The sequence below is a fragment of the Silene latifolia genome, chromosome 3 (assembly GCF_048544455.1).
Source record: "Silene latifolia isolate original U9 population chromosome 3, ASM4854445v1, whole genome shotgun sequence".
Classification (NCBI taxonomy): domain Eukaryota; kingdom Viridiplantae; phylum Streptophyta; class Magnoliopsida; order Caryophyllales; family Caryophyllaceae; genus Silene; species Silene latifolia.
Window position 1 is genome coordinate 53,423,597 of NC_133528.1, and position 72,089 is coordinate 53,495,685.

Sequence of the window (72,089 nt, forward strand, 5' to 3'; positions counted from 1 at the left end):
TCCCATCTTACCCCCTAGCCATTTTTTTAATATAAATTGTATATCTTACCCGGTATCCGTTTCATGCAATATGGTATGTATTTGACTCGTTGCAAGCTTGCAACGGGTATTACCGTCACAAATGAGAATTTGTGAAGTAATTACAAGTAGAAAACAAAACACAAAACACAAAACTCCGTCCATACTCTTTCGTCCTTAGACCATCCCCAAGCAAAAGGTCGACTTAATTGGGTCAATTAGAATTTTACTTTTAATCACTCCTTATTAACTTGACCCATGTTCACCCTCCCAAGCAAAAAGGTCACGACCTGGGTCAATTAATCCAATCATTTTCCACTTTCCAACATTTCCAATCATTTTCTACACTCTACCCCACTAAAACCTCTCTCATACTTTTTTCAATTATTATTTACTAACTAATTATACATAAGTTTTTATTGTAATTTTAAAAAAAAATAAAAGTACTCTAATATATTAAACATTAATTTAATGACGTACACTTCGGAAAAAAATTATTAAATAACAAAGTTAAAATTTAATAATCGAAAAACTGATTTCATTGACAATAAAAAAACCGCATACATAATTAAAAAAGCCGCATACATAATTTGAGCAATTAAAAAAAGCCGTATACATAATTAAAAAAACCGCATACTCTTTGTACTTTTAATGTTAATATATTAGTTTTCTTTTTTTTCATTGGATTTTAAATATCAGAACCAATTACTGATTTGTGGCGTGAAGGTCAATTCTTGGGTCAATTTGAGCAAGTGAAGGTCACCAATTGACCTCTTCTCACCTTTTCAACCCTTGGGTCACCCTAATCTTTTGCTTAAATGTGGATTAAGGTGACCTTTCACCAATTGACCCCCCAATTGACCTTGCTTGGGGGTGGTCTTAGAGTCTTTGAGGTATTATCATTGAAGTGGAAATGAAGGAAAGAGACGTAAAATGGCATGTGAATATTAGGAATAGTAGTAGCATCATTACGCTAATTAAATTTTCATTCAGATCATACCTTTGTTTGGTTTAGCAGCAAAACAAGGTGGAAAGATGATGATGACACAAAAAAAAGCTGATAATTATTAACATAGACAAACAAACAAAGTTGTTATCTTTGATAACTCAAATACATCCATAAAAATTGAAACTTTTCAGCTTTTAATCTATCTAACATGTAACATCTCATCACAAAAAGAGAATTTAATTTAGTAAAAAAGAACAAGTTTCACTATCATACACACCTAGGAAATAAAGTGCTATAAATTGGACCGACTTTTTCCTCCTACTATATATTATAATCATAATCACCCCACTAAACTAAGATAACATTAATTCTCCATATCACTAATTCCAACCATTTCTTTCAACTCCCTTCTCATTTTCTTTCCTTTCAATTTCCATGCTTTTCATTCCTGGTAATTATGTTTCTCACTTGTTATTTTTTGTGTAATTTGCTGTTTTTGATTAATGGGTTTTTGTCAAATGCTCTTAGTTTGCTTGTGATTTGTGTTATATTTGATTTGAGAAACGGGGTTGGTTGGGTTAGGATGATTAAGGGACATAAAAGTTCACAAATTTCTGTATTTAAGATATTGGGTTGTGATTTTTTTTTAGTTTAAGTTGGTTTTACTGTGGTACTGAGTTTGCGGGAGCTATTGAGGCACTCGAGTAATGTTGTTCTACTGAGTTTGCTGATGTCTTAACATTATAATCCCCTCATCTCGATAATTTGTTATTCTTTTTTAAAAGGGTATTTTAATCAAGGGTAAACAAATGATTGGGACGGAGGGAGTAGATAAAATAATTGATATTCTAAATTTAACAGGGTTTTAAGGAAGACTGTTGCTGGATATTGTCTTGTCCATGGATTTTGAGTAGGTCAAAACGTGTTCATTATTAAGGAAAGTAGTTAATGATAAATATGATGAACATGTATTCATATTGATGAAACAAGTTGATCATGAATAGGATACAAAGTTCTGTATAATAAAAATGGTATAGAAAATTTGTTTGTATTAGTATCAATCAAAGTAAACAAATCGTGTTTTGGCATTTTCTCGTCGATAAGTCCATGATTACAGCACTTAAGCAGTGTATAATGTTGGACTTTTAATAGAAAGAGTAGATCCATGGAAACCTGTGAATGACATGGTCCTTTAAAATATGACCCAAGTGGGTCCAATATGATGGAGATGGAGTTGGAGTGGTCTCTACTCTCACCTCTATCTTCAATAATGTGCAACTTGCTCAATTCCTGAGGCACAAACTGAACCTAGGAATCGTCGACTGTTGCCATGTTGGTGTTTGAATATTCTTAATTAAATAGTTTCAATATGTTTGAAATAGTTTAATTTTGAAAGTGGAGGAAGGTCGGTTGGTGGAGCTACCTTTTACTTCTTGCAAAGGGTTGACCTTTTCTTTAAGCCATAGATTTTCTTGCTTAGTTAGTTATATCTTATAATCTTTATCTAATATTTGGTGGTGTCTTGTTTCTTTGAATTTTTCTTGTTGTGTTAGCAGTTGGTTAGGCTTGGAATGTTAGTTGTTATTTGACAAAAAGACGGTTTGAAGGGGGAAACTTTGTGCAAGACGTATGCATGTCTGCCTCCGTGGCTACTGCTCAGAACGGGGTGGAAGTATCATTGTGTCCAGTGCGAACTCAATCTCTTAATGTGTTTGATTTGAATGAAAGAGATAATATAAACGGAGACATTGATCAAACTTCTTCGAGCTCTGCATTTCGGGTTGCAGATATCTTACTATCAAATGGGGAGTTTTACCATGGGTCAATGCTTGGAAATGTACCCGAGGGTTCTGGGAAGTATATTTGGTCAGACGGTTGTGTTTATGAAGGAGAATGGCGAAGGGGGATGCGACATGGGTGTGGCAAGCTTATGTTCCCTTCAGGAGCTGTTTATGAGGGTGAGTTTTCTGGTGGGTATATGCATGGTGAAGGATCATATGCTTGGCCAGGTCACATGACATATAGAGGCCGATGGAGATTGAGCCTTAAACATGGATTGGGATATCAAACTTACGCCAATGGTGATATCTTTGAGGGCTCTTGGATACAGGGCACCCCAGAAGGCCCTGGAAAATATACATGGAGGAATGGAAATGTTTACGTCGGAAGTATGAAAGGAGGGAAAATGTCCGGAAAAGGTACTCTTACCTGGATTAGTGGAGATATGTTTGAAGGCAGCTGGTTGAATGGAATGATGCACGGATTTGGTGTATACACTTGGAGTGAAGGTGGTTGTTTTGTTGGGACTTGGACTCGTGGTTTGAAAGACGGGAAGGGTGCATTTTACCCTAAAGGTAGCCAACTTCCAGCTACACAAGAGCTCTACCTAGGTGCTCTAAGGAAAAGAGGAGTGTTGCCCGATTCGAAAAAGCAAAATAAAGTGTCTAATCTTCATCATGCATCCTCAGTTGACTTGGGTAACATAAAGGTTCCAAGAAGCCACGAATCTCGTCACCATCAATCAGATAAGCTTTTGAAGGGAAATCTTTTAAACTTGGAACAATCCCGTGAGGAGAATGTATCTCTTGAGAGACGTTGGAGCCTTGAGGTTGCAATTGAGAAAGTAATTGGACATAGTTTATCCGAGTCTTTCAGAGAAGGGGGCGAGAAACAGGCTGGGACAAACATACCTATCCTCGAGCGGGAGTATATGCAAGGTGTTTTAATTAGTGAGGTGGTTGTAAGTCATTCGTTTTCAAGGTCTAGAAGAGCAAAACGGAGGCAGAAGAGACTAGCAAAAGAGGTGAAAAGACCAGGTGAAACTATTATTAAAGGTCATCGAAGTTATGATTTAATGCTCAGCTTGCAGTTAGGGATAAGGTATTTTTGCTCTCTTTATCCCCTTTTAGCTTATCTTTATTGATGTGTACACTTCTGATAAGCTTCATTTGCTGTGAACTTGTATCATAAGACTGATTGGTTGCATCTTTTGAGACAGATAAACTTGCAGTTTGCAAAAGCATCTATTAAAATATATATAGCGGATGTCATAGCTTGTTTCGTGTACAATGGTCAATGACATTAATTTTGCAACTGCACTTCGTGTTTACAGCGCTATCTTGAATTTCCTATTGAATTCGTTGTACTCTCATATTGCACTTCTCATTTATATTATCTTGCGTACCTGATTCTGATACTCCACAAGTCCACATATGGATATAGGCATGATCTCTGGACATTTATTTTAACCTAAAAACACGGCATTTTTTTTTTCCCATAAAATAAACATGTCTAACACTTGGACATTCACTCGGTGTTGGATACTTATAACCGAGTCCGAGTGACATAGATTATGTTACACAGGTAGCCTATGTCTTATTCATCATGTAACTTATTCATTTTCCTGTTTGAACGAAGTATACTTTTTGTCTTTTCAAATTTCCTATACATGAGTAAGGCCAAGTCTTCCTTTTTTTTAGGTAAAGGAGGTCTTTTAGTCTGTGGTGACATCTTGAAAATCTATACTAAATGTACATTATAATGTAATCAGATACACCGTGGGAAAAATAACGCCAATACCAAAGCGCGAAGTTCGAGCATCTGATTTTGGTTCTCAAGCAAGTTTTTGGATGAGTTTTCCTAAAGAAGGGTCACAGCTGACGCCTCCTCATCAGTCAGAGGATTTTAAATGGAAGGACTATTGCCCCATGGTTTTCAGGTTTGTTATTGATTCGAACATGGAGTCATGGTTAGAATTATTGAAATGCCTCCCTAATAAAAAAGTCTTTCAAAAAACATAAGCATAGTCTGTTAAAAAATCTGTAAAAGTATGCAGGCCCAACATACCAAACTGCTGATGACTCAGGGCAAAACAAAGCTGGCCTTAAGTATAAAATTAACAAAGTATGATTGTATTTGTTTATTCGTATTGATAAAGTCATGATGTTCTTTTCCCCTAACAAAAAAAGGGGCATTATGGTCTTAGAAAGTAGTGTTGACCTTTAAGATACTGAATTAGATTTATTTAATCGTCTGATTTCTGTACCAATGGGTTTCTCTATGGCCTGGACATTATTCAGCTGCGGATGTGATTATGTGAGTATAATTCTTATAATATCCATCTCACAACAATACAACACATGCATAGTGTAGTCCCTCAGACTTGTAATATGCGGAGTCAGTTCTATAAATCTATATATGTCGCCCAAGATTGTTAAGATTGGGATCCTACTTTGGATTTGGTAAAAGGTATTTGGATTGGATCATTAAATCGAATGGAGGATCAGAAGATCCAACAAATAGCTTGAATCAACAAAATTTGAACATGAATTTAGTATGATTATCCTAATACCATTTTGAAAGTGTATCGAATGAGTACAATCTCTATAATTATATAGAACATTACTATTGAGTGTTATTTAACACATATACCTTTTGTCTTTGGATTACATGTACAACCACGCCAAAAAAAAAATCAGAGTGTGGAAGAAAAAAATCGAAACATTTACAACGCTACTGTTAATCCTATACGTTCATTTGCGACACATCTCCAATTCTGAATGGTTTTACAATAATCCTGTAGTTGTAGTGAATTTTTGATGATCTGGATTGTTATGCACATTTGGATGATTCTATGGTCTGAATCCTAATAACTATGATCTCACTTGTATAATCGACATTCCTAACTCAAGGTAGCCAAGAGGTTGTTTGTAATATTGGCAAGTTGGTTAATGCTTCTAGTCTACTACTTTAACGTGTCTTGGTATTCTTAAAGCTAGTTTAGCAATATAGTTATTAAGTCTTGATGATATAAAGTTATAGCATTTTTTTTTAAAAAAAAAAAATCCATCAAAATTCAGCTGGAGTACACTCTACTTTGCTATATTATTCCTCTTTTTGGGCTTATAATATATCCCATTCCCATGTAGGTTGATGTACTATTAATCTTTTACGAATGATAGGGTAGGGCTTTGAGGTGTTGCCGTCTGACCGAGAGGTCACGGGTTCAAGTTCTTGGAGCGGCCTCTTGCCAAAATGGCAAGGGAAGGCTTACCCCTATTACACCCTTATGGTGGGACCTTTCCCCGGACCCTCGCCTTGCCGGGACGCCATCGTGCACCGGGCTGCCCTTTTCTTTTAGTGTAGGGCTTTGAGCTTAAATTTATTGAATTGTTTTGTGTAGGAGTATGTTAATGAGTGTTGCCAGTCACAATGATCTGCATAATTTCTTTTCTGGGTAGTTAAATCATCTCTCTGTCTTTTTCCATATCCAGTACCTTTTAGACATTGAATAATATTGTACACAGGGTAAGATTGTGACATTAAAATGTTAGCTTACTCACGCTGTCAGAAATTTGAGGGAGATGTTCAAGATAGATGCTGCAGACTACATGATGTCCATCTGTGGAAATGATGCTTTGAGGGAACTTTCGTCTCCTGGGAAGAGTGGAAGTGTTTTCTTTCTCTCTCAAGATGACCGTTTCATGATTAAGACACTGCGCAAGTCCGAAGTGAAGGTTAGTGATTAACTTATCCCTAATTCAACTTTCCTTTTAGCGCATTCATTTTAGTACTTAGTTTCAGCATCTTTTCATTTCAACCTTAGTTGGGTGATGCTGTAGAGATGACTTTCCAAGACCCATATTAATGTTTTGCCTTTGTCGTTGCAGAAGATATCTTATTTTTTCTTTTGCTAGGATTATATGAGCTTAACATCATGAAGAATAAAATACACACATGTTTGAGTTGGCAGTCAGGCTTGTAATTTTCTTTTCATTTTAGGCTTTTAGCAGTTAACCACTTGACCCCACCTTTGAACTTCATGGTTATTTTACGCCACCTTTAAATTTCGTGATTATTTGGACTCTCGAGGCTAATTTATGCAACGTGCTATCTTTTACGACATTGTTTGTGTGTCAAGTTCAATAATGATTTTTGTGTGTCAAGTTCAATAATGGTACCCTTTGGTATCATTTTTGTACATTGGCCACACCATGCTACTTAAAAAAGTATGCCTGAGCACAAATGGTTAACGATCCCTTACCTAAAATGCTTCTGGAGACATTAGGTACGCCTTCTGCAAAAGTTCACCATCATACGATTTCCATATATTTTATTTTAGTTCTTTTATTTTTCTCTTTCCTTTACCCCATTATATCGACATTTGATTTCTTTACATATTAATCTTTAAATTCCATTAGAGGTCTATAAACCTTTTTTTTCGAAGATACAAACTTGTTTGCAAAAAACATTATGCCTCATGTGCATGAGACGCGCTTTACAAGGCGTTGCCGCGGTCGGTTCAAAATCTCGACCGAGTTGTATCGGATTTTCACTCTACGGATACGATATATCGCTCGAGATTCACTCTGATCCGTCCGCAACGGCTGGTTAACGACTGATTATACCACTTCCGCGACTACGACCATACCGATATTTTGAACCATGGCCGTGTGTCACGGTCCGCTACTTTTGCCGAACCGTGGCGCGCACCCTTGCCCGTCTTAAGGCAAGATGCAAGCGACAAGGATCTTCGTGCTAGTGAGGGATCGCCCACTAGCACGATACTCGGGTCGGTGTGTGTCGGGAATCCTAGTCACGATTATCAAGTCCGGCACACGAAAGCAATAAAAGTAAGCAATACGATTATTGAAAGCAAGCAACAAGCAACAACAAGCTTTTGGATGAGAAGCGGTTTTTCATTGACTAGCACCTCTCATAGAGGCAAATTTGATAGTTTGGTCCCTGGTAGAGTGAAACATTGAATTTACAAGTTTAGTGTAGAATAGCGATATACCTATTTATGGAAACCTATTCTAAAACTACTAAGAAAATACTTACTACAAATGTACAAGGGAAATGAAATTACATAAGCATAAATAAATCTAAGGGTTCGAAGTGTGCGGATCGTCACACTCTCCCCCCACCTAATGTTGCCGCCCTCGCAACACAAAAATCTCGAACGGCGCTTCAGTGAGACATCCTCGGTGAGGTGTGGCCGTCCATGCTGTATTGAGGTTTGACTTTCTCTTGAGTCCGGCTTGTAGATACTTCTCGGTCCACACCATGATCGGATTCATCGTCCCTTCAAGAATAGAGTGCATTTCCTTGACGGCGAGACTCCCGAACATCATGTCCTCCAAGTTTATCACTCGCCGCTTTGCCCGATCATTCGGAAAGTCCAAGTCCTCGTTGCTCGAGCGGAAATTTTACGAGATCGTTCAAGGTGCTCGCTCCATCGCACCTTCACCTTGTCCATCACCACTTCGACTGCATTCAAGGGAATGTGAGATCTCCGGACGCCGAATCGGCATTTCGGCGCGGCCCCTGATGGTACGAGGCCTTCTCTCTTGGGTCGACCGACCCGCAAACCAGGACGTCGATTCAAGACATCGACGCGGCCCCTGATGGTACGAGGCCTTCTCTCTTGGGTCGACCGACCCTTGAAACCAGGACGTCGATTCAAAGACATCGACGCGGCCCCCGATGGTACGAGGCCTACTTCTTTGGGCATCCCGCCCTCATTGTCTACTCCTCGTGAGGGGGTAGACTCTTCTTTCGTCCTCCAGGCCACTTAGCATCGTAGTTAGCCTGGGTCTTGTTCGCCCTCGGCTCCACCGAACCTTTAGGCGTTCTCCAAGGTCGCGTCCCTTGTTTCGGCGTCGGTATCACCCTCATAGCCGAAATTCGATCCCCCTTGTCTTTCGTCGTTGTCTACCGTCTTCACTACGATAGACCCCATTAGTAGCATTGATCCGTCACTCGGTTTCAATACTACCAAGGCTTTTAAAGAAGCGCATCCCGAGTACTAACTTGAAGTCATCCAATGAACGGTGGTGAAGTCGAGCTCCCCGCCCACTCACCCACTTGGACCGCGACCTTCTTAGCCACTCCTTGGACGCGTCTTACTTTCCCATTGACCGGCTTCAGGCGGTGCAAATTTGTTAGCATCCCGAGAACTAGCCCCAACCGATCAGCTTCCTCTTTCGTAACAAAGTTGTGGGAGGCGCCCGAGTCGATCAAGGCTCGAGCTTGCTTCCCATTCACCATCAAGTCCACGTACATGAGCCCGTGGGATTTCTTGGCGAAGGAATCTTCGTACTTCCCCATCGCGCTGATCCTTTGAAGTGAGCCCATCCGTGGTTGGTCTTCACCATCACTCGAGTCTTCGTTACACTCTTGGTGATAGTCGGCCAACGCCCCATCAAGACGTTCTTCCCTTTCGGCATCTTCTTGAACATGGCATTGAACTCCGCTTTGTTCGGACAATCAGCCATCTTGTGAGGACCTTTGCACACAAAACACGCGAACGGTCTCTTCGTTGTGGAAGCAGTAGAGTTTCCCGCCTTCGAAGACGAGTTTGAGGGCGAGTTTGTAGTGCTCGCCGATTGGGCTTGACTTCCTTGCGAGCGGAACCGACTGTTACCAACTAAAATGGCGCTGTTTTGTGGCCTTTGTCCATTGTACCCACTTTGTGACGTACCAGCATTGCCTGTTGGTGCCACAACTCTTCGTGCCTCTCGTTCCCCATGAAAGTCGAGCAGGCGCTCAGCGGCCGAAGACAGAGTTTTGGGATTCTGCCTCATGACCTCCTGTTGTGCCCACCTCTTCAACCCGTCAATGAATTCGAATGTCCTATCCGTCTCGGACATTTCGGTAATCTCGAGCATGCACGCTGAGAATTCCCTCACATATTCCCGGATTGATTTGGTGTGCTTGATTTCCTTCAACTTCTTCCGAGCAACAAACTCCGTGTTCTCGGGGTAGAAGTGATCCTTCAAGATCCTCTTGAAATCGGCCCACGATGTCACCGTAATCGTGCCCGCATCGATTTCCTTGTACCTAGCCCTCCACCACATCTTGGCATCGTCGACTAGATACATGCTTGCCGTGACAACTTCCGCGTCTTCGTCGAGCCCACTTACTCGGAAGTATTGCTTCATATCGAAGATAAAGTTATCCACCGCTTTCGAATCCCTCGCCCCATCGTAGGCACGAGGTGGAGGTGCCTTCACCTTATGGCTCCCCACAGATTTCCTGTCATTGGCCACCGCTTTCACGAGCGTGGCGCAAGTGTTCTCTAACATCTCGACCTTTCGATGCAGATGATTGATCTCTTCCTCCTGATCGTCGGGGATCGCACCACTGATCGCTTGGATGCGGGTATCCATCCCGTCCACCTTCGTCTCAAGGTCACAAACCGTCTTTTGCAACTCCTCGAGGCTCGCGGCCATCCGCATAACGATGTCCTCGAGTTTGGGAAGCTTGACGTCGATTGCGTCCTCTAAGGCATCCACTCGGTCCTCGATTGTTTCGCCCATTTTCTCGATCTCGATGAACAAATGCGGCGTGCAGAAACCAGTCCGAAGACCGGGCTCTGATACCAAATGTCACGGTCCGCTACTTTTGCCAGACCGTGGCGCGCACCCTTTCCCGTCTCAAGGCAAGATGCAAGCGACAAGGATCTTCGTGCTAGTGAGGGATCGCCCACTAGCACGATACTCGGGTCTCGGGTCGGTGTGTGTCGGGAATCCTAGTCACGATTATCAAGTCCGGCACACGAAAGCAATAAAAGTAAGCAATACGATTATTGAAAGCAAGCAACAAGCAACAACAAGCTTTTGGATGAGAAGCGGTTTTTCATTGACTAGCACCTCTCATAGAGGCAAATTTGATAGTTTGGTCCTGGTAGCAGGAAACATTGAATTTACAAGTTTAGTGTAGAATAGCGATATACCTATTTATGGAAACCTATTCTAAAACTACTAAGAAAATACTTACTACAAATGTACAAGGGAAATGAAATTACATAAGCATAAATAAATCTAAGGGTTCGAAGTGTGCGGATCGTCACACCGTGGCACCCCTCACGCCTTTTAAAGCTAAGCTCCCATGCTCTATAGGAGTACACCTGTTGTGAACTTTGTATAATGCTCGTCATTAATGCATTATTGCTAAATTGGCTTAATCTATCTCTTAGAGGCTGATTCTATTGTTAATGCTGAACATTGTAGGCATTGCAGATAATGCTTTTTCTAGCTGTTTGTTCAGCATTTGAAGTTTTAAACATAGTTGGTTCTATTTCATCGAGCAATTGCTTATATTAGTTTCTTGACTGTATAACTATTTGGCTTTTACTAGGATAGACTTTTGCTGATGATTTGTTTTTGGTCTAGGTCCTGCTGCGGATGCTGCCTCAATATCATTATCATGTGCGTACATATGAGAACACCCTTATAACTAAGTTTTTCGGACTTCACAGGATCATACCTTCAAGTGGTCAAAAGGTTAGTAAGATCTTCTGTTATTATTGTTATATTAATGGTGGTAATAACATGCATTAGGAGACACAAAGAGAGACTGAATGAAAGGCTAGACAGAGATCGTTGTGTAGTCAGGCTATTATTAATAGTTTACTGAATTAATGAAGATATAACATATGCTTCTCTGTGACAAAATACAAGATCCAGCCATTATGCAGGCTTTAAACAGACTAGATCCAGTAAACTGTAAGGCCTTGTTGGAATGGAGGTTTGGAGGGCAAGGAAGGGGAATTTTTCCGTTGCGTAGTTAGTAATTTGGGTTGGATGAATACAGGAGGTGAAGGAGATGAAGAGATCCATTTTCCTTCCTACCCAGCTGGATAGATTTGGAAGGAAATGGTCTCCTTCCCTTCCCCCTCAATTTGTGTCTAAACAACAGATCAGGGGTTATTAGTATCAAGCTACATGATTGCCTATCTTTTATATGAACCTATTTGTCATCCTCATAGTAATTACTTATATGCACTCTAGTGAAGAGTTAGCTTTCTGCTCTACTAGTGGCCTATATTCATCTTGAAGTTAAATTGTTTAGTATACCATTCAGAATGGGTAACTTTGTTAATTATTGCTGGCTTGCAGTTTCGGTTTGTGGTGATGGGCAATATGTTCTGCACTGAGCTTAGGATCCACCGTCGATTTGACTTAAAGGGGTCCTCTCTAGGGCGCTCAGCAGATAAAGTTGAGATTGATGAAAATACAATCCTCAAAGATTTGGATTTGAACTATTCCTTTTACTTGGAACCATCTTGGCGGGATGCACTTCTGAAGTAGGTTATGGTAGTTGTTGAACTTTATGTGTGATATTTAATTTTGGTATTTTAGTCTTTTATGTGTCAGAAATTTATTTGTTGTGTAGGTTCTAGTATGTTACTTTACTTCACTTCTCGGTTGCATGTCACCTGTTGAACACTCCAACAATCCGACCTTCGACAATTAATTTTTGGCCAAAAACCTGGAACTTTTGCACAAAACAATCGTATCTTGTCCAACACTCGACTCCATGTCAGGTCCGACATTGGCAACCGAGTCTGAGTAACAAAAGATCCTGCTTCCTAGCAATCCTTCTTAAGTTGCTTGAAACCATCATGCCTAAAGTGAACCATGTTCCCTTTCGTTTGTGTAACAATAACCAAGAGTTCTTACTAGTAATCAAGTTTCTCCAAATGGTTTTTGCAGCCAAATACAGGTTGACAGTAAATTTTTGGAGTCTCAGGACATCATGGATTACAGTCTTTTACTTGGAGTACACTATCGCGCCCCTCAGCACCTTCAGACACTTATGACTCGCGCGATAAGTATGAATGCAGATGGGTTAGGTGTTGTAGCAGAGGAAGGTCTGTATCGAATCTATTACTGAGAATTACTGTTTTCCTTTGTGTATTTGTACTTAAAACATAATCCATCATTTAAAAAAAAAGAATGAGCTTTTAATGGAAAATTTGTTATGTGATTGTTGGGCTAGTTAAAATTCAGCAAGAATTAGTCATAAATGATCTTTAGTTTTCAGCTAGTTAAAATAGTGAAACTGATCTAAATAGACCAGCCTTTCCCTTTAAATTTGGGGTACAAGTTCTAGTTTGATTAAGAGTACAGATAAAAAAAAATATCATTTCTGTACTACTTCAAAACTTATACTCCGTACTTGTAATCTTGTTTCATTCAAAACTTCTACCTTATATGAACATTTTCTCCAAATCTCTTACAAAAAGTTAAATTTTGGCAAATAAAATTGTTTTCAGCAAGAATTAGTCATAAATGATCTTTAGTTTTGCCCAGAAATTAAATTTAAGAGGGAAAGACCATTCATGGTCGATATTTGCCAGAAATTGACTTTTATGTTTGCAAAATTCGTCTTTTAGTAGGAGGTTTGAAAACGAAAATGTTCATATTAGCGGATTATTTCGAAAATTTACGTTAGGCATATTTCTGAAGAGATGTTAGGTATAAGTCATGATTAAAACAAGAAAGAGGTATAGAATAGATACCTTTTATCACGTAACTCTCTTATTATAGTTATATTAGTCTTTCCCTTTGACGTAGATGAGTCAGCTAATTTAGCTGTGGATAAATTGGTTTCTCTCTATTTTCGTTTATTTGTTTTGTACTCTCTTATCTAAGAATCCATAATTAATAAGAATTGAGACTGGAATCGTTTTCAACGAAGGAGTAAGACTGTGTATGTCCAACTCCCTGACATGCCTTGTTTGGGCCTTTAAAACACTAGTGTAACATTGTTGCTGTTATCTAATGCAGATGCTCTGGAAGACGAAATGATGGCTTTTCCACAAAGCCTTGTTTTGGTCCCACGAGGAGATGATAACAGTGTTGTTGTGGGCCCTCATATTAGAGGTAGTCGATTACGAGCAGTGTCTGCCACAGGTCATGAAGAAGTGGATCTGCTCCTTCCAGGCACAGCCAGGTATACTATTTGGTTTCCTTTTTTTTTTTTTTTGTGTGTCTGGTTTTACAGTAGCAGGAAGCTGTAGACTTTTTAGATTGAAATCTTAGTATTGAGAGGACAAATGAGCATTCACATCCGTCAGCCACATCAGTGGGTCCCTTCATATGGCCTTTCGTGAAATAATCCCTTCATATAGGCTTTGCTAAATAATCCCTCTATTTCATCACATATTTACCCGTGGAACAGAGTTTTAGGAGAAACCAAATGCAATAAGGGTTGTGACTTGTGAGCCATTTTCTTTTATATCCTTGCACTTTAAAAGAACCTAAAAGGCTAAAAGTAGTCTAAGTGCGGGTTTGGAACCATTTTTTGGGGGTATTGGTTGTTTCACGTAGGAAACCATGCCAGAAAAGAAATGTATACAAGTTGTTGGAACCGCTTAACAAAAGCTTCTATACAACACAAGGAAATAGAGGGACTAATCCATAATGGACTACTAGTGAATAACATTCATCATTTTTGTTCATTTCCAGGGAGCTGTTCATAAGACAGCAATTATATTGGTGAGAGTAGAAGTCTCAATTATATTGGTGAGAGTAGAAGTCTTAACCAAATGGTCGTGGGTTTGAATCCCAACTCTTGAAAATGAAGAAAACCAACCTTGAAAGGGGTCTCGCCCATTAAATTGCTTTCAGCCCTAAATGTCAATAGGGAGGATACTCCTCGTCAACATAAAAAAAAAAAATCCTCATCATTTATCCGAGTGTTCTTTGTTTGCTACACTTACCTCATGTCCATACTTGTGCGACTCAATCTAGATATGCCTATGAAAATTTGTTTGTGAAAATTCTTTATTAAAGCTTTTCTTTGAACCTATGTTACTCCGACACGTCACTTAGTTGACATGTCGCGTGTTCGACGTTATTCGCGTCTGATACGACGCATACACGGGCTACCGTATCTGACACGCCAAAATCAGATTAAGAGTAAAACGAGAAAATAAGAAAGGGAAAAAGATGTAAGAAGAAAACACTTTAAATAAATATGAACATGGGGCCAGGCAATTGCCTGGTTAATATAAAGAGAGGAATTAAATTTCCTTCTTTTCTTTTGCATGGGCCATTAATAGTTTAAATATTTTACAAAAAGAGTCGTACCCGCGCCGTGTCCGTGTGTCGCTTAATTTTACCGTACCCGTGTGTCCCTTCATTTTCCTTTTTAAAACGTGTCACCGTGTCTGTGGATCTCAGTAACATAGGTTTGAGCTAAATCTCTAAATATATTCCCCATTACCTTGCTGTCTTATTTTTCATAGGAATATAGGATTGTAGATACTTTAAAAAAAAAAAAAAATAAAGCAATTGAAGCCAAGTGTTTGTGTGCTAGCTTTTTTTGCAAAATTTCCTGCAATTCATAACATCTTTTGATGCAGTTTCCGTTTTCATCATTCAACATTATCAGAAAAACTTGTCTGTCTATGATTCGTCAACCACACTTGGCATTCCTCTTCACTATACCACAAAAAAAAGCCTTGAAAGTTGAAACCAAATCAGTCTTTCTTTAAAATATTGCAATAGAGGCTATTGTTTCCGGTAAATTGTTTACAAAACAATCTACATGTATTACATTTGTCGTCGATTCACGGCAAAATTATATTAACCTTTCTGTACGTATGATCCCCTTATTTTGATTAGGGTAATGTTAATGGAATCGTAGAATCCTTTCTTTTATTTGAAGACATCACTCCTTTCTTGGAACTTCATTAGTCAAATTTTGTTGTTCACTAAGAGTTTGCATTTTGAATTTGCTTGGTTATGACAGACTTCAAATACAGCTTGGAGTGAACTTACCGGCAAGAGCAGAACAAATTCCAGGAGAATCGGAACCAACATTTCATAAAGTTTACGATGTGGTCTTATACTTGGGTATCATTGATATACTGCAGGAATATAACATGAGCAAGAAGATCGAACATGCTTATAAATCCTTACAATTCGATTCTGTGTCAATATCAGCTGTTGACCCGACGTTTTATTCTCAACGGTTTCTAGATTTCATCAACAAAGTTTTCCCTCCGAATGTGGCTGGTGGTTGATATTTCCAAAAAGATTCCTACCATATCAAATAGGCGCATGTTTGAATGTAGAGGTTATGTTTTGTAAATATTTTGCGTGACAAATTGTTAAGATTGGTAAACTTTCATTTGTATCATAAATTGAGAATCTAATATAGGTAATATTCAGTCGAAATTCTTTTTGCAATCTACTTCGAGTTCTTTCTACTCTCCTTGGACTCTAGATTTATACATATCGTCTCTATGTGACTTGATGATTTAATGATATCAACTTTAATTATTACTTTTTTTTCTTTTTTTTTTCACCATTTGCAATAGCTAGATAATTTAGAAAATTACATAATAGATTTAAAAGGAAAAAAATAGATTAATTGTGAGTTTGCGACAAATTCTGAATTGTATTGGCATATACATCTTTGGTGGAGAGAAGGGGTTTGTTTACCTCTGCCAGCACAGGATGTATCCTTTGCTCAAAGCATGCACCAAAAGAGAAGAGAGGGAGTAAAACTTAAAGCAAAGCAAGGAACTTTAAATTCCAATACCATTTCTCATTCTCATGTAAAGATTATATTCCATTATTTCTTACTTTAGTTCCATCATTAATCATTTCTTTCTTTTATTTTAATCACCACCCTTCTCTTCTTTTTCTTTTTCATTTTCATGCATCTTACTTAAATACAACTACTTATATAAAGTTGGTATGACACATTACATTACATTTTGACGAAGAAAGATGAACAATCATCAGGTTCAAAGTAATACTAGTAGTAATTACGATGCATCCTTCAAGATACTATTGATTGGTGATTCTGGGGTTGGCAAAAGTAGTTTGCTTCTCACTTTTGTTTCTACTTGTTTTGATCATCTTCCTCCTACTATTGGTACCTTTTTTTTTCTCTTCTTTTTTCGCTTTTAATTTTGGTTCATAATGTTGGTATTTACGATACCATATCGTTATCGTTGTTTGCAACTTTAGATTAGATTGTTGTATATATGGCTATAATTAACCACGGTCATATTTGAGCGTTTATGTAATTTTGTTGCTTTGCATTCAAGAATTATTTAAACAAGCTAAGCAGATTATAACGAAAATGTGAACACTAGGGACCAATGGTACGTGCAGTAATTCACAATTATATGGGTTGTAATAATGTATGGTAATTGAGAGTTGTCATTTTGCATGGATTTTGTGTAGGAGTGGATTTCAAGATCAAGTTGGTAACGGTTGGTGAAAACAAGTTGAAGCTTACAATATGGGATACCGGTAATTAGCTCTGTTAATATATATGCATTTTGTAACCTGAATAATAGGCGATACTAGTTAGTTGCAGATGAGAGTAATAAGTTATAATTATGTATGTATAACCTCCTTTAATTTGCCAGCTGGTCAGGAGAAGTTCAGAACGTTAACAAGTTCCTACTACCGAGGTGCCCAGGGGATTGTTCTTGGTATGTTGGTTAACACTTTCTTGTTTATGCACAAACCTATTTTCGATTTTCTGGCTCAACTAAAGTTTCCTACTGTTGCCGTTATTATAGTGTACGACGTTACACGAAGAGAAACTTTCACAAATTTGTCCGACTTTTGGGCCAAGGAGGTGGAACTTTACTCTACCAATCAAGATTGTGTCAAGATGCTCGTAGGAAATAAGGTTGATAAGGTAATTTTGTTTCTCAACTTTCATGCATTGTTTTTGGAGCATGAGGACCATGGTAATAATAAGGCAACGGTCGTCAGTACTCAGTAGCTGTTTGTTAGGGTGGGTGGTAGCTTACAAGGTGCTCGGTTATGATTTCAGGATTCTGAAAGAGCTGTTAGTAGGGAACAAGGGTTGGGTCTAGCCCAGCAGCTGGGGAGTTTGTTTATTGAATGCAGCGCTAAAACTCGAGAAAATGTCGAGCTGTGCTTTCAAGAGCTTGTTATCAAGGTAATCAATCTTCTTGTATGTACTTCAGACAGTTGCAGTTTTCTGCTAGGTTGGTTTGCTGCATAAGGTGCTTGATGATATTTCAACTTTTTAAGTACACATGCTACATCCAATCAAGGGATTGGTTTCAGGTTAAGAAGTGGTCTACCGTTATTATCAAAGTGCTGATTTTGTAATTATGCAGGATGATCAAACCATACAAGGTCACAAGTAAATTATTATCACCTTCTATAATTTGTATTTTGATTATCCACAGATTATGGAGGTTCCGAGTCTCTTAGAGGAAGGATCTAATATTGTTAAAAGGAATATCTTGAAACACAAGGAAGAAGACAGCCCACCTACTGGCTGTTGTTCCTGAACCATTAAGACCAAGTCGGAGCTTGAATCCGGGATTCACAGCATGCTAGCTAACGCTGTTAGCAGATACTTGTTACATGTCGGCCTGTACATTTAATCTAGATGTTGAAAAACAAGTTAACCGTATATTTGTGCACACTTTCAAGCAATTGTTTCTTCCATGAAAGTTTTCTGGATCTATTTGGCCAATTGTTCCAGAGTTTGTATATTTGGATCACCAAGAATCGAGAATCCATCAACTGGAAATGCAAGAGTAAGGAGTTATCACGTCCGCCCGCGTGTTGTAGCATCCTTATTCCTTAACAAGCTAGATGTTCGCGGTATTGTGCGTCTTTTACATCTGCATGCCTTAGCTTACCAAGTGTTTCTAGAGAACAAAACTGAGTGCCGTTATAGCTCAATCGAAGATAAAATGCCACCTAGAGAAACAATTAGGTTCAGTTTGAGTAAAACGAAATCAAGAAATAGGAAAGACAGTTTCATGTCAAGGTTCCTTTGGTCGTACAGAATAATGGCTCACCGGCCATTGCAGAACAATGCAGTTTAAGCACTACAGATTTTAAAGCCTCAAAACAAAAAAAAAACAAAAAACAAAAAAATACAACGCACTATTTTAACTCACCACCACATATGCATAACAATACTTAATTCTTCATTACATTAAACGATTCTACTGTTGAGAATCATAAAAAAAAATTGGAAAATCATACAAATAAGTTGCCATACATTTACCCGCAACTGAGACTTACAAGATTACTAAATGCTATTAACACTAAAACGTTCAATGTAATCGGAGCTCATAAGAATTTAACCAATCTAGACTAGAACTACTACTTGAAGAGAGGCAGACAAAAGGGGCACGAAGAGTTGAAACCTTATCATGGCTACATACGACCTCCTATCAAGTTAAAAACAACTAACTAGTCTATCTATGCAGAATGCCTAAGCTAAGCGTTCTATAGCAGCAATAATAATAATAAATATAATAATAATAATAGTTCTATACACACTATCAATATGACTAATTACACAACCAATTTGTTACATAGACCATCGAAAACTAGATGACAAGGGACCCACCTGCTAACTTACGACTCATAGTTTACATCTTTTTCGGTGGCTGCTTCCCTTTCTTCTGGCTTCTGCTATCAATCTGAATACGATCAGCATACATAGGCAAACTTATGATCTCATCTATCTCATTTAACAAAACTTCTTCCGTAATATTATCCTTTATGCTTTTCATAACCTGTATAATGCAGTAAAACATCATGAACCCTGATACAAACAACAAAAATCTTACATAAAATGTTCAGAATAAGAACAAAAAAAAACTGTTGGACCTTTCTGTATGTATTAAACTCATTTGGGGTTGACTTGTCCACCCTAACTCGCATGCAGACCCACACATTTTCCTCTGAATCCCACGAACACTCGATAATCTTTCCAGAGTATGATGAACTAGGCTCAAAAGCATCTGCAAGTGTCAAGTTTCACCAGGATTGAACACCAGAAAAACAAATCTAGAAATACTAAAAAAAAATCTGACAATTGCGACCTACACTCCGCGCCTACCAAAATTCATCAACAAGCAGTGTGGTGGATCTTAAAATTTCTTTTCGATTTTTATAAAGCCATGTGGAAATTATTTTGAAGCCAATATTACTAAAATTGTAGGGGATGACAATGGGTGGGGTCCTATAGGATCCATATTATATATGTTGGATCCATATCCAACCCATATCCACAGGATCCAAAATTTTCAGACCGAGATCCAGTTCCAGATCCTACCTCCTATAGGTAGGATATAGGTAGGATCTAGGTCTTAAATGGGTACGATTTTTTTCAAAAAATTCGTTAATTTCTTCATCTTCAAAATGTACTTTCAAGTTTCACTATTAAAATAAAATAAAACGCATTAGAATGTTTAATAGAATTATAGATATAAAATATGTCGATATTTATCATGATAAAGTAACAAATTACCGAGTGAGTTATTATTTTCATCATTGAAAAAATTATTTTTTGTTTCTCGAATATTTAAATTAGGTTGTAAATTCGATAATAACTATGAAATAAGAAAACTGACATAAGAGAGTTGAATAAAAGATAAAGAAAACATGACTTCTATAAACGATAGTTATTCTTATATATCTAAAAATCTAACAACAACAACATCAGAGCCTTAATCCCAAAATGATTTGGGGTCGGCTGACATGAATCATCCTATAGAACCGTCCATGGGTGAACGCACACCTCAAAATGCGAAAAAAATAGAAAGGGGAAAATGAAAAACAAAAGGGAAAGCGAAACATAATACAAAGTCAAGGTAAACTTATAGGTTTTAAAATCCAAGTCCGGATTTCTTTTATAAAAACTTCAAATTTAAATCGAGAAATAAAGATTAAAACGATTTTGAAAACCGAAGTAGAATTTAAGGATCCGGAATACCATAAAACTAAACCTAAGTAAAATATATAAGAGAGTGGTTGGTAAAAAAGGTGTAAGAAAGGAGAGAAGAACAAATAATTTTTTTTTAAAATTAAATAAAAACACTAAATCTGTCAAATAACATCAAATACTAAAAATCACATGTATCATTTCCCTCCATTGTGCCCTCTCCGTCGCCATACTCTCCTCAAGCCCCAGAAATCTCATATCGTGCTCTATCACTCTCAACCATGTCTATCTCTGTCTCCCTCTACCCCTAGGAACCCCTTTTATGTTCTGATAGGTCTCCTTCTCACATGGTCAAACCATCTTAGTCGATGTTCCATCATCTTGTCCTCTATTGGCGCAACTTTTACCTTTTCCTTAATCAACTCATTCCTTAATCGATCTTTCCCTGTATGGCCGCACATCCACCTCAACATACGCATCTCCGCCACACTCATCTTTTGAATGTGACAATATTTCACGGCCCAACACTCGGAACCGTAAAGTAAGGCAGGCCTAATTGCCGTGCGATAAAATTTTCCCTTTAATCTTTGGGGCATATCTTTATCGCATAAAAACCCTGAAGCACTCTTCCATTCCAACCATCCCGCTTTAATTATGTGAGCCACATCACCGTCTAACTCCCCATCGAAAATAATACTCCCCGCCTCTGTCGATCTCGACCCCGCCACGTTAGGGCCACGTTAGGGAACTGACACCTCAAATACTCGGTCTTACTCCTGCTCAGCCTAAACCCACGAGTCTCTAAAGTATGCCTCCACAATTCCAACTTTCTTTCCACCCCCTCTTTCGTCTCATCAATCAACACAATATCATCAGCAAACATCATACTCGATAAAAACCATATGCAAGTCTTTCTTCATGTCCCGATGGTGTTCCATCAACTGTCTCATGATATAAAAATTGCATCCATAGTTCAAATTGGTTATCCGAGATGTCTACACATTTCCTAAGCCTTTGCTCGATTATCCGCTCCCATAACTTTATCGTATGACTCATAAGTTTAATTCTCCGATAATTGGAACACTCTTGAACATAACCTTTGTTCTTGTACAAAGAGACGAGAGTGCTTCTCCTCCAAGCTGATGGCATCTTGTTGCTCATCCAAATCTTGTTGAAGAGCATGGTTACCCATTCAATTCCTTTCTCCCGAAGCACCTCCAAACTTCTATAGGTATACCATCTGGTCCCTCTCCTTTCTTTGACCCCGTCTTCCTTAACGCTTTTCTAACTTCACTCTTTTGTATTCTACGCACAAATTCCCGATTCACCATGCTTGGTGTTACTTCTACATCCCCAAAACCTTGCTCCTGATGTCCATTGAATAAAGTATCAAAGTAAGAACTCCATCTAGCCATTATTTCGTTATCCTGAACCAGAACCTTGTCGTCCATATCTTTCACACACCTAACTCTCCCAATATCCCTCGTCTTTCGGTCTCTTATGCGAGCCAGTTTATAGATATCCTTCTCTCTTTCTCTCGTGTCGAACCTGGCATACACTTCTTGGTTAACTTTTGCCCTCGCATCATGGACTGCCTTTTTAGCGGCTCGTCTAGCCTCCTTGTACTTTTCAAAGTTCTCATCACTCATGCATTTCCCCGAAACCTTATAGCATTCACGTTTTGTCTTTATCGCTTGTCTCACCTCATCGTTCCACCAAGATGTGTCCTTATTTGATGGTCTATTTCCTTTAGATTCTCCTAACACCACCCTCGCCAAATCCTTTACAACATGCGCCAAACCCGACCAAATATCGCTACTTCCGACCTTATCCAAAAACGCTTGTTGGTTTTCCCCTTGTAGCTTCCACCACTTGATTCGTGCCATATCCACGTAAATTTGGGTATGGGAAGGGTCTGGATCTTAGCGACAAGATCCATATCCATATCCACGTAAATTTTTCTAGATCCATATCCGACCCATATCCATTGGATCATAAAAATGAGATGCATATCCGCCCCATCAAGGTCCGATCCAGCGGATATGGGTAGGATCCAGCGGATATGGGTAGGGTCCTGGATCCACTGCCATCCCGTCTAGGGTCTTAAATTTTTTTTTTTTAAACCAAAGGCAACATGCACAAAAAAAAATGTTTTCAGATTTCTGGAAATCCCATATCCCTTTAAGATTAGGCAAAATCACTATCTGGACAAGAACTACAGGATTTCCTTCAGAATTGACTTGCTGCATTGTAGTAATGTTCTCATTTGAAAGTGGTTTGTATTCCAATTTCACTTTTCTTTCTATCATCACCACGAGACTACGCTACAATTGATTTGATATTCTCAGAAACTACAAACAATGAAACAATGCAATCTAAAGCTTCAAACAAAAAGGAAATTTATAAATCATATTTCATAAAGCTCTAAACTCGACATTAAACCACAGCGGGTACTGCAAACACAGACAAATAGTTGTGGTATAAAATTTTATGGATCCTAAAGTGCAATATAAAGCACAAATTTAACCAGCAGCAACAGCTAAAGCTTAACAATAAGTTTGAAACAATCGGAGGGAAAAGAAGAGAGGAAATGGGATGGTAAGAGGCTATTGCAATTTGTCCTCTAATCTTATAAATTCAGAAAGAATTTGGTTTATTAAAAGGGGCAAGATGGGTCCCACTTCTTGCCTTCCTTCCCCTCCTTAACCCTCTACCCAGAGGCACATTGGTCTGTCAATCTCCTTCCCCTTCCTTTCCTCCAAATCCCCTTGTCCAAAACTTGTGTAATAATCAAGAATTAAATGTTACCAGAGAGTGCATCCAGAATTTTTTTACTCCGAGGAAGGGGATATGCCAACTGTAAATAAGATGAATGAGAAGCACAAAAGAACATTAACCTCCAAAAACAACACCGTCGTTGTCCATCAACCGCTTTTTCCCTCCTTCATGCAAATAAAGACACTCTGCACCATCTTCTCTTATCTGCAGAAGTACATAACAGATCAGTCCGTGACTTCTTCGCTGTGAAATGTAACCGAGAAATAAATATTACAAAACAACAGATTACTAGATTAGAAACATTACCTCAAAAAGAAAATCAACTGAATTCATTTCAGGGTATTTCCACTTTAAAAGCCCCTCGTGAGTTCTTGGAACATACGGATCATCCCAACCCTAGTGGTACAACAAACAGAAAACCTAGTCAAATTTTAATATTGATAGCTTAGTTTTAGAGACGCAAGGCATACCGAGGTGGTAAGAGGGCGAGGTGACAAGGCGCAAAGTGCAAGGTGAAGGCGCACGCCCTTTGCACGCGAGGCGCCCTATTTTTAAAAACAAATTAGTATTTTCCAAATAACATTTTGGGCAACAATACCTTTTTTATGAGGTTTTGATATTGGCTAACAGGTAAAGGAGTAAAAGTTAGGAATAAATGAGCAATGGGGAAAATAAATGGCATGAGTAAGAATCTAGATGAAAAAGGTATTGAAAGTGCATACTAGCAAGTCTCGTTAAGTGAGCCTCGTCTAAAAGGCGCGCCTAAAATGCACCGAGGCGTTTTGTCTAGTGCCTCACCCAAGGCGCGCCTTAGGCACAATCTAGGTGAGCGTTTTTAAACTAAGATTGATAACTAATAGTCGACAAAAAAAAAGTGACAAGTACGAATACACCAAGATCATGGAAGTTATGGACAATAACCCACAAAAACAACTAGATATTAAAGATAAGTAAATGAAAAATGAAATGCACCAACCTGTATCTTACAAGTCAGCATCTTAAGCATATCATTAAACTTGTTTTAGGAGTGTAAAAACAAGGCATGAAAATTTATAGATCCCTCACTTTCTAAGTCATGCTCTTGGGCTATGTGGGAATGCTGCAGAGCATCTAAATCATCTGTTCTTTCTGTGTCCCTACAGTCAAGAATGCATGAAGCTAGTAGCTGAGTGGTTAAAGATCAGACTGCCTTCTCAGGAGGTTATAAGCTGGTGGTTGCGGTTTAAAAGCAGGTCTTTGGTTAAGAAACAAGTAATAGCAGCTTGTCTTGCGAATCTCATTTATGAGATTTGGTTAGTTAGAAACAAGTGTAGGCTAGAGAATGTATTACCTAGGCCTGTTGTAGTTGCTAAACGGATTAGAGCTAGTATATGTATGCGCTTAAAATTGTTGAGGGTTAGGCTATTGTCACACAGAGCTCGTACTTGGGTGGACAGTTTATGTAACTCAGGGTAAGAAAACCCTGGAAATAGGAGGACTGATTTAATGTTGTTTGGATGGTTTAATTAATATACTTACACTTTCCCAAAAAAAAAAAAAAAAGTCATGCTCTTGCTATCTGAAAAGAAAGTGGCGGTTCATATCTTAATTAATGAAGGAGGGGATAGATTTTCAGACATCTTAATTGCTCTGTACCATCCACAAAGATTTTCCACGTTTCTTCTTTGAACAACTTCAACACGATTCTCCACTTTCTTTTCTTTCGTTTTTTGCTAAACAGTGACCATATTACCCTTATAATAAGTATATAACAAAACCTTTCAGTACTAAAACAACTACATAACCCTAAACAGTGACCATATTATCCTCCCGCAGCACCCTACTCTCAGTACCCATTCCAGCCATTCCTCTGACAACTGACAACCCCCCCCCCCCCCCCCCTCTTCCCAGCCGCTACGGCAACTTACTGTTTCTTTCCTGACATCCTTTTCCATCTCCTATTACAGATGTGGTAGCGGACGACAACTAAGGAGGCAAGAGTTGGTGGAATGGTGAGGGCTAACAAACTTTTGGGCGATGAAAGGCCATCAGGTCGGGTTGCCAAAGGTGAAGAAGGCAAGGGCTCATGGTGGGAGCAGGGGCACAAGAATGCGGCAGGTGATCGAAGGAAAAGGAGGCAAATGATTGAGGTGCAGGGCAGAGCCATCATGCGGTGGTCGTCGGTAGCCTAAGCGAAGCTGCGAAGGCTAGTACAAGGAGGTCAACTATCCTGGGTTTGTGGGTGGAGGATTTAATAAGCCTAGTTTTCATCAAAAATGAGCAAAATTGGAGCATTTTCATAGAGGGGAAAACTCTAGTTCAGGATTGACTCATATAATAAAGTAGGACGTTAGGCCACTATGCAAACAAAGTTGAAAGCGCACATATTTGTTTTCAAATTTTAAGCAAACAGACATTTTTCCAGAAACCCCAATGTGTTTACTCAATTAAGTGTGTGGCTGCGCAAAAAATGAGAAGCAGTTCTCAAGAGTAATACTACGTAGCAACTAGCTATTCTCTGTATACATGTACCTGAAAAATTAGACCATCAGCGTCATGTGAAAGTTTGGGGATAAAATCCTTTAAAAGCTTCCGTGCGGTTGAGAGCAACCAAAAGTCCTTCCTCCTAACCTGACACACATGGGAGATTAGGAGCTAAATAAGAAAAGAACATTAGAATGATTTTCTCAACTATTCCTGTACTTTAACTTGAACATACCCTAAATGGTTCTAGATCGTATCTGTAAGGAGCTTTGCGATGTTCCCGATCATGATAGCGAGGCTCAATTATCTCTTTATCAATCATCTTCCAACGTTCACAAAATGGCCGCTGCAAAGAAAGCAATAATCACTCAAAAAGTTTATCCAAGGAGAATGATGAATTGAATTTTCATGCTCGCCTGAGCGACTGTCCACAGAGAACACAACACACTCAACAGATGACCAAAAATTTGACCTGACACTTTAGTTTTGATTTCAACTTTTAAAGACTCCGGCTTTATAGGACTGTTCTGGGGTTTTGCTACTCAAACTCTATTTCAATCTTGTAATTCAAAGATCACGATCAGTTAATAACTTTAACGCTCGCCCGAGCAACTGTCACCAGAGAGCATGGCGCACTCAGAGGATGACCGAAATAAGTTGACCTAACATTTTAGTTTCATTTTCAACTTTCAAAGACTCGAGCTTCAAACGGCTGCTATTCAAATTCTATCCAGTCTGGTGCATGTTCAAAGAGATCCGACACGGGTGCATGTTCAAGTGTCAGACTCGACTATTTTAATGAAATATCTGCAAATTTTGGCTTAAAATGAAGTGTCCAAGTGTCATACCCATGTCCGAGTGTCGAGTATCGGACACGGATATGCGAGGGAATAAGAGTAACATAGGTGCCAACTTTATGATATCTTTTGTACATGGGCGTTAGGGTGTCACTTCCTTGATGTCCTTAATTAATATTATATCTTACAAAAACAGATTAACTCCCCTATTTGTGATCCTTTGTTCAACTCATCATTTCTCCTTAACATCTTCCTAAAGGAAACCCATTGTAATTTAAAAATTTAAAGTTTAACAAGGATTACTACCAACCAAGAACACACATAGATTCAAACGCACATGTCATTTTGCGCTTCTTCATTCGCCGGACACCTTTGTACCGCCAAAAGAAATACTGCAATTTGTTAAAGATAAACTTCACTTGAACAAACCTCAATCATGGATACTCGATTTAATGCAATCAGGTCATAGATCAGGTATCTCCTCTCCTGCTTCTCAGGGCCTATGGTATCAATGATCATTTCTCCATCGAGCAATGTAAAATGGTGACACTGAGATAGATGAAGAAATTGCCACCTTAGCCAATATAGTCAATACTCAATAGTACCGTTCCCTTCAAATTCAAACTTTGACCCAATATTGTTTATAATATCAAAATTATAATATGACAGTATTTACATTTGTTATCAATAACCTTTCACAAAATAATATTTCCAACAAAAATTAGTAACATTTAAATGGAGAAAAACATAGTTGAAGTTGAGTCGTGAAAACCATGCAAAAGCAAAGGGGACAAATTTAAATGGATGGAGTATATACATTATAAAAGTCTCTTTCTATTAAAGATGCATCACATAAAGAGATGTTCACATTCACATACCTCATTCCGATTTTTGCAAGGAAATCTCATTTGTACCCTGCGAAATTTGAAACTTCTATCTACCAGGTAACAGCCATCAGCAGATAGCAGCAGCATATATCTTGTGCCATCAGCTTTCCATGTAGCATAGTAATAACGCTGTCTCAGAAGCTGCAGGTTTTCTCTGTTTCAAACAAGACCTATACAGTCAAATTCAGACTAGCGATATGTAAAGCATCATATTAGACAATTTTAGAGGAACATTAAACTTTTTGAACATAATTATCACTTATCAGCCATAGCCCATAAGTACAACAAAACATAACAGGTTAAAGGGAATATTGCCCTTCCAAGTTCAATCATACATTTTAAGAAAACAAAATTAAAAAGGGGGATTTCTACAAGATAACCCTGTATTTTTTTCAAACTTTACAAGGTAACCCTACTTTTTCATAAACACATATGGTAACCTCTACTCTAAATAGTTACTAGCATGACCCTTAACTTGTATTCCGTCATTTTGTTCCATCAAGTAGTTGACGTGGCTAATTGTATAGAGTTTCTCTCCATGGAAACCCAATGTTTTAAAGAATTCTACAAGATAACTTTAGTTTTTCACAACCACACGCACGCTTAAAACATACTCAATAAATAAATCTTTTTGCCTCATTTTCACTCTATACACCAAACAAATGTTAAAATTCCACCTTCATTACCCTTCATATAACCAAGTAAATTTCTTTAGATATCCAAAAACCCCTAACAAGATCCTCTAAATTCCAAAGTAAAAGACCTTCATATACAACATTGTAATAGTCAACCCCAAATTTGATTATAAGATTTCATCATCCAATTTAAAAAAATTGGTTTTAAACCCCGTTAAATATCTCAAAGCTACCCATATTGGAAATGTTGTAGACAACTAAAATAATGGTTCACTTCAATTATTCGACGAATTGAGACTTTTAAATTAGGTACCAACAAAGGGCTCTTTGTTCACTTTGGGCTTAAAAATTTTATTTCTTTGTTAAATACTACACCTGATTTTGAGGGAATTACGATAATGATACATTAGAAAGATAATAATAATAATGAGAATTCGCATTTTTAGGATTTTAAGCATACGTGTTTTGTAGGGGGGGAAGGGTTACCTTGTAAGATTTTGAAAATTAGAGGATTACCTTGTAGAAAATCCAGAAGTACAATAAGCCACCTCATTACTCGCTCGGTTATTTAACGGTAAATTTGACGGAATAAAACTTAAGGGTCACGGCGTCACGCTAATAGGTATTAATAGAGTATAGGTTACCATAGGTGTGTTTTTAAAAGCAGGGTTACCTTATGGAATTTGAAAAATCATAGGGTTATTATACTACTAGAGAATATTAGGAAGATTAGTATATTAGGAAGAACATTAATTTAGGATAAAGGAGAATATTATGTGTATCATAATTCATAATATTATATAGAATAGTTTAGGAATATTATTGGAGTAGCCTCCAAAACAGTCTATTATAAATTGTAACTGATTTCATCAATAATCATTGTATTGTCTTACATGGTATCAACCCAAAATCAATCCATCACAAATTTGTTCTGCCTCACAATATAAATAGTTGCAGCAGATGGCTGATGGCTGCTTTGTTTAAGACAATATGAGTATGCCATGCTTATTATTGATGAAATCGGTTACAACAGTCTTGGAGGCTACTCCAAGAATATTCCTAAAATATTCTATAGAATATTGTGATACACAAACATGTAAATATCAAGCTCCATCGTTCACCCGAATCATTTCTCTCCATAGTATTCTCTCCCTCGCCATATCTTCTACAATCCTAAGAAAAATCATATCATTCTCAATCGCCTTTATCCAAGTTCTCTTAGGTCTTCCTCTACCTCTCATAATCTTTTCCGTTCCCGATTTTTACGAGCCTCATAACGGCTAATATTATTTGAACGAAGGGAGTAAATAAAAGTAACGAAGGAAAAAACATATCAAACAAATGAAGTGAATAGCTGTGAGAGAAAGAGTGGAGTAAAAAGAGAAAAAAGAAAGACAATGATAAGAAAGAATAAGAGAATATGGAAAAGAGAAAAATAATGGGTTTGCGTCGATTAACAATTTAGCGGGGCAGCATCCGGTAAACACAGTGTAGAAAGAGTCACGCCCACTGAAATTGCCGAGAACACTCAACAAAGTAAGACCAAAGAAGACGGTAACATAATTTCTATATGAAAATCCCTTTCCCAGTGACGGCATCCTCAAATCGATTCACTAATAAGAGATTACAAAGTTCTAGAGTACAATCAAAAGAAATATTGTTACTCTCACACAAACTATAACTCTCGTATTCTCTCAAATGGATGTGAAGACACAATTTTTCTCCATCTAGAAGCAGAATGTATTCTGACCAAATAACGGATACTCTCTTAATTTGTCTTGCTCACTTGAATTGTTCAAATACCATCGCCCTTGTGGCCATTTATACTTGGAACTTCACCAACAGAACATCAAATTCATGCTCTCAAGTCTCAATTAGCATTTAATTTTGTCATCACAGGTAACTTGAGGCCAAATTTCCCAAAAACATTGAAGCTACCAAAAACATACAACTTAGATTTTTGAACTTGAACTTAGAAGTTAGAACAATTGGGAGATTATCCCCACACATTCTATTGTACTCTCAATTAACATAAGTTTATTGCAAACATCACGTCACAAGATCCATCATCTTAAATCGACATTGTTATCCATGACTAGACAAAGAGAATTGTTTAATGAATAAACTCTTAATATATTCAGAGCATAATAGGGTCCTCTTCAGTGAATTCGGTCATCATAGCACTAGCTTTGGTTTCACCTTACATATGCTTAGTAAAGTTCTTATGTATTTTGTACGTCTTTACTCGCGAAAATATGTTTTTAAATAACCCATCATTACCAATCAACAAGAGTGTGTGTGTGTGTGTGTGTGTGTGTGTGCGCGCGCTCCCCATGCCGATCACATTTGCCAACATGTGTTGGATGTAACATGTGTTGCATGTGACGCTGTTGGATTGTCTACCTCTCCATTTTCAAATCTATGCGTGTCAAATATGACTTGATTCTATCTGTTACTTCGAAGAAAAGTCAAGTGGTATTTCCAAATGGTATATTGTGTGAAAAAAGAGGAGGCAGAGAGAGTAATCTGATAGAACTCCGTGATGATGGCGCTCAACACTCAGCACAACTTCATCTATACACAATGCTCTTTAGTATTTCTTTTGACTTCATATACACAACTTTTATTACTCCATTCACATGTCGTACTTTTACATATTATTAAGCATTTTAAGGTAGAAAGACAACCAGTCAAACAAAACAACATTTTTTTGCGGAAGACAGTACAATAAATAAGATAAAAAAAAAGTCGAAACAATATAAGATGTCAACAGGGAGGAATTTGACTGACACAACCATCAAACACTGCCAAAACCGAGATCATAAAAGTCAGAAAAAAATCAAGTTAGGATGCACATGAAGACCTATGTACATACTAAATAACTACAAACCTGTCAAGTGACACTGGATGAGACCCTGGAAATTGTGAACTCCCTCTTGTCTGCAAAAAAAAAAGAACAAGATAGAAAATAGTAAAAACAAACAAAGACAGCAAACAGAGGACTGAGAAATAAAATTTATAGGATAACAGGGACAACTTAAAAAAAAAAAAAAAAAAAAAAAAAAAAAAAAAAAAAAAAGGGCGCAAAGCTACAAATGACAAAGGTAAAGAGGAACATGTATACCAGCGAAAATCTTTATTCAGTTAACAGAAAATTAACATTGTAAAATTTTGTCAGGAATATAAGATAAAAATTTCAGAATATAGAAAAATTAGAGCTGAATATATAGTTCTCAGACTTAGAAATATACGATATGGATGTGATCAAGTACCGGATTCAGCTATCTAATGAATCCTCATGCTTTTTCCTACAAACAAAGTGTTGAAGTGTTTTAGCCAAGCGTCCATGGGTACGGGAGGTTGTATGAAAAATAGAACAATGTAGGCCTGAACTGACCAACAAAGAGGAATATAGTCTAATCAGCTAATTAAGTTTAAATATATAATACAATGATATTATCTTATCCATTTCTCTTCACTTTTTATGTCAACTGTTTGCTTACAACAACATCAGAGCCTTAATCCCAAAATGATTTGGGGTCGGCTGACATGAATCATCCTTTAGAACCGTCCATGGGTGAACGCACACCTCAAAAATGCGAAAAAATAGAAAAGAAAAAGTGAAAAACAAAAGGGGAATGAAACATAATATAAAAGCCAGCTAAACTTATAGGTTTTAACATCGAAGTCCGGATTTTTTTTATAAAAACTTAAAATTTAAATCAAGAATAAAGATTAAAACGATTTTGAAAACCGAAATAAAGCTTAAGGGTCCGGAATACCTTAAAAGTGAACCAAGTATTAATATATAAGAAAGTTGTTGGTAAAAAGGTGTAATAAATCCGAAAAGAACAAATAAATTTTAAAAATTAAATAAAAACATTAAATATTTCAAAACGTCCAATACTAAAAATCCACATGTATCATTGTCATCCATTGTGCCCTCTCCGTCACCATTCCCTCATCAAGCCCGAGAAATCTCATATCGTGCTCTATCACTCTCAGCCAAGTCTGTTTTGGTCTCCCTCTACCCCTAGCAACCTCGTCTGTCTCCAGCCAGCCAGCCTCCTAACTGTGCGTCCATCTCAGATGGCCAAACCATCTTAGTCGATTTTCCATCATCTTGTCCTCTATTGGCGCCACTTTCACCTTTTCCCTAATCACCCCATTCCTTAATCGATCTTTCCTTGTATGGCCGCACATCCACCTCAACATACGCATCTCCACCACACTCATCTTTTTGAATGTGACAATGTCAACTGTTTGCTTATTTACAAAAAATTAAGAAAGTGCTCCTAGTAAGATCCAATAACATGCCCTTACTTAATGTGTGATTCAGCATCTGCATACACAATTTTGCTTAGCCTAGCTTCGTGAAGTTTGTCACAATTTGTGCCATGGCATTTAATACATTTTTCATACAAATTTCCATTGCCAATTTCAAGGTAGCTTAGTTGAAGGATTCAGTTTTGATGGATTTTTATGGTTCTTGAGAAAGGGGAGAAGGGACCCAAAAGATATAGTTTTAAGGAAAGGGGGATCACTCATAAGTCATAAGGGCAAAAAAAAAAACAGCACACACGCAAGGGAGTAATTTAAATGAATAGTTAACAGAGTAATTAGATAGAGAGCCTGATAAGTATTTGCCTGGTCATTCAAAAAAACCACCCATGGTAAATAAAGGGCCAAGGGATTAAGAATGCGAAAGTAGTCACTTTCTTTAAACAGTAAACGCATAGGGGAACAATTTTCATTAAGATAACAAACAGTCCCAAAGACAAAATCTGAGAATATGTCTACGAGATTAATTTGAAGCTACAGAAGAGAAAACACACAGGCGCACGTAGCCGTAGCATATTCAAGCATAATCTACGCAATTGGAGTTCTTGTTCATCAGGTATTTTATCTCCCAAAACATTGTCGTTGGTCATCAAAACAATGTTTTCCTGCTTCTCCTGTAGAAACAAACAACAAACCATATACTAGAATTCTTAAGAAGTTAGAAACAAAAGGAACCAAACGAAAGACGATTTTTGAGACAGCCTATAAGTATAGCTTCCTCCATCTAACCAAATTACCAACACTTTCCATTTTTGGGCGTGTCTCAATAGGATCTAAACTTTTCTTTTACTATAGGAAAAGAAAATATCAAAGAAATGAAGAAGCAACGAAGGTGTTAAGAGCTCCTCTCGTTCAAACAGTTACAAAGTCAAATTCCGTTGAATAAATATTTTTGGAATAACAAGCACCCCTAGCTTTTTTTTAACCTACAAAGAAGCAAAAAATCAAGTTTCCCAAAATATAATCTAGAAGCAATTCACGTCTTCATAAACAACTTCAGGCACTAAGCCACTAATACACCATCTATTTGCACCAGGATGAACATCATCAGCCCTCATATTAACTTGGCCAAATCAAAATCTATAGGGCTGCAACTTAAGTCTATATATAATACAGTATTGCAGGGAAGTGCCAAAAACAGGTAAGTAATTTGTACATTGATAGGAGCGTAAGGAACACCATCGTCATCTTCTGGAAGAGCTTCACCATTTAGATCAAAGTCAGAGGATCTCTTCCACTCCGGGGTAGGAGGGCAGACAACCAATTCTGGTTTGGGTTCATGATAAAAAGCATATAATGAATCAATGTAGTCCTGTTTGTAGATTCCTGGCGGACGCGATTTCGAAAACCTTTGTATAGCCTGGACAAATGTAATAAAATTAATATAAGCTAAGCTTATCAGGAACAGACACAATTAAGCAAAGACAAACTAAAAGCAAAATCACAGCTACCTCGGTCACTGAAGTAGCTTGCTGTGTTCGCATCAGATAATTAACTATCATGTAACCAGTACGATTGTGGCCATGTGTACAATGAACGAACACATGCTTCTTCGGCTGCTGCTTAGGTTGATTGGATAAATATTGTGCAACCTGAAATTTCTTCAACTTTAAGATCTGCAGTTTGCTAAATAATTCAACTGTAACAGATATGAAGAAAATCAACTAAAAAGGGTACTGCTGTGATACATAGAGATACTACCCACTAAGAAAAGAGATGCTATAGACTGGTAAATGGCCAATTTTATTGAAGTTACAATGAAATATGTGCAGTACTGAACAAGCATTTAACACTGTCATAACTCTGCAACAAATGTTATCACGTATAGGCGTATAGCTAGGTAAGCCTCCCTCCTTCTCTTATCATGACAGGTTCAGCAATAGTTACAACTTCAGACATAGGAAAAGAACATATTATACGTCTTACAGCCTTGTTCGGAAAAAATGAGGACATGCATGAAAATAGTGAACTTACCTCAAAAACAAAAGTATTTACAGCTTCATTATCAGGCACAGCATCACGCCCTTGGCAGCGAATCTATGACAGATCCACAAAACAGGAGCCTCAACATCACAGCAGATTACTTAAGACAGAAGTAATGGTCTCCATAAGTAAAATATGTACCTTCAGATATTTAACACCTTGTTTCTTAAAGTCGCTCGTTGAGTAATATCGATTCGTATTGGTCAAGTCCACCACCATACCAACCTGAAAGAAATGATTCGACATTGTTGATTCATTAACATTGATTATACATATTAAGATCACACATGATGACATGAAAAGTTGAGAGTAGGTATACAGGAAGATGACACATATAAACATATCACAGCTTGTAAATTTCGCTACAGATGAAACCTGGTACTTTTTTTTTTCTTTGAGAAAAAAGGAGGGCTGATTAAGACTGAAGGGAAAACCCTTAAGAAAGTAGAGTATTTACAGTCAGTCAAAACCAATAATGAACGAATTTTAATCTAACTTTCAGCTAAGAGAATAGCTTACTTTTTGTTTGACAAATACAAGGATGATTAATTTTTCAATCATGTGCATCAAACACATAGGAAAATAATGAACTAGCTTTAAGCTATATATTTGGCTACTTGGCACACCATAAACTGAAAAACATACTCCCTATTTTTATTATTTTTCCTACTTTATTTTTTGGGTAAATTTTATTTGTTCTTCCCACTTCTTTTCCTTTCCTATGAGGTAGGCTGGCGTTTGGGCAGAGGTGGTAGGGTTGGTGGCCTGTGCGGGACTGCGGGGGATTGTTTGGGCAGGCATGTCAAGGGTGGCAAGGGGTTAGCAGTTAGCACTGTTAGAGGCTGAGAGGGAGAAGATGCTGGATACTTAAGCTCTCTGACTGTAGTTAATTATAGTAATTTATTAGCTGTCTCCCACTTGCTCTTTTATTGGCTTATAATATTCCCACCTAAATGTAAGTGCGAAATAAAAGTGAGAAGACCATTAAATTGTGAGGCAGTATAAATGTTCTTCGTTACACAATGCACTCAAAAAAATCACCAAAATAAATACAGAAATAATTGCTTACTTTAAAATTTTCCCCTTGTAACGGCACTTGACGGAATGAATATCTTTTACCAGCAGGGATACAATCATTAAACGATTCATCAAGCGGAACTTTAGATGGGATAGTAAAAGCAATTTCCTGACCAAAGTTTGGACAATCCAGCCAACCTGACATAGACAATGAACAGATTAGACATCTTTTGAGACCGTCACATATTCCAATAGTGCTCAAAAATATAAGGGATTTAATCAAAAAGTTTGAAAAATCATGTAATCCTGCACAAAACAAAAAAGAGCGAAAAGGAAAGAAGGGAAGGGGATATTCCTACATGTCATGATACAAAGGTCAAAAGAATACAGGAAGTAGGTATAAGTTTTAGTGTTGGCCGAAGAATGAGTGCAAGAAGATGTGTTCTATTTTGTAAAGTTAATTATTTTATAGTGCTCAGATGCTTTTGCCTCTCCAGGTCTCAACGCTCATTGTCAGGAGATTTCCAGCTCTCAACACTCATTGTCAGGGGACTCTTAGAGTCCTCTATCTGTTGAAGTGAAATCACCGTCTAAGGTTCATCATCGCCTCTGTTCTGGTTACTATCAATTTCAGTTTTCTTCACAATGATCTTCTATACCAATGTCAGGATCATATAAAGGTGTTCAAGGTACTGGTACCCAACTTGAGTACACAAGTGTTAATAGGATACAAATCTTCACAATTGTATGGCATTTCCTAAAGGCGCATTATTGACAAACTTCACAACCCATGGGAAAAAAAAAACTACAGTGTAATAAAAGTCGTAATGGAGTGGGTATTGTCATTGATAAAGATTACATCGATGATGTGGTAGAAGTATCGAGAAAGAGTGATAGGATTATGAGCATTAAGCTTGTAGTCGGGGATGAGGTGCTGACTGTTATAAGTGCTTACGCACCTCAAGTAGGATTGGATGCTTCTTTTCGACGAGCCTTCTGGGAAGATCTGGAAGAGCTTGTAGAACGAGTTCCTATTGGAGAGAAATTGATCACTGGTGGTGACCTCAATGGGCATGTGGGTACTAGTCGAGTTGGTTTCGAGAGCATTCATGGGGGTTTTGGGTTCGGGGAGAGAAATGAAGCACGAAGTGTCATATTAGATTTTGCTTTGGCATATGACTACTTGGTTCGAGAAACGGCATTCTCATTTGGTGACTTATAGGAGTGGAGGAAATGCTAGTCAAATTGACCTCCTTTCGGTAAGGAATATGTGGAGGAAAGAGTACACCGATTGCAAGGTCATACCCGGGGAAAGTACCACAACACAGCATAGACTAGTGGTGCTTGATTTTAGGGGTAGGAGAGACTTGAGGAAGAGAAAGGTAATCGGTGAGGAACGAATCAAGTGGTGGAAGCTACAAGGGAAAAACCAACAAGCGTTTTTGGATAAGGTCGGAAGTAGCGATATTTGGTCGGATTACAAAGAGAAAGATATAGATGCAACGTGGGATAAATTGGAGCATGTTGTAAAGGATTTGGCGAGAGAGGTGTTGGGGGAATCTAAAGGAAATAGACCATCAAGTAAGGATACATCTTGGTAGAACGATGAGGTGAGACAAGCGATAAGGACAAAACGTGATTGTTATAAGGTTTTGGGGAAATGCACGAGTGATAAGAACTTTGAAAAGTACAAGGAGGCTAGACAAGCCGCTAAAAAGGCAGTGCGTGATGCGAGGGCAAAAGTTAATCAAGAAGTGTAGAGGTTGCACACGAGAGAAGGAGAGAAGGATATCTATAAACTGGGCCGCATAAGAGACCGAAAGACGAGGGATATTGAGAGAGTTAAGGTGTGTGAAAGATATGGATGACAAGGTTCTGGTTCAAGATAACGAAATAAAGGCTAGATGGAGTTCTTACTTTGATACTTTATTCAATGGACATCAAGAGCAAGGTTTTGGGGATGTAGAAGTAACACCAAGCATGGTTAATCGGGAATTTGTGCGTAGAATACAAAAGAGTGAAATTAGAAAGGCGTTAAGGAAGATGGGGTCGAAGAAAGCAGAGGGACCGGATGGTATACCCATAGAAGTTTGGACGTGCTTCGGGGAGAAAGGAATCGAATGGGTAACCATGCTCTTCAACAAGATTTGGAGGAGCAACAAGATGCCATGAGCTTGGAGGAGAAGCACTCTTGTCCCTTTGCACAAGAATAAAGGTGATGTTCAAGAGTGTTCCAATTATCGGGGAATTAAACTTATGAGTCATACGATGAAGTTATGGGAGCGGATAATCGAGCAAAGGCTTAGGAAATGTGTAGACATCTTGGATAACCAATTTGGATTTATGCCTAGGAGATCGACTATGGATGCGATTTTTATCCTGAGACAGTTGATGGAACACCATCGGGACAGAAAGAAAGACTTTGCATGTGGTTTTTATTGACTTGGAAAAGGCATATGATAGGGTACCAAGAGAAGTACTTTTGTGGGCTTTTGTGAGAAAGGGTGTGTCTCGAAAATATATTGACCTCATAAAGGACATGTATGAGGGGCTAGTGCAAGTGTTCGCACTAATGTTGGGAGAACGGAAGAATTTCCCATTACCGGGGTGCATCAAGGTTCCGCACTTAGTCCTTTTCTCTTTGCTATAGTTATGGATGAGTTGACAAGGGATATTCAGGACAACATCCCTTGGTGTATGATGTTTCGTGATGATATTGTGTTGATTGATGAGACGAAAGAGGGGGTGGAGAGAAAGTTGGAATTGTGGAGGCATACTTTAGAGACTCGTGGGTTTAGGCTGAGCAGGAGTAAGACCGAGTATTTGCAGGAGTAAGACCGAGTATTTGAGGTGTGAGTTCACTAACGTGGCGGTGTCAAACGTGGCGGGGTCGAGTGACAGAGGTGGGGAGTATTACTTTCGATGGGAATGTTGTTGAGGGGTCAAATTTCTTTAGATATCTAGGATCTATTATTCAAAAAGATGGGGAGTTAGACGGAGATGTGGCTCACATAATTAAAGCGGGAGACCGAGACTTGGAGAACAGAAAAGGTTCCTAGAGGTAGAGGGACACCGAGACAGACATGGCTCAAAGCCTCAAACATTGCTGGGAGTGATAGAGCACGATATGAGATTTCTTGGGCTTGAGGAGAGAATGGTGACGGAGAGGGCACAATGGAGGGAAAGGATACATGTGGATTTTTAGTACTTGATGTTATTTGACATATTTAGTATTTTTATTTATTTTTTAAAAAAATTTATTTGTTCCTCTCTCTTTTATTACCCCTTGTTTACCAACAACTTTCTTATATATTTTACTTGGTTCACTTTTCAGGTATTCCGGACCCTTAAATTTTATTTCGGTTTTCAAAATCGTTTTTAATATTTATTCACGATTTAAATTTTAAGTTTTTATAAAAGAAATCCAGACCCTTTTCTATTTTTCTCGCATTTTGAGGCGTGCGTTCACCCATGGACGGTTCTAAAGGATGATTCATGTCAGCCGACCCCAAATCATTTTGGGATTAAGGCTCTGATGTTGTTGTAGTGTAATAAAAGTCCTAGAAGGGACAAATATACAGTAATTCAGTTTTCAGCAAAATTCCAGAGGAGCATACCAGAAGGAAGCTTGTTCCTGTCAGATTTAAACTTTTTTAATTGGGGCCCTTCATCCTGATCCAGAGGCCGATTTTTTCTCACTGGCCTATCATCTACCAGATCACTCCTCATGCGCCGTCGTCTTTCTTCCCGCTCCTGAAAGTTGATCGATCACACTCAAGAACAGAATACCATCTATAGCAGCAGAAACCTTCAATGTAATAAGGTTGTTTGAATAAAAAAATGAGAAGAGAAAGAGTGGAAGCTCTACTGCTTGTTCATAAAACTAATGTTAATTTATGATTTATTTTACCATTGATTCGCAGTTCGTGATTCGATCGACCGAACCTCAAACTGAATCGCTTGTACTAAAACAGGGTTTGTTTGCAGACTAGATAGTTGTGTTCTTTATATTTTAAATGGGTAGCATTCTGCAAACCCGAGCCCATTCTTCAAACCGAATATTATACTGAACCATGCAACAATGCCAATTGCCTTCATAAGCCAAGGAATGTGCAAATCTGAGCAAATTGTAGGGTCTGTATTCTGTAAAATACAATAAGACCGAACAAGGTTCATAGTCTTGGATAAGAATATCAAAACTGCACTCCCAAGGAATGAGCAAATTGCTGAGTGCAAGGAATCATCTCTCTTTTGGAGAATCAAGTTGGGGTAGATTTCTCATCTATTTTCAAGGCAGAAGTTTTTATAAGTTCTCCATGGTTTTTTTTCTAAATTCCATAGAGGCTAAGGCTAAAGCTAGGGTGCTTGAAGGGATGTTCCACTAACCTTTTTCCCTAACGTAATTGGACTCCTTTTCAATTGTTTGCATCTAGAAAGCCATGTCCTAATTCTTTTTTCGTTGTATTTTTAATACATAACTTTTTTATCAAAAGCAGAAAAATAAAGAGGGAGAATCATAAAGCTCATTGTCTTCTATGCATGATATCAAACAGTAGTATTGGGTGCAATCGTGGTAAGGTTGCAAATCTTAGAAGCATGACATGACGCCTAGCGAAAATGACGTGGTCTATATGAGTTTTTTCGTCAGTTATACCATGAAGCATACCAAATCCATCACAATCCATTTATACCTGAAAACGATCCAATCAAATTTCAAAAAAAAAAAAAAAAGATAAGCTTATGAGACTGATCTTCCAAATTTTGACATATAAGATGATAATTTTTATTTTATCAGGTCATGGATTTTGGATTGTATTTTGGGTCGGAAATCGATTTGGATTACATACAAATATATTGGATAGGAGATGATGGATTGTAATGTTTTGGGTATGGGTTAGTGATCCATTAGGATGGGGTTTTGGGTTTGGATCGCGCAAAACCCGATCCTTTGACACCCGTAGCCTTTGAAGAGGTAATAGGAAAGGAGAAATATGTGGCAAACGTCAAAAGTTTACGTTATATTCAACTGAAGCATTTATACATGTAAAGTGACAACATATAACACATTGATTTGGAAAAATTGACCCAATGGCAACAAAGTTACTATACTCTACTTCTGATCTAACTCTAGAATTCAAACCCTACCACAACCAACTAAAACTCAATACCTGGATTTGATGAGTCAACTAACCAGGGGGCATCCACAAATTGTAGGAGCTCCTTATCATCACATACTGTTGCCAAATTAGTTTACACCAATTCAAACAGTGACTCTCCTAACGGCTTACTCTAATAGAAAAAACCACAGCAACTCTTTTAACGGGACCCACACACTACTCTTCCACTCCAAAAATGAAAGAAGCAACTTCATAACAGAGGCCATACAGATACTCCTACAAAAAGAGAGTTTTTTGGTGGTTGCTTTTGACAAGTAGCTCCTTAATAACAACCAATTGATATTAAAAAAGCAACCATTAAGGATCCCCTTCATAGCCCGCTATTACTATTTTTCTCTGTTTTTTTTCTTTAATTAGTAAATTACCATTTTCCAATTCATAATTGTTGACGACCAAAAGACCGAATTAAAACATAAAATGTGAATACATCTAGTTAGAGAACCAAAAGTCAACCCCAAAGTGCATATCAACTAACGTATGACTCCACAAATACACAGATAAATACCAGTAAGACAGTTCACAGTCCTACTTTTAATAAGTAATTGTTCATACTTCATAGTTATTCAGCCACGTTCCAAGTATAAGAGGTAGAGAGCGCTTAAACAATAAGACCAGATACTTATTTCCAAAATGATTGTTCATAGTTCCATGTATATGAGGTTGAAAATACCTAAAGAAGTAAAGTTTAAAGTAATGACCAACAACTTCAAATTTAGGAAACAAACCAAAAAAGACTCATGCCCCCACAATAATGTGGATTTGATTTCACCATAAGTGCAGCACTAGTCACTAACAACAATTAGTCTCACTTTAGACGGGTATATCCGTCTAAAGTGTAGACGGGTCAAATATGTCACCACTTACATAATAAGACAAAGTGGTGACATCCCACTTGTTGTTTGTCTTATTATGAAGTGGTGTGATATTTGACCCGTCTACAACTTTAGACGGATAGTGTCCGTCTAAAGTGAGAATTTGTGCACTAACAATACAACCTCAGAAAGCAAAAGCTTAAATCTTTGCAATGAGAAAAGCCCTACTTGCCTTTAAAAAAATTCCCCTTCCATAAACACCACCTCAGAAAAAAAATTCTGAGATGCTCTACCTTATCAAAGTCTCACATCTTTCACTGTTTCACCCACGCAAGTTGTGCCCAAGTCATTCAATCAACACAAGAACCAGAAAAAATATATATGCAACGTCAAGAAACAAAAGCCTAAATCTTTGCAAAGAGAAAACCCTGCTACCCGATCGGAAGCCAGAAAATTTCCTCTTTCATGAAGACCACCTCCAAAAACACTGTTCACACTCTTAAATTCTTGAAAGTCTCGCATCTTACATTCTTCCATCCTAACAGGTTTCACCCTAGTCATCCAAGAATAGAAACACAAATGTGTGCGTGTGCCGGTGTCGGTGCGCGTGCATGTGTGACTGTGTGAGAGGGGAGGCTTAATTTAGAACGATAACAAAAACCAGCTTATATCCTTTAAAATGTCTGCAGGGACACATAATCAGATCAACCATATAAGTAATAAGCACAAACAGATGAAAGATCAAATCCTCAGAAGCTGTCAGTACGAGCAAAAAAACACAAGCAATATAAAATTACAATGAAGTATAGCATACCCGATGTAAGGTTTCAACGGATGACTCACGACCATGTGGCATAACATCTTCTGCTGAATGTTGTTCAAAGTACCCTTCGTCATCTTCAGGCAACGGTGAGGCATTCAAGTCCATCACATTACTCATTCAGCATGAACAAGGCAGAGGATTTCGAATATCTACAAATGTAAAACAAAACAAAAATTAAAAAAAAAAACATACAAGGAATAAAGCACTAACGCAATAATATTAACTATAAGGAACCTCCGGTGAATATACAAGGACTAGTTAACTGGAACACCCACTATTAGAGTCTTCATCTTAGGCCAAACAAATGCTCTATATCCAACAAGTAAACCCAAAAAAAAAGGTAAATTCAGTAGAATACACAAATTGCTCGATAGCATAAAAGCAGGTACCAATAGCGTATTCAATAAGTTCTTACAAATTAAATAACAAACAGCAATTACCACCTCAATAAAATCAATACAATAATAAGTAATGAATTGATGATAAAAACACATTACAAAGAGCCAAATATCTCCAATAGAGCCACGAGACATAAGAACTTCAAAAATCAGCTCACGCCAATTTGCCAAACCTCGTCAAAATTCAAAACCCCAACCTTATCTTAATAGATGCAGAGGGAAAAGAACCGTAAACGTCACACTACATTGCTAAATTCTCTAAATAATATCCCATGCGTTAATATCTTATAAAAACTCACAAAGCCAACTTGCACAAACCCTCATTGTGAAACCCTGACTTTATGAACAAGCGAAAAAACCACCTATCTCATACAATCCAGTGCGCCAAATCTCTCCGAAAAGCAACAATTTAACTAATTACTAATCTCATATACAAACTTACAAACTGAACTTGTACTAAACCTCCCAAAACCCCTAACTTGATCAATGCACTTCAATATGCTGTTCATCGATTGCAAAACCTTAATTATTATCGCCTCAATTCAACTATAACAACAATTCATCCAAACCAAAAGCAAAATAAAACGAAAAATTAAGAAATTTAACAAACAGAAATCAACAACCAACAAAAAATGCGAAATAAAAAAGTATGTTGAATTAGTATAGAATTAAATTAACTAACCAGAAGATTGAGGTGAAAGAGCATGAATTTGCGAAAATTAGGGTTTGAGAGTATCGTCGGAGGTTTGATTAAGGGGAAAAAACGACGGCGATACGACGTCGTCTAGAAGGAGACGATAGAAAAGGAAGCTGATGTTGCGGAAATTCTAGTAGCTTTGGGTGTGTGTGAGAAACGATGTGGACAACTGAGGGAACTTAAAATCATAGGACTATCTTAGCCCTTTATTTTCGATCGGGTATTTTTCATATCTCTTGTTTTTTGTCAATCAATTGTTCGAATGTTCCAATGTTTTCATAATCTGTGCTTAATTAAGTTTTAATTAGGGTTTTTTTTAAAAAATTGTCATCCTAATTATTGTTTTTGACGACAAAAAGATAGAAAACGACCAGATTTACTGACTTCAATTTACTATTCAACATTTAGGGGGTGTTTGGTTAGCTCTCTTGGAATGGATTGGAATGGATTTGCTCCATTCCAATGTTTGGTTGGAGTCTTTTGGAATGGAGTTAGATACCCAATGGATTCTAACTCCATTCCAACCCCCTAGAATTTCATACCCAACTTCCTCCATTGGTATCTAACTCCATTCCTCCCTTCTACAATTTTAGATGAACCAAACAAGTTTATAAAGGAATGGATTTAGAACCCCATACCATTATGGGTTCATATTCCAATCCATTCCATTCCATGCTATTGAACCAAACGCCCCCTTAATGAATTCTTAACTGATAGAAACCATAGTTTATTAGGCTAATTTACAAATTTGTGCTTGTATTACATTTTTTGTTAGTTATTTTGCAGACAATTTAGTATCAATTGAACATTTTGCTATATAGTCTAATTGCTCTTCAATCTTCGCTTTTATACCTTTGCTGGCTTGCTACTAGATTACCTTCGATTGAATATGATTGTATGAACGAATTGATCAAGATTTTCTATTCAAATTTGTTGTTGTAGTGACTTAATGTTGCTAGACGGCAATTATCTTTTGGCCAATTTTTTAGGTGAGGCTCTCATATATGTTCATGAGTTGTGGATGATTGATGTTGTTCATGTTACAATAACGGTTTTGATTGATTGCTTTGGGCTTTGTTGGTCTGTTTTAGGTCCGGTCGTGGTCTCGGCAGATGGTCTTTGTTTCTGGTTGGCTTTGATCGTAGGCTTCTTTTATGCAGCTCGATGATGATTCTTGTCTATAGTTGGTTTGGAGGGTGATGTTTGTCCCTTCTTTGTGTTTGATTTTTACTGGTATTGTTGCATTAAGCATTATGGAAGAGATGTGTTATGATTGTTTAAGAGATGGGGTGGTCTGTGATGTTGGTTGGGTGAGTCGGAAGCGGCGGTTTTCCTCAATCATAATGTTGCTTTGTTTAAATCTCCTTTGTTTGTTTTTTCTACAAATAATCCCGTCGTATGGGACATGCTTTTCGCTAGGTAATAATATTTGTAGCTTTTGTGTGTCTGTGATAGTGGTAATCTATCTGGGTTATGTTGTCTTCTCCCAAGAATGTACTTCTTGGGTGTTCATGGTCAGGGGACTGGTTATAGAGTTCTCTCTTTTCCTTCTCGTCAATCTCGCCGTCTCTGGTTGCTGTTGGCTCGTTGGTTGTTGTGAGCGTTCACTATGGTGTAGGAGAGCGATCTCCATCGGAGACATGCCTTCGCGGTTTGTTTTCACCTTCAAATTTCTACGCTCTTGTGGCGTAAGTGCACCTCGTGTTTGTCCCATGATATTTCGATTGGATCAATGGCTTGTGGGTGACGATCGTTTTGAAGATGATTTGGGTGAAAAAGCTCGGCTCCATTCCACCGTACTCCATCAACATGTTCCTGATACCCGATGCAGATATTTCACTGATCGCAGTTCATTAGTAGATACCTATAGTTCTATGTTTTATCATGCTTTGTTTTATGTTGTAGTATATCAACATGGTTCAGGTTCGCTGAACCATGGTACTGGAATGTAAAACTTTGTTGCACTCTTGTCAAAAAAAAAAAAAAAAAAAAAAAAAAAAAAAAAAAATAACGGTTATACTTTGTTACAATAATGATTTTCTCATGTTACAATAACGGCTTGCCCGTGTTATAATTATAGCTTAGCTATGTTACTATTCCTTGAAGCTTCATGGTATGATTCTCTTTTTCTAATCTTATATGTTAGTGAAATTTATTTATATTTGAGATTTTTCTGACTTATAATATGTACAATCATACAGAAGAATTTCAGCGTCGTTTATGCTATAAATGTGGTTTCACTTGGTGAAACTTTTCAATTCATTCACACTGATAGATTCTTAGTGATGTAATTTTCCATCCAAGTTTTTGGTTGATGGTACTTGAATGTATGTGACTCGTTTGATTAGTATGTTATAATAGTACTGGTGACATTGTGTTATTATAATGATGTAGTTGTGTTACTTTAATGGTTTAAGTGTGTTACTGTAACGATGTAAGTGTGTTACTCAATGACTATTTATTTTAATGGAGGTTTAAAAAAAAAGCTAGAGTGTCATGGATATGAAAGTAAGTCAGCCTCATAATCCTTATACAGGAACAATCAAGCTATTAGCATTTCATGGTTTTCTACGTGATATACTCCGTATATATTAATATCTGTTGCTCATGTTCTTTCGAGGCAAGGTCGTCTTTCTCAGTAGTCACTAAAGCAGTTGTGTGCAGGGGCGGATCCAGCCCAAGGGCTGTCTGGGCTGGAGCCCAACCTATTTTTGAGGAAAAAATTAATAGATACTAACCTGTACAAGTAAGGCATCAATCTTGTATTGACTCAGTGGTGAAGTATTGGCTTCTACTCCCCAATCTCATGGTTCGAACCCACCAAAGGAATTTTTTTCCTAATATTTAACCCTATTAGATTTATCAATTTTTAATATTTAACCTATTAGATTTCTCATGATATGTTGCTTTTCTTTGGAATTTATATACTTTGCATATAGAATTATAGATTTTGACACATTACAATAGACCCTTTTGTTCAATTCTTCTATCCAAGTAATCAATTAGTGTAAGAGGAAGTTTACTTATGGTTTTTTTTTAATTATTCTTTGCGGATATATTAGTTGGCGGAAAAAAAACCATCAGAGAGAAAAAGTAAGAAGGGAAGGAAGGAAATTGAAACTAGGGGAAGAGAGCAGTGACATTATTTCGAAGGATAAAATTGAGAATGTATTACTTATCTCGGTCCTTTTGTGTATAAAATTAAATGTGAATAATTTACAAGGGCAAACGGGATAAATATAATATCGATAAAATTTCAAAATTTTAAATTTTGGACTCGAATATCACAAAAGTAACACGTAAAAAAAATTAATGGTGAAAGCGCTATAATTATCAATTTCAAGGCTGCTATTACATTTCAGAGGAAAAACACTATAGCCCACCGTATATCTAATTCCTGGATCCGCCTCTGGTTGTGTGTGTTATTCTTATGACTTAGTTGGGTTAATCTAGTTATAATACTATGTTATTATGATGGTATAATGTAATTATGTTACTTTACTGGTATAATTGTGTAATAAAAATTAGTCCCTCAGTCTCATTCATTTGTTTACCTTTTTTTATTATTTGTGAGGGATAGTTTAATCAAAGGTAAACAAATGATTGAATCAAAGGTAGTAAATAATAGAGAAAATATACTAAATAATGAAATTGTTTTTAGTCACAAATTGATGAGTCGTGCTATTTTAAAGAGACTCGTAATATCAACTTTGGTGTCATGGAGACACCGAGTTTAATTTTGTTGATCTTATTACCTGTTGGTTAGTGAGCATGCTTCTATTTCAAAGAGTCTGCATATTTTCTTTTTCTTCGTAGATTTATTTTACTATGAATAATTTTGAGTTTATTTAGTTTCATATTAGAAAGGTATGCTGGCCAAGGAAATTGTTTAACACTTCATTAAGCTTCTTATAAACTTGACCCTCAAAGAAGCTACTCCACAGGAAGGTGTTCTTTAAGACGGTACCCATTCATGAATCTGCTCAGTCATACCTGGTTGGCTGTTTGAGGACACCAACCTGTGTGCCATCCATGCTAAGTTTTTCACCATCATGTCTGACGAAGCTTGTCATAGGGATATCAAGGGTAAACGCGAGTGAGCATGTTGATGTTGATACGAGTGTCAATATGAAAATGGCTTTTAAAGGGCAACTTTTGTTGTAATTTGAAAGTTGATTAGTCTCAATTTATTATCTCAACAATTAAACATTGTCTTGAGTACTTCTAGGTAAACAATTAAAGAAGTGTAATCTTCTAGCTCCATTGCAAAAGAAATCCGTAATTTTGGTGTGTCAACATGTAAACTTTGTTTGTAATATATTAAAGGCTATTAGCTCAAATGGGAGAACAATGTGCAAATCTTGCACAAAGGTATGGGTTCGAATCCCGTATAGCCTAGTTAATTTAAGAATCTAGTGGCTTAAACATAAAATACAGTAATATTGAAAAGATGACTAAGCCAAAATCATACTCATATGTGCATAATTGAGGACGAGGAGGAGATGCTCAGGCTTAGGGTGTACAAACATTGTGAATGAGCCACTGGCAAAAAACACTAAAACGAGCTAAGGATTACAATTTCATTTGCTGCATGAAATCCAAACCACTAGATGGTATGTTGAAATACTTAGGGTTTTATTTACTACTCACGTGACCCTCTGTATAAAGGGCATTATTTGCATTGTAAGGGAATTCTTCCTTCGTGGAGACCCTTAGTCTCGACCTTTGTGGCGTAACTAGACATGATACAGAAGCTCAATTGTGTTTTGCTGTAGCAGTAGTTTGTCGAGTAACTAACACAAGTTAGTCTTTAATGCAACCCTAGTATGTCCTTAGAGTACACAAATTAGCCTTTATTGTAACACTAGTTTGTTTTTAGAGTAACACAAGTTAGTCTTCATTGTAACATTATTATGTCCAACACAAGTTACTCTTTAATGTAATAGTAGTATGTCCTTGGAGTAATACTTCCTCCATTCCATTCATTTATATACATTTGCTTTTTGGACACTATTCATATGTGGGGAGAATCATCGATATATCTTCCGATATATAACATAAAAAATAGTCATGTGAGATCATGTTTGAATTGTCTTCCCGACTACATTGTGAATATCAAATTTTTATAATTTTTATTAATCTATATATATATATAAAAGAGAGTTTTTTCGAGCGATCTGAGAGCGTCCACATCATCAAAAATCAATTTAGGAAAGTATAATTTTTAATGAAAAAAATAAAGTGGAGAATCTTTTAATTATTATAATATGTATATTTCCTAAATTATATTTAAGTGATATTTCCAATTTTTATATCAACCTTTTACATTTCATTTGGCAAAAAAATATCGTTAAAAAAATTATGAAAATAATATAATTAGTTTTATGGTAAAAAATGCTATCATCAGAGTATAGATTTCATATTCTTTGCACATATTAAAGATGGTGTACTTCGTAATATGTAAAATTGTGTACTTTTTAGTATGTTTTGTCCCACATTGGAAAATAACGTAGGTGCGGTGAATATGCTACATATAAATAGTAGAATTGTCCCACATCGAAAGATTAGTACAAGGTGATGTGATCCTATGATTATAAATAGGAGGCATATTTGGAACTTATGATCCACCCAAAAAAAATTGAGTCTCATAAATAATGTTTTAAAGAGCTCTTAAGATTTTCAATCATTACGATATGATATAAAAAAATAAAGTGAAAATCGTTGGGAACTACCCGGGGAAGAGTTAAGAACATGAGCAAGAAAATCAAAAAATACAAAACTAAAGAAATAATGTCGGTAAAACAATTATGAAAATAATATTATTTGATTTATGGTAAGAAATGCTATAATTAGAGTATGTATAGATTTCATATAATTTGCACATATTAAAGATGGTGTATTTTATAGTATGTTATATGTCCCACATTGAAAAATAATATAAGTGTGACAAATATACTACATATATATAAAAAAAAAAAGAATTTTCTCACATCGAAATATAATATGAGGTAGGTGATTCCAAGATTATAAATAAGAGGCATCCTTGGAACTTAGGCATCAACTCAAAATCATTTGAGTATCTTAAGTACTGTCTTGGAGTGCTCTTAAAAGTTTATATCATTATATTTTCTACCTATTGATTTTAGGGTTATTTCATAACAATAATCCATCATATTGGTGGTCTGCAACAATCACTCCATCCTATCAATAATCTCAATTAAATCCAACCTAAGCACCATACCTTCTAATAACGAACCAGCTGATTTTTTTTTTAAGTTTATGTTGGAATATTTGATAGTTTTTGGACAACCTAACTGATATATGTGAAGTTTATGTGTAATATTTTCAAGTGATGAATCAAGAACTTAGTTTATTTGATACACATAAACATAAAAAAATATCAGTTGGTTCGTTATTAGAAGGTATGGTGCTTAGGTTGGATTTAATTGAGATTATTGATAGGATGGAGTGATTATTGCATACCACTCATAGGATGGATTATTGTTATGAAATAACCCTTGATTTTATATGTCCAACATTTAAAAAATAATGTAGGTGTGGTAAATATACTACGTTTAAATAATATAATTAGAATTGTGTTAAAAAAAATTATATCATTAGAGTATAGGTTCATATCATTTGCACATTTTTATTATGATAAAAAAAATAGAAAACAAATGTATGAATATTAATAGATAATATAGTATTTACTTATTATTAAATCGGGTTGGATGTCGAATTAGGTTCAAAAAATATGGTGTACTTTTAAATATGTTATTCGTCTCACATTGAAAAAGAATGTAGGTGTGATAAATATATACTACGTATAAATAGTTAAATTGTCCCACATCAAAAGATTATCATAAGCTGAGGTGATCCCATGATTATAAATAGGATTTATCCTTGGAACTTAGGTATCACCCCAAATATATTAATCTCTCAAAGTATACTTATTATATAAGAGACTTTAAACATAATCTTGAATTAAATGTTAAATTTTTAAAGTTGTAACATTTTTTTAGGTGGGAGAAAGAGTGATAAAATGGTCAGTATTATAACGAAAAATTTTCATGATACCCTCGAATTTTAGTAGATTACACATAATACCCCTAATTTTAAGTTTCTACATATAATACCCTTGTGTTTACTTTATTTTCATAACACTATTACTCATATGAGTAACTAGATGAGTAATTGAGCATGCCATGCTATTTGTGTTTTGTTATTTAGGTATTAAATGTTAGTTTATTAAATAAATATGGATTTATGAATTAGATAATGAAGTGTTTGTGTAATAGATAACAAAAGAAAAAGACGTCCCAAGTCATAAGAGCAATGGGCTTATGACGGAAGTTGTCAAATGGTATTCTGAGAAAGAAAAAGGTGAACACAAGGGTACCATTTGTAGAAACTTAAAATTAGGGGTACCATGTGTAATCTATCAAAGTTCAAAGTTACCATGAGAAATTTCTAATATTATAATGATATAGTTAATTAAATTTTCATTTAAAAGAGAGAGATATTCGTACCCATAAAACAATAAAGAGGGAATTATTTTTTAATCGTTATTTTATTGTCACACCATCAAACTTAACGTCCATTTAATAACCTTTACATTAGGGGGTACCATGGGCAAAAAAATGGAACCTCAAGGGTACCGTAGGCAGATTCTTAAAAGTAGGGGTAACACGAAAAATCTGACAAAATTAAGGTGTACCACGGAAAATTTTTGTATCTCAATTATGATTTTTTTTTTTAAGAAAAACAACGTACAAATATTAATGGAGAGTACTTGATCATATTATTAAATTTAAATATAACTATTAGATATAATGAGTAGCAATTGTCCGTATTCGGTATTCAGGATCTGGTTGGATGTCGAACTTAGTGGAAAAAAGATAGTGTAATTCTGAGTATGTTATTTGTCCCACATTGAAAAATAATGCAGGTTTGATGAATATATATTATGTATAAATAGTAGAATTGTCCCACATCAGGAAAATAATCCAAGTTTGGTGAATATATTACATATAAATAATAGAATTGTCCCACATTGAAAGATTAGTACAAGGTAGGGTGATTATATGATTATAAATAAGAGTTAACTCACGTATATATTAATCTTTTATTTTTTTTGAAAGAGATATTTTAATAATATGTAAAACAATCATTAGACATAGAATGTAAACATTAAACCCTTATAACGTTTTTTTTTTTGCATTTATAAATAAGTTTATTACCCCGTTGCAACGCACGGGCATTCAAACTAGTATGTAACTAAAGATATGAACAAAAGAAAACGAGCATGGATACACGTGTATAAAGCAAATGTATAGAAATGAATGGAATGGAGGAAGTACAAGTTAGTCTTTAATATAACACTAGTTTGTTCTTAAAGTAACACAAGTTAATGGTCTTTAATGTAACACTAGTATTCAATAGCCAACATGGGAGTCGAACCCACATCTTGTGCATTGCACAATGCTCTACCATTTGAGTTAATTGGCTTTCAAAAAACAGTAAACACAAGTTAGCCATGGCCAATTAAGGACGAGCAGACCGTCTATGTGACATCCATGAACCTGGGGAGGAGCTGCGTTTCGTACACCGAGTACTCAGAACATCTCCATGCTTAAGCAAATAACATAAGTATGAGAATGAATTCTACTTCATGAGACTCGCAATCTGACACTTGAACCTGACGAAGACTTGACAACAAACAAACAAGGATGCTGATTAGTTGAATCCAAACTGAATCCCTTCTGAACTAAGCATCGTTACCATTGAAATCCTAAATTACATTAAATTTGCGTAGTATAAGACATAATTACTGTACCATTTTTCAAAATAACATAAACGACCTTCGTGTCATAATGGATAAGCATAGGCACTGGTCAAACCCGAAGGTGCCAAAAAAAGAAAAATTGAAAATCACAAGACTTGAGGGTGTACCTGATTTATTGAATTCTGAGGGATTTCATACTTCGCCGCAATAAAGGCAAAGACCTCTTTACTGACTGTGTCTTCTCTGCAAAAGTCTTGACTGGAGTAGAGGAGTGGTTACATCCGAGGTTTGATACATGAGATGTTAGGAGCTATTCTAAGTTGCAATTGAAGGTGAGGAGTATGGTGAAGATGGCTAGATGGTATATGATATGGCAAGCTCGGAATAGGTGTAGATTGGAGATGCAGTTATGTCATCCGAGGAAGTTAGCTTCCGAAGTTCAGCAATTGGCTCGTTCCAGAATTCAACATTTGTGTAATGATCCTATTACAAGAAGAGATGCTAATTGGTTATTGTTGCTTGACATTAGAGCACAATAGCTGATTAGTTTGGAATTATTGTAAATAAAATGTACTGATTGATTAACATTTGAGCTATGAAATATATAAAGCTCACATTCTACCCAAAAAAAAACCTATAGAGAAAAAAGATGGAAGCATTCAATTTTGAAAATGATTCAGCTTGCCTTTGTAATGTTATTTATATCATCAGCCTCAAAACGAAGACATTCTAAGAAACCAAGGTATCCACAAGTATTGCTGGAGATAATTGGATACAGAGATGTATTTCAAAACAATGCACGAATATTTTGAAAAAGGATCTGCACATCACAAGCCGACAAAAAGAACTGGATACTTCTATAAAACATCCCTATACAAGCGAAAGCAGAAATTATGCAACAGTTTCTAACCGCTTGGTATTCCAAGTAAACGATTGTAAATTTGCTTCTACTTTAAGCGTCATGCTAACCTGCAATAACAGGATAGAGATGCTCATAAGTTACAAGTTCTTCAGGTCCAATCATACTGGAAGTAGAATAAGAGTCAACAAATCGTGTTACAATAACAACAAATTTGTGCTAAAATAACAACTTATAATGTGTTAAATAACAAATAAATTACGATGATTGAGATAAGAAACTAACAGCATCAACAACAAAGTTAGATAAAATTCGAGTTCTGATGCTGTTCACTAACACGATCGATGAGTAAGTGTTACAATAACTGTACAAATATGTTACAACAAAACCATCATATGTTTACAATAACAATAAATATGTATGTGTTATAATAACAACTAATACTTGTTACAATAACAACTTATATGTGTTACAATGAAAGTAATTGGGGATTCGAGGGAATAAAGAAGAATCGACGATATTACTGCGATGATTTGCTATGTTATTCCGTAGATTATCAGTAGAAATCGACGATTTATTCTTTTGAATCAAATATTCTGTAAACCTATGATCAACTGTGTACAATCGACCGAGCATGGAAATATCCAAATATCAATCAAACAAAAAAAATGCAGAAATAAACATTTATATTCAACTAAAACCCATACAAATCCAGTAAAGGTAAAAAAAAATAGCAACCTATACAAATTAAAGCTCTAATAAAATTGAGAGCGACAAAATCGAGTTATGTAAATCCAATGATTTGCTATGTTATTCCATAGAGTAAGAATAGAAACTAACGATTAAAACTAACCTTTACACATTCAATGTTTTTATCAGGCAACATTTCTTTATCATCTGAAGCGTAATACTGGAAACGTAGGATCAAATTTGTTGATGACATTAACGTGAGTTGTTGATTAGATTCAGGAGAACTAATGAAATCGAAGTTCGTCACCTTCATCTGATACAATTTTAAGATTTTTTTAGGGTTTTTTTTCTAATTTGGGGATCGACTGAGATAGAGAGGCGTGCAAGAGGCGAGAGACAAAAAAATTAAAAAGTGAAGAATGAAGAGGACGTTTAAGGTGTTAGGTAAAAGTTAGTGAGACGACGTGGCGCAATCTAGTGCGTCTATCTTACTAAATCATACGGTCTATAATTATAGGACGAACTCATTTAAAACACTAGACTCACCGGATCCTGGCTGTATATAGATAGGATCTTGTGAGTTTGGTTTCTTATGGTGAGTTGTGAGTTTTGGGCTTTGAAATCTCAGCCACTAGATTATATTAGAGATGAATGGCCAAGATCTAATCTTACCTGTCATATATAACCACTGTCATTTATTTATTTTCTCTTTTTCCTAGTGTTACTTTTTTTTTCCTTTAATTTTTTTATCTCCTTTTTTTACCTCGTGTTATTATGTTTTTTTTTACAACTTTGATTTTTTTTTTCTCTTATGTTTTTCTCTATTTTTCTCATTATGTTACCTTTTTTTCTTTTTCTTTTTACACAAGATTTTTTTTTACTTGAATTTTTTTTACTCTTATTTTTTTTACCTCGTGTTATTATGCTATTATTGTGCTTTTGTTACTTTGATTTTTTTAACGACTTTGATTTTTTTTCTCTTTTTTTTACCACATGTTATTGTTATTCATTGTTATTGTGATGTTATTCTAACATTACTTTGATTTTTTTACGACTTTGATTTTTTTTTTTTTTTTTTTTACCACGTGTTATTGTCTTTGTTATTCTCGTTATTCTCTTTGTTATTGTGATGTTATTCAGGTGTCACTTTGATTTTTTTACTCTTTTTTTTACGCATGTTATTGTGCTGTTATTCTGGTGTTATTGTGATATTATTCCGGTGCCACTTTGATTTTTTTAACGACTTTGATTTTTTTTCTTTTTTTTTTAACCTCATGTTATTGTTATTCCGCTGTTATTGTGATGTTATTCTGATGTTACTTTGATTTTTTTTACGACTTTGATTTTTTTTTTCTTTTTTTTTTTACCACGTGTTATTGTGCTGTTATTCTACTGTTATTCTGATGTTATTGTGATGTTATTCCGATGTCACTTTGATTTTTTTACTTTGATTTTTTTTACTACTTTGATTTTTTTACCCTTTTTTTTACCGCATGTTATTGTGCCGTTATTCTGGTGTTATTGTGATGTTATTCCGGTACCACTTTGATTTTTTTTACGACTTTGGTTTTTTTACTCTTCTTTTACCGCATGTTATTGTGCTGTTATTCTGGTGTTATTGTGATGTTATTTTGGTGCCACTTTCGTTCGGGAATTTTATCAAACACCTTATATGTACTCACACTATTGCTTTCCTGGGAATAACTCGTTAACCGTGAGGACAGATTCCTGTTATTATATCACAGTATCAGTCGCGAGTCGGCCAGTCCTGATAATTTCCTGTTCTCAAGTTCATGTATTACCAGAACTCATCACACTGATGATATGCAGAAACAAATCAAACAGAAACTTTCTGACATGATTAATGCAATAGAACCACTGAATGTCTGAACAACCATTCACTCTTAAAACAAATTCAAAAAAACAGTTGCATAAAACTAAAAGTTCAGAAAACAAGAGATTTTGCCTTCACCTTGAGTTTTGGCTTAGTAACTGCTTTCTTCGGCTTAACAGCAGCAGGCTTCGCCTTCTTCACCTTCGTTGGCTCAGCTGCTTTTGCCGCAGTAGAGCAAGTTGCAGGAAGCTTGTAAGATTCTTTGACCTTGACTAGACGACCAGAAGCAACAAATTTACGCAAATTGACGATTAGAATTCTACAAAAAAAAGGTTCCATAGCGACGGAAAACTCCGTCGCAAATATGTCAATCCCGTCGCAAAAATAGATCTTGCGACGGAATTGCGACGGATTTAACCCGTCGCTCTATTTCGTCGCAAAATTTGGGTTTGCGACGGGAATTCCGTCGCTGCTAAATATCTGCGACGGATCAGTGCATCGCAAAAACCCGTCGCAAAAGAGGGATTTGCGACGGAAAATCCGTCGCAGATCACTGTTCATTGAAGGCCACGTAGTCACTAAAGTCAAGCAGGAAGTCAAAATCTGCGACGGAAAATCCGTCGCAGATCACTGTTCAAATAGGCCACGTAGGCACTAAAGTCAAACAGGAAGTCAAAATCTGCGACGGAAAATCCGTCGCAGATCACTGTACATATGGGACACGTGTCCCCAAAGTCAACATAAAAGTCAAACCTTGCGACGGATTTTCCGTCGCTAATTCCGTCGCAGGGATGAAATGCCCAGTGGGTTTACAGCGCTTTTCCAGCGCCCAAATTGCTTTGAAAGCAATTACATATACTCCCGGTGTCCTACAAACATACAGAAAATCCAGCAATTGACAAATTCACAACTCGTTCAAGACGAGATTTCCAAACAACGTCTTCGCATTAACTTAAAATAAAAGGTTTACAACCATTTAGTACAATAATTGTTCAACAAAGAAAGCCAAATAAGTCCATAAACTACGAGGTAGGAATGATAACTACTAATCAACAAACAACTACATCAATACACAGGAGTGGGAGTAGGAGTAGGCCTAGCATTGTCGCCACCATCATCATCAAAGTCATGTCTAGTTTTAGATGGACCTCCGAGGTTACAAGTTTGAGTGGTAAAACCTTGTTGGCTCAAGAACTCCTCTATTGCCGCAAGCCTTTGAGATTGTTCGGCCTCGACTTGCTTAAGTCGGGCATTCTCTTTTGCAACTCTACCAACATCCTAAATTGGCTTTCAACTAAACTAAACAATTCTAAACATCCTAAATTGGCTTTCAACTAAACTAAACAATCCTAATAATACTAAGCATCCTAAACTAATCATAATTAATCAAAACAATAACCATAAACCCTAATTAATCAAAAGTAAAATTAATTAAACAAACCTTATATTAATTAAGAGAAGGAGACAAAGGAAGGAGAGCGGCGCGAGGAAGGGATCAGCGCGCGCAGAAAAAAAAAAGAGAAAGGGGAAAGGAGAAGAAAGGGGAAAGAAGAAGAAAGGGGAAAAGGGAAAAGGGAAAGGAGAAATAGGAGTGATTTGGGAAGTAGGGTGGTGGTAGGAGTGGTGGTGGTGGGAGTGGTGGTGGGAGTTTTTGAGGGAGACGGATTTTTGGGATTTTGTGATTGAGGGAGACGAAATAATTGAAGAGTGATAATGAAGGAGAAGGATTACGCTGCAGCCCGTATAAAGAATTCCTGCGACGGATTTTCCGTCGCAAAATTAAAATAATAATAAATTCTGCGACGGAATTTCCGTCGCAGGAATAAAATAATATTTTTTTTCCAGCTTGTTTAGAGGTGTACAGCTGGACACTTTAGAAAGTCTGCGACGGAAATTCCGTCGCAGGAAAAATATTATTTTAATGCAGCGACGGAATTTCCGTCGCAGAGTTTAATATTATTTTAATATAGCGACGGAAATTCCGTCGCAGACCTTCCCGCCATGTCAGAAAATTTGGCGGTATGGGAAAATAGGGTGCAACGGAAAGTCCGTCGCAAGTCCGTCGCAGAGTATTAGGTCCGTCGCAGTGTCCGTCGCAGGTTTAAATTTGCTACGGATTATTATTCCGTCGCAGCGTGTCCGTCGCATCGAGACGATTTTTTTGCAGTGGAAGCTTCAGGAAGTTTGACGGAAGCTTCTTCTCCTTCTCCTCTATGAATTTCTAAATCGCGTATTGACTTGAGCCGTTTCTCTCTTTCAAAGTTGTTATTGCATCCTTAATCATCTGAATTTCAACCAAACATCAACTAATCAGTCACAATTAAATGAAAAATGCAAGAATTTGGATGAAAAGCTTGTTTATCATCTGAATTAACATTGATGGGGCATATTCTGCACCGCTGACCAAGTCAACATATTGAGCAAGGTCAAGGGTATCCACAGCAAAGTCAACGACTTAGACAGTCTTGCCGATGGAGCCCATCGGCCTGTCACCTGGGTCTCGGCCAGACAACTAGCCAGCCGGGACACAAATCCGCGTACTCATATCCAAGACCCTCGGCGAGCCTGCCACAGGTCCATCGGCTGAGGGTACAACGGTCTTTTCACCTGATAGCCACTTGGCCACTTGGCCACTACGTGACAAAAGGTGAATGCCTATAAATACTCCTCAACCTTCATTGAGGAAAGCATCCACAAATTGACCTAATAACCACTATTCATCTGGTAATATCTTCCTTATCTCTCTACAATATACTCTTAGCCAAGTTACAACAACTTCTCTCTAAGTTCACTGACTTGAGCGTCGGAGTGAGTACGCTCGGCCAAACCCGAGCCCTCAGTTTGTTCATCGTTTCAGGAGACTGCAAGGAGGATTCAAGCAAGGACATCATTCTACTAGCTACGAGTGGTAACAAACATCTGCTCTGGAATTACACCCGGAACAAACATCAGAACATCAACTAATTAATCACAAACTCAAAAATCGAATAAAACGAACTAAATTGAATGAAAACACTTTAATAATCTGAATCTCCGCCAAAACAATCATTTAGTCAGTCCCAAATCATCAAAAAACGTATGAATTTGAATCAAAACACTATCTATCCGTTTCATTAATTCCTCCACTCGGATCCTCCACGAGATCCACCACCTCCATATCCTCCATCGTAACCACCGCCTCCTCCTTCACGACGATCTCCATCGATAAACCCTAAGTTACGAAGCTCCGATTCCTTGACTGAGTTCAACTCGTGATTAAACACCGAGTCATGCGAGTTACAAGAGAAGAATCGGGACGATGTCGTCCAAGAGAAAGGTAGATAACGGAGGAGAAGAATCGGGACGATGTCGTCCAAGAATCGGGACGATGTCGTCCAAGAGAACGGAGGAGAGAGAACGGTGTTCGGCGGCGGAGATGAGTCGTTGTCGCCATTTTTGAGAGAGAGAGGGGGGTATAGGCTTTGATTTTTATTTGGCTGTTGTCATTGTGTTAGATTTTTTAATCTCAACTTCTCAGTTTGTTTTACGCGATTAAATCTCAGCCCTTCAATTCTTCTTATTTAATGGTCTAGATTTTCCAAACTCACAACTCACCGTAAGAACCAAACTCACGAGATCCCGCCTCTATATATATATATATATATATATATATATATATATATATAAGATCAAGAGAGTCCACCTCTAAAGTATGAGTCCATAAGTCCTCTATTGAGCCATTAGATGAGGGAGATGAAGGACTAGGATTAAAACAAAAAAAAAGTGATTAGTAGTGTACATTTTCACTCTCTCTCTACCCACCTTAATTATTCACTAACCAAACTAAATTAACCACTAATTCAATATATATATTTTTCCTCTCATCCATTTCTCTCTCATCCCACACAATTTCATTCCATTTCTTTCTCAAAACACCCTAATAATTTTATTCCTCCTCTCTCAAAGAAACCAAACAAAATAAAACCCAAAAAAAAAACTCCCCTCCACCACTACCGGCCTACCCGTCACTGTCCACCACCACCGTTACCTCACCACCCCACTGCCGCCGCCTCCTTTCACATCGCACCACAAACACCACCCACAACCGACACCACCTCCTTACCTTCGCCAACACCGCTCACCTTCTCCGCCTCCCTCCTCCTTTTTCTGCCGCCTACCTCCTCCGCCTCCCTCCTCCTTTTTCTGCCGCCTCCCTCCTCCTTTTTCTGCCGCCTACCTTAACAAACTCCACCCAACAACACCACCTCACCCCTCGCCACCACCCACAACAAACAACACCACTCGCGGCCACCACACCACTCACGGCCACCAGACACTCACACCACGACCCGCTTCAGCGCCACCATCCCACCACGACACCACCTCCTCTTATCCCTCCTTCCACCTCTCCTCCTCTACCGCCGGCCTCTTCTTCTTCTTCTCAATTTTTTTTTTGCTTTGTGTTTCACCGTTTCTAGATCTGAGTTCTTTTTTCTTTTTCTTTTTCTTTTTCGGTTCCTTTATTATCTTGTTCACGTATCTACTTTTCATTATTACTTTTGTTTTATTTTGTTAAAGAAAAAAAAGGGTTTTTTTGATTGATTTGTTCTAAAGTACGAGTAATTAGTTGTTACTGATTATAATGGACGGAGATCTGATGTTTGTCTTTTTTGAACTTTTCTCTGTTGTCAAGGTTGTTGGATTTGTTGGATTATTATTAAAGTAGTTTTGACTTTTTGCTGCTCAATTTTTAGGCTGATTAAATGATCAAGTAGTTTTTTTTTTTCAAATTTCCTTCGTCCTAAATATGGTCTTGTTATATAAATTTATTTCAAATTTTATTTTAGATCTTGTTTAATTTTGTGAGATTTTTTTATTTTAATCTTAGATCTAATAAAATAGATCTATTAAAGTTTGTTGATTTTAATCTTCTTGTAAAGTTAAAGTTTACACTCATCTCTATTAAAGTTACATTTTTTGTATTAAAACTATAATTTTCTCTAATAAAATAACATTTATTAAAGTTACAATTATTTCTATTAAAGTTACATTTTTCTCTATTAAAGTTACATTTTTTTCTATTAAAATTACACTTATTAAAATTACACTTTTCCCTATTAAAATTACATTTTTCTCTATTAAAGTTACACTTTTTTCTATTAAAGTTACATTTTTTTGTCTATTATTAAAGTTACACTTTTCTCCATTAAAATTACACTTTTTTTCTATTAAAGTTACACTTTTTCCTATTAAAGTTACATTTTTTCTAGTAAAGTTACATTTTTCTCTATTATTAAATTTACACTTTTCTCCATTAAAATTACACTTTTTTCTATTAAAGTTACACTTATCTCTATTAAGGTTATCCTCTCAATGACTATAGTTACACTCTCAATGGACTAAAATTACACTATCAATAGACTAAAATTACACTCTCAAAGAACTAAAATTACACTCTCAATGGCTAAAGTTACACTCTCAATGGACTAAAGTTACACTCTCAATGTACTAAAGAAGTTACACTCTCTATGGACTAAAGTTACACTTTTAATATGGACTAAAGACACACTCTCAATGGACTAAAATTACAATTTAATGGACTAATATTACACCTTAATGGACTAAAATTACACTTTTAAAAGACTAAAGTTACACTTATAAGTCATTCAATTTAGAATGAGTTGTGTTAAAATTTGAAAAATTCAAAATAATATTTCTAAAAATCACTCGAAAAATTCAAAATAATATCCGTCAAAACCGTTTTATTTTGTTGAAGTTACACTTTTTTTGTTAAAATTACACTTTTAAAACGGTAAAAGTGTTATAAAATTTGTATAAACTTTTCCACAAAAAAAAAATTGTATAAACTTGAAAGTATAAGAAGACAAAAGATAGTGTTAATTGTGTAGAATAATCAATTTTTGAATGTATAATTAAAGCTAGAGAGAGAAAGTGGAATTAATTAGTGTGTAGGAAACTAATTAGTGTTAAGTGTATTTCTTGCTTTCAATCTCAACCATCAATATTGGAAGATCCAAGAGATGTAGTGAGGACTTAGGGACTCAAAATATATGAGGGACTTATAAGAACTTGTCTGTATATATAGTAATGGGATCATCTAAGTCCACCCCCAAACCTTGAGTCCAAGAGTCCTCATCCAAGCCCTTGGATTAGGTAGATGGGTGGCTTAGATCAAACCTCCAAAATGGAGATTAGTTAGCTAATTTACCACTCTCTCTCTACATACACTAATTAATCCCTAACTCATCCTAATTAACCACTAATCTAATATATATACCTTTTCACTAATTTACCTTCTCTCTCATCTCACATAATTTCAATACTCTCATTCACTTCTCCCTAAAAAACCCAAATAAATAAATAAAAAAACCTCAAAAAATATCCTCCCAAAAAATCTCCTCTCTTCCTCACTCACTCACTCACCAACCCACACCCACCACCAAATATGCCACCACCACCTCCACCACCGACAGCCCGACTCACGGCCACCACCGTCACCGCACCCCTACTGCCACCATCCACAACACCACGACATACCTACCACCGCCCCTCCTGCCACCACATCGCCTATCCACACTACTGTGGACGCGGGCCCACGGGGGTCGCTCGGTGAAAGCGAGCAAGCTTTGCAATTGTGGAGTCGCCACCAATTTATTGTGGAAAATTGGAAACCGTTCGAATACCTCGTGTCATATCAAGACACAAAGTAGTGACATAGACACCAAGAACTCGTTACCCTTAGCATTCTATGTCTAGAATGACTCTCGTGGATGCCAATGAACACGGATGTTCGCAGAGATCTGGAGTAAGGGGTGAGGGTACGTATTAGGAAGCTCTTTTGATCGAACACCTAATCCCGCCCGCCTCGATAGCGGCCTCTACTAATGATTAGGGAAAATCATCTATACTCAATATGTTGAAGGTTATATGCATGCAATGCAACATCCATTAGATTAATCCTAACATGTGAGAATTAACTTAGTCGGTAAACAATTAATTAGCACTTATTAGGTCGAAATATGATTTAGAATTAATCATATGTGAAAACAAGCAATAAATCATCCAATACGATAAATAAATAAATGCAATAATTAAAATTACAATAATTACAATGATTAATTGATTTACGTCGAAAATACATTTAAAACGGATGGTTTTAGAAAAGAGAAGAAAATAAATAAACGGACAGATTATTAGTGATAATACGATTAATAGTCAATTAAATACGTAATTAATAACTATGTCAAAGCAAAAACGGAAATTCAGAGACAAAAATCAACTGGGAACAGGCGCAGCAGAGCCGCGTCCTTTGGAAGAGGCGCAACAGTTGCTGCGTCTGTTCCTGAGTTGAGTTCTGGCTGTGAAGCCGGAACTGCACATCGTTAATGTTAATTGGTGTTTTTAATGCTTGATTATTGATAATTGACTCGGATGAAAGTGATTAATATATTATTTACATGTGATTGAATCATAAAAACAGTAAAACATGAATAAAATTAATCAAGACGAATTAATTACAAGATTAATGATAAGGTTAATTATACAAATTAAGCAAACTAATCAAATTAATCAGATTATTAATGACGAACTAATGATGATGTCGATGAATAACAGATGCAAATATACCAAAGATGGATTTCAGAGACTCAATATGGACGAATTGAACCTCTAAAAACCCGAATTGATTTTAATGACGAAAACCCGCAAATATTAATTACTTGGGATTTAAGTCGAGAAATTGAAAGATGAATTAATATATTAAGGATTTACATACTAATATTACCGTGTTAATGAACAATGAACAATTGAAAACAAAGACGAAAACGAACAGACAAACAAAAGATGCAACACCCCCATTTATTTAAGGGTCTGAACTAGGACTCCTCAGATAAATGATGATGTTACCATCTCGGAAACCCGAGGCAGTAGATAACAAAGGAAAGAAACACAGTACTTTATTATAATGTTTAAAGTGACATTACAACTGAAATTAAACAAAGTCTCCAAATACGACCAAAAGATAAGTCTGATAAAACTATTAAAAAGACTAAGGTGGGCTAGGCACTAAGTCAGTCATCCAAGCTCTCTTCCCAGCCAGCTCCCATCGGTCTCGAATACCTGTCAATCTGCTCCCAATAATTGGATCATCACAGCGTACACGAATACACGGGGGTCACCCACGACGGCGAGTAGGTGATACAATAACAAGAACATAAAACACATACTCCTCCATCACCAACACCGTCATCACAACTCACAACCCGGACAACCCAACCATACCGATCCCCGGTAGACTATAAATATCGACCGTAGCCGATCTCGCACTCGCGTTGAGGACACCAGGGCAAGTCTGCGCAGAACCCGCCTGGGCCTTATCACAACGTCATCATCACCACCTCCACCAACTCCAAGGTAATAATATAATAAAACAGTTCAACGATAGTACTTAACTTAATTAAATCGACAATCAAATTATAACATGTAAATCACCGATTCACCAATCCAATCACATAATAATATATCAAGTCCAGTGTATTCCCCTACCTCAAATAGCGGTGATAAGCTAACTAACTGCAGATCGAAGTACTCCACCCGAAACTCGCCACCTAAACATTTATATATAACATAATTAATTCTCTTACTAATCCCGTTCCCATAATCAAAAGCTACTATAAGTAGAAACTTTCCCAATTTAGAAATTACTAAAAATATAAGTTACTCAAAATAGAAAGTTTCCTAAAATGGGGAGTTTCCCAAAATAGCAATTACCACAAATAGTAAGTTACTAAAAATAGTAACTTTCCCGAAATAAAATCCCGACTCAAAAGCTTAATTACATTATTCCGTCACCGCTACTTAAATTTAACTTAATAATCCAAACTAATATTGTAAATATTAGAAATATACACATTCCCGACTCATTAAAATAAAACCCGTAACAAAACTAATTCAAAAACACGCACAACTCGACACCCGCACACCCCCACTTTTCAACCCGTCACAAACCGCCCCTCTACCACCAATCCTCACCGCCGACCACCAGGCCTGACACCAGGTCTGGCCTGGTCACCTCCCACCACCACCAATGTGGTCGACCCCAGCCGGTGGTCAGAACCACCACCACCAACACCCCCTGTTCACACCCACCGCCACCAAAACGCCATGAACAACCCCCTTTTTAACCCGACGACCACCACGACACAACCCCTCCCGCCTACCAACCACTACCCCCACGACACCCGCCGCACGGCGACTCGACACACGTGGCACCACCGATTCGACCTCCCCGAGTCCACGGTGGTGCCACCCCTTTACCCTATGTCCGAAATGCAACCAAAAATCCCCAACCAACCCGACACCTAAACACCACCACCGAAAACCACCACCAGCCACGACCACCACTATAACCACCACCATCTGACTCGACTCCACACCAACAACGCATCCCACAACCCCACGACCACCACAACAGTCCCTAAAAGACGCAATACCCAAAACAAAACAGTGTGACAGAAATGAAAACAGGGAACCTTACCTGTGACGGCCGTCGACCTGAGCTTTTCCGACCAGTACAACCGCCCTCGACCCCTAGCAACGACTCCCCTGGACTCCTGGCAGACCCTACTCTCTCCACACTCACCGGCGCTGCTCTCTTTGGCCGTGTATAGAGCTTGAACGTGAAAGGAAAAAGGGGTTGTTGTTTGTGATGTCAAAATGACGGTAGGGAGGGGAATAGGGTTTTAAAGGTGTATTAGGGTTTGTTTTTAGGGTTTGGTGAGGTAAAATGGTAGGTGGGTAAATGGGTAGTAAGTGGGTAAATGGGTTATGACCCCTCGACCCAAAATGCCACTCAATTATAAACCCGACTCATCTCGCGATATAGATTAAACAATTATGTTCTTACGCTTTTACCATTACCTTTACGCTACCATCAAATAATAAAACTCGCCCAAACGATAATAAAATACGGGGTATTACAGTCTTCCCCCCTTAAAAAGAACTTCGTCCCGAAGTTCGCTCCCCTACCAAACATGTCATACGAAAATATAAAAGACATCTCGTATAACTAACACGGTCAAACACACAACTAGGCTATATAAACACGAAATGTTACATTCTACCCTCCTAAAAAGAAAGTTACGTCCCGTAACTTACCTCAAGTGAACAGATGTGGATAACTCTCTCTCATCGCGGCCTCGGTTTCCCAGGTAGCCTCCTCTGCTTTATGATTAGACCACAACACTTTCACTAAAGCCGTCTCTCCGTGCCTGGTCTTTCTAACCTTCCTGTCCAAGATCTCCTTAGGCGTCTCGATGTAAGTCAACTGCTCGTCCACCTCGACCACATCATGGCTCAAAATATGCGAAGGGTCACTCAAGTATCTCCGCAACTGAGAAACATGGAAGACATTATGTACCCTGGCTAAAGCTGGTGGTAGGGCTAGCCGATATGCCACTTCTCCAACTCTATCCAGGATCTCATATGGCCCAATAAACTTCTGGCTCAACTTTCCCCGCTTCCCGAATCTCATCACCCCCTTCATCGGGGACACTCTAAGAAGTACTCTTTCCCCCACCTGGAAAGAAATGTCGCTTCTCCTAGCGTCAGCATAGCTCTTCTGCCGGTCTTGGGCAGCCCTCATCTTCTCGCCGAATGATCGCACTGTTCAACCATCTCTTGAATCATCTCGGTCCCAAAACTACCGCATCGGCTCGATCATCCCAACACACGGGACTCCTACACTTCCCGCCATACGAGCCTCAAATGGAGCCATACCAATACTAGCGTGGTAAATGTTGTTGTATGAAAACTCAATCAACCCAGTCTATCCTCCCAAGACCCGCCGAACTCCAAAACACAAGCCCTCAACATGTCCTCGAGTGTCCGAATAGTCCTTTCGTCTCGACCATCTCGTAGTTTGGATGAAAAACGGTGCTCATCTTTAATCGAGTACCCATTAGTGATTGTAACTCTTGCTGAATTTGGATAGAAACACGGAGTCTCTATCGGAAATGATGTCCTTGGGTACACCATGCAGCTTCACCACATTCTGAACATAAGCCTTGGCCAACTCGACTTTACTCCAAGTATCCTTCAAGGGGATAAAGTGAGCCGACTTGGTTAGCCTATCCACGATCACCCAAATCATATTGTTACCTTTCGGAGTTCGAGGCAACCCAACAATGAAATCCATGGAAATGCTTTCCCACTTCCACTTTGGCACATCTAGTGGTTGAACCTTCCCTTGCGGTCTCTTATGTTCACCCTTCACTACGGCATGTCAAGCATCGAGCTACGAACTCAAAGAACTTCCCTCTTCATATTCGGCCACCAAAAGGTCTTCTTGAGGTCCTTGTACAACTTATCTCCCCAGGATGAACCGAGTATGGCGTAGCATGTGCCTCAGTAAGAATCTTCCTCTTGACTCATCATTATCCGGAACACACCACCGTCCCCCAAACCTCGACTACCATCAAGCATGGATAACGAACCCGGAATCAACCCCAGCTTCTGCTGTTCTCTCGTGTCTGCGCCACTTCGAAATCTAGCATCGGCTTTCAGTAGCTCTCGATCTCCTCATATAACTCCGGCTCAACGGTCAAGTCCCCAAGAGTCTCTCTCTTGCCGGATCACGTGGATTCCCATCCCCCAGACTCATTATGCATCCTCACTCTAGATCTAGCACTGCTCAAAGCATGGATGGATTTCCTGCTCAAGGCATCGGCTACGACATTCGCTTTCCCTTCATGATAAAGTATCTCCATGTCATAGTCGCCAATCAATTCAATCCATCTCCTCTGTCTCATGTTCAACTCCTTCTGTGTGTAAATGTACTTTAAGCTCTTGTGATCGGAAAACACTTTGAAGGTAGCCCCATAAAGATAGTGTCGCCATAGTTTGAGCGCAAACACCACAGCCCCCAACTCTAGGTCATGAGTAGGGTAATTCTCCTCATAGGTCTTCAACTGTCGAGAAGCGTAAGCGATTACCTTCCCGTTTTGCATCAATACGCACCCCAGACCTTTCTTGGAAGCATCAGTATACACCTCGAAATTATCATTCCCATCTGGTAGTGCAAGGATAGGAGCTGTAGTGAGTCGTTCTTTGAGGGTTAGAAACGCCTCCTCACAACTCTCATCCCAAACAAACCTGTTCTCCTTCCGCATTAAGGACGTCAATGGCTTTGCGATCTTTGAGAAGTCCTTGACAAATCTTCGGTAATAACCTGCTAGCCCCAAGAAGCTTCGGATCTCACCCACATTCTTAGGACTCTGCCATCTCGTCACTGCCTCAATCTTGCTAGGATCAACCGACACCCCTTCCTTGGAAATCACATGGCCCAGAAAAGCAACTTTCTTCAACCAGAACTCGCACTTGCTCAGCTTGGCATATAACTGGTTCTCCTCCAAGGTTTTCAAGACTAACCTCAAATGTTCCTCATGTTCCTCCTCATTCTTGGAGTATACCAGGATATCATCGATGAACACAACCACGAACTTGTCCAGGTAAGGACTGAACACCCGATTCATCAAGTCCATAAACACTGCCGGCGCATTAGTTAACCCGAATGGCATGACCACGAACTCATAGTGCCCATATCTTGTTCGGAAAGCGGTCTTAGGTATATCCTCGTTCTTAATTCTCAATGGTGATAACTCGACCTCAAGTCGATCTTAGAGAAAACTCCGGCTCCACTCAATTGATCGAACAAGTCATCGATCCTTGGCAAGGGATAACGGTTCTTGATGGTCACATTGTTCAACTCACGGTAATCCACGCAAAGTCTCAAGCTTCCGTCTTTCTTCTTGACAAACAACACTGGTGCTCCCCAAGGTGAAACACTAGGCCGTATGTAACCTTTCTCTGCTAGCTCATCCAACTGCTTCTTCAATTCCTCCATCTCTTTCGGCCCCATACGGTAAGGTGGTTTAGAAATCGGCCCTGTTCCTGGCTTCAGATCAATGGAAAAGTCCACTTCTCTTTTCGGTGGTAACCTTGGAATGTCCTCCGAAATACATTTTCGAACTCCTCACCACTGGAATCTCGGACACCTTGGGGTCTCCGACTCACTATCCCACATCCGGCACAAGATTAACTGGTCCCCTTTCCTCGGACTCGACTTTAGGGTGTTAACGGATATGAATTTGACTCTTGGCTTGACCACATACCCCTTATAAGACACTCTAGTTCCCTTAGGTCCCCTCAAAGAGATTTTTCTTCGATAGCGATCGATAAAAGCCTTGTACTTCCCTAACCAGTCCATCCCGTAATCACCTCAAAACCCCCAAGGGAAATTCTATAAGGTCACGGTGAAACACAACCTCTCCGATCTGAATTGGTACCCCAGTGTAGACTCTATCACAAGACACCGACTCCCCCGAAGGTACCACTACCGAATCAACAATTCTATCATATGACTTTAAGGTTTAAGACTCGGCATGTTCCATGAGATATAAAGGAATGTGTAGCCCGGAATCAAACAACACAAAAGTGGGTTTAGAGTTAACAGAAATGTACCGGTCACCACATGAGAGTCATTCTTAGCTGCCTCCTTGCCCATGGCGAAGAGCTTGCCACTGGACTTAGCCCCACTCTGACTTGAAGAAGCTGCTCCAGATTGTTTGTTCCCTTCATTTGCGTCTTACGAAAGTTGGTGCTCCCACTCTGTTGGCTCTGCGATTACGGTTACGGTAGTTGTTGTAGCTCCCTTGGTAGCTGTTACTAGCTCCAGACCTCGCACCTCCCCATAGCCGACATAGGTGTGCGATAAGCGTTATACCCCGACCCCACCGAACGTGAACCACCGAACCCGGACATAGGTGCCCTGTATCCACGACCGATTCGCCCCGGATGATCGGCATTCAAACCTCTTGTGTCTGTCTTTCCACAGCCAAAACAAGTAAGCCCCGCAGAACTACCTCCCCGCCGGTGCCCCCGAAGCCGCCTCCACTCGAGCTCTCACACCCCTGGGGCACTGTTAGTGGAGTACCCACCATATCTGCCCGAACTCGGCTTCTTTGCCCCAGATTATCACTTGTGGTCTCGACTTCCTTTTCTCGGCCTTGCCTTTCTTATCGGCCTTGATCCGTTCCGAGAGTCTCTCGACAGCACCAGACCCTCAAGTAAATGTCCTGAACAGTAGTGGGTGGAGCTGTTGTGAGCCTCTTCTTGATGTCCATAGTGAGCCCCCGCTCAAACCTCATAGCCAGCATAGCTTCATTTTGCCCAAAGTCATCGGTGTATGAGGATAGCGTCGAAATTTCCGATGATAAGTTTCCTTTGTCATATCTTTGTCATCTTGAAGGTGTCAAACTCCTCCCTTAGTTTGGCTTTTTGGAACTCGGGCATAAACTCATTCTTCAAAAGCTCTTGGAATTCCAACCAAGATACATGTCCCGTCTCAAGATCCCTAGCAACCTCTCGTATCTCCACCTTGTTCTGGTCCACGATCACCGGTTGTGGCCCTAAGATAGTGGGCGCTTGATCCACTGCGGCTCTTCCGGACATGCTAACAGTTCAAACGGGTTGGTGAATTCTCGGCACCATTCCCCAAAGAATCGTGGTTCCCCCTCTCCGGTGAATATTGTGGGGTTATGCCTTGCCACAATGGTACTCATCTTTCCGGATCAATCGTTTGGCCTTTAGGGCCTCATTCTCGGCTCGGAGCCTATCCAACTCCGCTTGGATGTCGTTAGCGGTATCCCTTCTCGGAGGCATGTCTATAAAAATCAAGAGAGTTAGTGATGTCCCCGCAACACTTTGGAATTACTTAGTCAATCCTAATCATCCCCTACCCTACATATCTAGTTAACATGGTTCAGGGATCACATAACCGCATATCACGAGACATAACATCCATCTTAAAATCTTAAGCATCATATATATAAATATTTTACTTCATTGTCATGCCAATTCTTGCCTCTGAATCACAATTGAACACATGTTTACTTATACTAACAGTATATCACCTTGCCTAATTCTCACATCATGGAATAGTTCTTTCATGTTCAATATCACACAACTTTCCTACTCTACCCTTTTCTCTCGTATGATCTCAAGGTACCCGGGTCAAACTGAGAGGGCCAATGGTTCGGTGTGAGGGGGCCCCTTACTCATCCCTTACCTTTAGTGTGCTCCTAACAGTTCTATCCCGGGGTTCATTTTATTTGACTCTTCCTAAATTCATTGGATTCATTGGTTTAGGCCTGAGGATCGTTCGCTCTGATACCACTTTGTAACACCCCCATTTATTTAAGGGTCTGAACTAGGACTCCTCAGATAAATGATGATGTTACCATCTCGGAAACCCGAGGCAGTAGATAACAAAGGAAAGAAACACAGTACTTTATTATAATGTTTAAAGTGACATTACAACTGAAATTAAACAAAGTCTCCAAATACGACCAAAAGATAAGTCTGATAAAACTATTAAAAAGACTAAGGTGGGCTAGGCACTAAGTCAGTCATCCAAGCTCTCTTCCCAGCCAGCTCCCATCAGTCTCTGAATACCTGTCAATCTGCTCCCCAATAATTGGATCATCACAGGCGTACACGAATACACGGGGTCAGCCACGAAGGTGAGTAGGTGATACAATAACAAGAACATAAAACACATACTCCTCCATCACCAACACCGTCATCACAACTCACAACCCGGACAACTTGACCATACCGATCCCGGTAGACTATAAATATCGACCGTAGCCGATCCGCATTTCCTTGTTGAGGACACCAGGGCAAGTCCTGCAGAACCCGCCTGGGCCTTATCACAACGTCATCATCACCACCTCCACCAACTCCAAGGTAATAATATAATAAAACAGTTCAACGATAGTACTTAACGGAATTAAATCAGACAATCAAATTATAACATGTAAATCACCGATTCAGCCAATCCAGTCACATAATAATATATCAAGTCCAGTGTATTCCCCTACCTCAAATAGCGGTGATAAGCTAACTGCAGATCAGAAGTACTCCACCCGAAACTCGCCACCTAAACATTTATATATAACATAATTAATTCTCTTACTAATCCCGTTCCCATAATCAAAAGCTACTATAAGTAGAAACTTTCCCAATTTAGAAATTACTAAAAATATAAGTTACTCAAAATAGAAAGTTTCCTAAAATGGGGAGTTTCCCAAAATAGCAATTACCACAAATAGTAAGTTACTAAAAATAGTAACTTTCCCGAAATAAAATCCCGACTCAAAAGCTTAATTACATTATTCCGTCACCGCTACTTAAATTTAACTTAATAATCCAAACTAATATTGTAAATATTAGAAATATACACATTCCGACTCATTAAAAAATAAAACCCGTAACAAAACTAATTCAAAAACACGCACAACTCGACACCCGCACACCCCCACTTTTCAACCCGTCACAAACCGCCCCTCTACCACCAATCCTCACCGCCGACCACCGGCCCGACACGTGTCCTGGCCTGGTCACCTCCCACCACCACCAATGTGGTCGACCCCCCGGTGGTCGAACCACCACCACCAACACCCCCTGTTCACACCCGGCCGCCACCAAAACGCCATGAACAACCCCCTTTTTAACCCGACACCACCACGACACAACCCCTCCCGCCTACCAACCACTACCCCTCGACACCACCGTCGCACGGCGATTTCGACACACGTGGCACC

At 37.9% G+C, this 72,089-nt stretch overlaps 3 protein-coding genes, 1 long non-coding RNA gene and 1 pseudogene across 17 annotated transcripts; 2 read left to right on the plus strand and 3 right to left on the minus strand.

The window, feature by feature from the left end:
* Nucleotides 1-1,122: 1,122 nt before the first annotated feature.
* Nucleotides 1,123-15,951, plus strand: LOC141647642 (phosphatidylinositol 4-phosphate 5-kinase 9). 4 transcript variants are annotated; one of them, XM_074455912.1, is made up of 10 exons: nt 1,157-1,418; nt 2,524-3,847; nt 4,518-4,685; nt 6,150-6,203; nt 6,318-6,483; nt 11,143-11,253; nt 11,869-12,056; nt 12,466-12,623; nt 13,543-13,708; nt 15,512-15,951. In XM_074455912.1, exons 2-10 carry the CDS (start codon nt 2,601-2,603, stop codon nt 15,783-15,785), a joined length of 2,532 nt encoding a protein of 843 aa, XP_074312013.1. In that variant the 5' UTR covers nt 1,157-1,418; nt 2,524-2,600; the 3' UTR covers nt 15,786-15,951. The 4 variants fall into 4 exon arrangements, with proteins under 4 accessions (XP_074312015.1, XP_074312013.1, XP_074312016.1 ...); XM_074455913.1 differs by lacking the exon at nt 1,157-1,418 and adding an exon at nt 2,260-2,409; XM_074455914.1 differs by lacking the exon at nt 6,150-6,203 and having other exon boundaries at nt 1,123-1,418.
* A 469-nt stretch (nt 15,952-16,420) lies between these two features.
* On the plus strand, nt 16,421-18,241 carry LOC141647645 (ras-related protein RABC2a-like). Its single transcript, XM_074455927.1, has 6 exons — nt 16,421-16,645; nt 16,960-17,028; nt 17,148-17,213; nt 17,304-17,425; nt 17,564-17,692; nt 17,949-18,241. Exons 1-6 carry the CDS (start codon nt 16,498-16,500, stop codon nt 18,051-18,053), a joined length of 639 nt encoding a protein of 212 aa, XP_074312028.1. The 5' UTR covers nt 16,421-16,497; the 3' UTR covers nt 18,054-18,241.
* Nucleotides 17,899-43,441, minus strand: LOC141647644 (uncharacterized). Of its 11 annotated transcripts, none has more exons than XM_074455924.1 (19): nt 43,246-43,441; nt 42,157-42,314; nt 38,971-39,106; nt 35,406-35,551; nt 34,478-34,561; nt 34,328-34,390; nt 33,805-33,945; nt 33,510-33,713; nt 32,848-32,967; nt 30,903-30,952; nt 27,369-27,531; nt 26,920-27,039; nt 25,929-26,039; nt 25,742-25,840; nt 23,537-23,626; nt 23,350-23,434; nt 19,396-19,529; nt 19,133-19,301; nt 17,899-18,419 (listed from the first exon to the last, which is right to left on the minus strand). In XM_074455924.1, the coding sequence occupies exons 2-18, from the start codon at nt 42,280-42,282 to the stop codon at nt 19,155-19,157; spliced, it is 2,019 nt and encodes a 672-aa protein (XP_074312025.1). In that variant the 5' UTR covers nt 42,283-42,314; nt 43,246-43,441; the 3' UTR covers nt 17,899-18,419; nt 19,133-19,154. The 11 variants fall into 11 exon arrangements, with proteins under 11 accessions (XP_074312025.1, XP_074312024.1, XP_074312020.1 ...); XM_074455923.1 differs by having other exon boundaries at nt 17,899-18,471; XM_074455919.1 differs by having other exon boundaries at nt 17,899-18,471; nt 33,805-33,969.
* An 8,177-nt stretch (nt 43,442-51,618) lies between these two features.
* On the minus strand, nt 51,619-53,982 carry LOC141646088 (uncharacterized). Its single transcript, XR_012545331.1, has 4 exons — nt 53,758-53,982; nt 52,956-53,014; nt 52,213-52,528; nt 51,619-51,968 (listed from the first exon to the last, which is right to left on the minus strand). It is a non-coding gene; the product is annotated as an uncharacterized LOC141646088 (long non-coding RNA).
* Nucleotides 53,983-55,539: 1,557 nt separating this feature from the next.
* On the minus strand, nt 55,540-57,727 carry LOC141649080 (histone H1.2-like; annotated as a pseudogene).
* Nucleotides 57,728-72,089: the final 14,362 nt, after the last annotated feature.

Excerpts from the sequence above, each read along its gene's own strand:
- LOC141647644 (XM_074455919.1), bottom strand. The coding sequence starts at position 42,282 with ATGAGTAATGTGATGGACTTGAATGCCTCACCGTTGCCTGAAGATGAC. Across the intron at positions 34,391-34,477 it reads AAGGTGTTAAATATCTGAAG|ATTCGCTGCCAAGGGCGTGA; the intron begins GTACATATTTTA and ends GATCTGTCATAG. Across the intron at positions 19,302-19,395 it reads AGTTTAATACATACAGAAAG|GTTATGAAAAGCATAAAGGA; the intron begins GTCCAACAGTTT and ends TGCATTATACAG.
- LOC141647645 (XM_074455927.1), top strand. The coding sequence starts at position 16,498 with ATGAACAATCATCAGGTTCAAAGTAATACTAGTAGTAATTACGATGCA. Across the intron at positions 17,029-17,147 it reads GCTTACAATATGGGATACCG|CTGGTCAGGAGAAGTTCAGA; the intron begins GTAATTAGCTCT and ends TTAATTTGCCAG. Across the intron at positions 17,693-17,948 it reads TTCAAGAGCTTGTTATCAAG|ATTATGGAGGTTCCGAGTCT; the intron begins GTAATCAATCTT and ends GATTATCCACAG.
- LOC141647642 (XM_074455912.1), top strand. The coding sequence starts at position 2,601 with ATGTCTGCCTCCGTGGCTACTGCTCAGAACGGGGTGGAAGTATCATTG. Across the intron at positions 11,254-11,868 it reads TACCTTCAAGTGGTCAAAAG|TTTCGGTTTGTGGTGATGGG; the intron begins GTTAGTAAGATC and ends GCTGGCTTGCAG. Across the intron at positions 13,709-15,511 it reads CTCCTTCCAGGCACAGCCAG|ACTTCAAATACAGCTTGGAG; the intron begins GTATACTATTTG and ends TGGTTATGACAG.